Source organism: Perissodus microlepis, chromosome 15, assembly GCF_051167445.1.
Source record: "Perissodus microlepis isolate ML-2025 ecotype Zambia chromosome 15, ASM5116744v1, whole genome shotgun sequence".
Lineage (NCBI taxonomy): Eukaryota > Metazoa > Chordata > Actinopteri > Cichliformes > Cichlidae > Perissodus > Perissodus microlepis.
In genome coordinates this window covers 37626344-37698432 of record NC_140475.1, presented here as the reverse complement: position 1 = coordinate 37698432, position 72089 = coordinate 37626344, and the positions used below count along the sequence as shown (strand labels likewise).

At 42.5% G+C, this 72089-nt stretch overlaps 2 protein-coding genes across 3 annotated transcripts in view; both read left to right on the top strand.

The window, feature by feature from the left end:
- LOC146372648 (uncharacterized) overlaps window positions 1–2028 on the top strand; it is a 7282-nt gene extending 5254 nt beyond the window's left edge. The window contains exon 7 of the mRNA XM_084952581.1: window positions 35–2028. The gene's annotated coding sequence lies outside the window, so the exon portion shown is untranslated. The remainder of the gene's footprint in view (window positions 1–34) is intronic.
- Window positions 2029–17247: 15219 nt separating this feature from the next.
- Window positions 17248–69560, top strand: LOC146372647 (uncharacterized). 2 transcript variants are annotated; one of them, XM_084952575.1, is made up of 14 exons: window positions 17248–17500; window positions 18213–19036; window positions 19130–19210; window positions 19294–20415; window positions 20526–20655; window positions 22168–22294; window positions 42293–42922; window positions 43033–43162; window positions 43246–43416; window positions 44675–44801; window positions 64805–65434; window positions 65545–65674; window positions 65758–65928; window positions 67187–69560. In XM_084952575.1, exons 1-2 carry the CDS (start codon window positions 17428–17430, stop codon window positions 18818–18820), a joined length of 681 nt encoding a protein of 226 aa, XP_084808701.1. In that variant the 5' UTR covers window positions 17248–17427; the 3' UTR covers window positions 18821–19036; window positions 19130–19210; window positions 19294–20415; window positions 20526–20655; window positions 22168–22294; window positions 42293–42922; window positions 43033–43162; window positions 43246–43416; window positions 44675–44801; window positions 64805–65434; window positions 65545–65674; window positions 65758–65928; window positions 67187–69560. The 2 variants fall into 2 exon arrangements, with proteins under 2 accessions (XP_084808701.1, XP_084808702.1); XM_084952576.1 differs by lacking the exons at window positions 17248–17500; window positions 18213–19036; window positions 19130–19210; ... (5 more) ...; window positions 43246–43416; window positions 44675–44801 and adding exons at window positions 62274–62519; window positions 63232–64055; window positions 64149–64229 and having other exon boundaries at window positions 64313–65434.
- Window positions 69561–72089: the final 2529 nt, after the last annotated feature.

The window sequence follows — 72089 nt, the reverse complement described above, 5'->3', positions numbered from 1 at the left end:
CTTTTCTTGTTTCTTTGGCTTGACTTCATGGTAGGCAAAATGAAGAAGAGTGCTTGATTGCGCCTAAGTAAGTAAAAGCTGCATGGCAAAACAACACACACCTTCACTGCAGATGCATGCACAGAAACCAGTATTTTTTGTACCTTAAATATTAAGTAGTGTGTGTACAGTAGTCAATATAATGGGATGTGTCCTAAAGCAGCGAAAGAAGAACTGACTTCTTACAGCAATTTGCAATATTTAGGATTTTATTGAACACTTTTACCTTTCAACATTTGTAACATTAGTGAGTAATGAAGCATTGCAGAATAAATAAAATAAAACTCTAAAAGTCCGTTATTACACTCTTAAATCCTACTACTTATTCCTGCGTCTTTTGTGATCTTACAAAGCTTCAAATGACGCGTCGACTATTAAATTAGTCATCGACGATTTTGATAGTCACCGTAATCGTGACTCCTCGTGAACAAATATAGACACACTAATATTTCACCAGTGTTGTAACATCACATGTCGTTAGCATGGGTAAGAGAACGAAATCAATACCTCAGATGGAAGCACCTTGACTGGGTTACTTCAACATCACTGGGTGACATGTCACTTTGATGCACCGACAGTGGAATTATAGTTCAGGTGACCTGCATGCCTTTGCACTCTAAAGACACTAGAGCACCTAAAGGACGCATGGAAACATCAAGTGATACACAGATAAGACTGTTGCACAGAAATATGCAGTATCTGCACACTGTAACATGTTTAGTTGCTTTACTCAAGAGCCTGACTTCAGATGAATGACTCTGACAATCTAATTTTTCTTGCAGATTGAATGCACCTTCTGTGGGAAGTGGTACCACACAGTGTGTGTGGACTTCCCCTCTGCAGAAGGCGACTACAAATGTTGTGGTTGCTAAATAAACAGAAAAAATTGATCCCTGTTGTCTTTGCTTACTGATTGTTTTTAGTGTTGACAATCCACATTGCTGGGATTGCATCTTTCAACATGTTTGTGGGTAGATCTGGATGTACCAGGGGTAAGTGTAGCCACTCAGCCTCTACTCAATGTGATCATAGCAGCAGGTGCAGATGTGTCACAAGTTAATCTAGTAGTAGGCTATGGTATTTGGCCACAGGTGGCAGCAGTGGACTGACCTCCATTGGAGACTGCTCCAGCTGCTATGTGATAGTGTATCTGCTACAAATTGAAGATCATATGGAAGTTTTGGAAATTAACCCTTGTATTATGTTGACAAACAAAAAGGTGACATTGATTTTGTTGCGGGTCATTTTGACCCGTACTGTGTAAATCCACTCAGAATTGTCAAGAAACTGCAATAAAACAATAGCAACTTTATTTTCCATCAGATAAACATGTAGAACACAGACATACAACAGTTAGACTTTCCATAACTATTTTAGGAACCATTTGGTAAAGGTTTTTCGTTCTTATACACACACACACACACATTTCTTTTGAACTTGCCCAACGTTCTCAGTTTTTCAATGCTCAACATTTTCGATTTTGTCCACGTGATGGACAGAATGTAACTGTGTGCTTTCTGCAGGTGTACTTCTTGCATTTCTCACACAAAATGCTTGTTTTAAAACAGGAATCTTCCTAACTAAGATTTAAAACAAAAGATTTCTACGTCCCCTCCAGTCTCAAAAACAGATGACAAACCAATCGACACACCTGAGTCACTGACTTTCTTAAATCCACTCACTCTCACTGGCTCTGTTCATTACTAATCACTGTGTAACTGCTGTGAATTCACAGTAACTGCCATCTCCTTACAAATGTTCATTAGATTAACCACACTTATACAGACTTGTATATAACTACCAACTCTCCAGCCATGTTGATGGATTGCCTATATTGGCTGGAAATATTCATTTCCAGAGAAAAGACACAGATAGACTCTGCTTACAGGATGTGATGTGACAACACTAATGAAATATTGATGTGTTATATTTGTCCAAGGCGTATTTCATTGTTATGGGAAAAGAGAATATTAAAATCATGATGACCAATTGGAGTGGTGATTTCTATGACTTTGTATATATAATTTGGAATGTTGTACAAATGTAGGCCAATAAGAAATATATGATATCATTTCATTCTTTTCAAAGGTTTATTTGCATGACGCACAGACAGACATAATTGAAAGGTACAAATGTGTTGTGCATGAAACGAATTCAAACGTGCTGCAGATGTGTGTCACAAGTTGATCTGGCTGTAGGCTGTGGCACTTGGCCAGAGGTGGCGCTGGTTGACTCAAGTCCATGTTAGTGCACAAAGTAAACTGCTCGCTTTAGTTGTGAAGCAAAAACGCTGAAACCGGAGAAATAAAACGTGCGAGGGGAACGATAACGACGACAAGAGTCTCCCGATCGTTTACTCTTGCTGTCCTGTGAACAACATCGGCGTGGTGTTAATTGTTTGCTGTTTTCGCGATCGCATCGCGCATGAGGATATCACCAGGTAAACTCGCCACATTTTTAAACATTTTGTTGTTCAACAGCATCGAGACTGACAGAGTGTGTTTGAGATAACCTCACAAGTGTCACAGATGACACATTTGGCGTTTTTTTTGCTGGCTTGTCGGTAGCAGCTCCTGAAACGCAAGACTGCCACACATCTGTTCGACCAACGCCAGTTGATCTAAACGCCAGTAGATCTGGAACACCGGCGCACTCGTGCGTCTGAGGAGACGCGGACTGCGAACTGCTCTTCCTGGGATCTTCCTTTCCAATGTACGCTCACTCAGGAATAAGATAGACGAGCTGGCCCTGATGAGAAGCATGAACAGAGACTTTGCCTCCTCCTGTGTCTTATGTTTTACGGAGTCGTGGCTCTGTGAGGACATCCCGGACAGCGCGCTCAAGCTGGAGGGCTTTCATCTGCTGTGCGCGGACCGGCAGGCCTCTCTCTCTGGTAAGACCAAAGGTGGAGGTGTCTGCTTCTACATTAATAGTGGCTGGTGCACAGATGTAACAGTGATTGCTCAGCACTGCTCTTCCTCTCTGGAATACCTTTTTATTCACTGCAAACCGTTTTATTCTCCGCGGGAGTTTGCTTCATTCATCCTGGCCGCTGTTTACATCCCGCCAGATGCGGATGCGCAGGCAGCTCAGTGCGCACTCGCGGAGCAGATACTGCACATGGAGCGGACATTCCCGGACTCTCTCATCATTGCTCTTGGGGACTTTAACAAAGCCAATCTGAGCCATGAGCTTCCCAAATACAAGCAGTATATTAAATGCCCGAGCAGAGAGGAGAGGACATTAGACCACTGTTACAGCACGATCAGCGGGGCCTATCGTGCGGTGCCCCGCGCTTCACTCGGACTTTCTGACCACGTCATGATCCACCTAATCCCCGCGTACAGACAGAGGCTGAAGCTCTCCAAACCTGTCGTGAGGACCAAAAAACTGTGGAGCAACGAGGCTGTGGAGGAGCTTCGCACGTGTTTGGAGTCTACAGACTGGGACACAATGAAGGCTGCTTCTAACAGCTTGGACGAGTTTACGGACACTGTCACCTCCTATATCCACTTCTGTGAGGACAGCATTGTGCCATCACGCACCAGGGTGAGTTATAACAATGACAAACCCTGGTTTACTCCTAAACTCAAAAAGCTGTGGCTGGAAAAGAGAAAGGCGTTCAGAAGCGGAGACAGGGACTGCTACAGAGAGGCCAAGTACAGGTTCACTAAAGAAGTGGACATTGCTAAACACCAGCACTCTGAGAAGATGCAGCAGCAGATCTCAGAGAATGACTCGGCCTCTGTGTGGAAAGGTTTTAGGAATATCACCAACTACAAGCCTAAAACCCCCCACTCCACTGATGACTTGCTCTTGGCCAACACCCTTAACGACTTTTACTGCCGTTTTGACGAGCCATCAGGCAGCCTTCACACCTCCAACGGCCCCAACAATAGAGACACTTTGGACACTCATTCCCCCACCTCTCCCCCCTCCATAGAGCCATCACCACCTTCAAACACTTCACCTACAACACCCCCCTCCTCACCCCACACAAAAGAGGATTTCACACCACCTCCTCCCACCACAACTCTTCATATTCATGAAGCAGGTGTGAGGAAGCAGTTTAAGAGTCTGAATGCTCGAAAAGCTCCCGGCCCAGACGGTGTGTCTCCTGCCACCCTCAGACACTGTGCAAACGAGCTGGCCCCAGTGTTTTCTGGCATTTTCAACTCCTCACTGCAGGCATGTCATGTGCCTGCCTGCTTCAAGTCCTCTACCATAATCCCTGTCCCCAAGAAACCTAGGATCACTGGGCTAAATGACTACAGACCTGTGGCTCTGACATCTGTGGTCATGAAGTCATTTGAGCGCCTGGTTCTCTCCTATCTCAAGACCCTCACGGCCCCCCTCCTGGACCCCCTGCAGTTTGCATACAGAGCCAGCAGGTCTGTAGATGACGCCATCAACATGGCTCTACACTTCATCCTGCAGCATCTGGACTCCCCAGGAACCTACGCCAGGATCCTGTTTGTGGACTTCAGCTCTGCGTTCAACACCATCCTTCCAGACCATCTCCAAGGCAAGCTTTCCCAGATGAATGTGCCTGATCCCATCTGCCGGTGGATCACTGACTTCCTGACGGACAGGAAGCAGCATGTGAGGCTGGGAAAGAATGTCTCGGACTCCCGGACCATCAGCACCGGCTCCCCTCAGGGCTGTGTTCTTTCTCCTCTGCTCTTCTCCCTGTATACCAACTGCTGCACCTCCACCCACCAGTCTGTCAAGCTAATCAAGTTTGCAGATGACACCACCGTTATTGGACTCATCTCGGACGGGGATGAGTCTGCCTACAGGAGGGAGGTTGAACGTCTGGTGTCCTGGTGCAGCCACAACAACCTGGTGCTGAATGCCCAGAAGACAGTGGAGATTATTGTGGACTTCAGGAAGCACACAGCTCCACTCCCCCCCATCATCCTGACTGACACCCCCATCACCTCTGTGGACTCATTCCGCTTCCTGGGTACCACCATCACCCAGGACCTGAAGTGGGAGCCCACCATCACCTCCGTCATTAAGAAAGCCCAGCAGAGGATGTACTTCCTGAGGCAGCTGAAGAAATTCAACCTGCCAACACGGACGATGATGCAATTCTACACTGCAATCATCGAGTCCATCCTCACCTCCTCCATCACCGTGTGGTACGCTGGAGCCTCTATCAGGGACAAACAGAGACTGCAGCGTGTTGTGCGCTCTGCTGAGAAGGTGATTGGCTGCAGACTCCCATCTCTGCAGGACCTGTACACCTCCAGGACACTGGGGCGTGCAGCTCGGATCTCAGCTGACCCTTCTCACCCTGGACACAGTCTGTTTGACCTGCTCCCCTCAGGCAGGAGGCTCCGGTCCATTCGCACCAGAACCTCTCGCCATAAGAACAGTTTCTTCCCCTCTGCTGTTGGACACATGAACAATAACCATATGACTGTTCCCACCACTAACACATGACCCTACGCTGTGTTCACTGCATCATTCCATGTTTGGCACTGATCACCACCTGCACTCATGTATATATCATGTATATATCTATCTACTTAGCACTTTTAATTCTTATTCTTATTTTTATTTTCATGTCTATTTAAGCGTAATTTATGACAGTATGTTTGCACTGAAGCACCGCAGCAATTTCCTAATGTTGTAAACCTGCTCAACATTTGGCAATAAAACCCTTTCTGATTCTGATTCTGATTCTGAAAAGAAAAGAGACAGAGATGTGTGTTTTCTGTTAATACCATAATTGCAGTCATCTTAAACAAACATGACATTTCTTTGGCACGATTGCTTTTTCACTGATTTGAAACTTTAATGTGTGGTACAACAATTCTTCTAGTTAAATAATTCTACAAGAATTATGTGTTTTCCCCTTGTGACTCTTACCCCCTGTGTGCCCCTCTGTGTATTTGAGCCCTTGTCTCTCCTTGTGTTTTATTCCATGTTTTCCCCAGCCCGTTATTCTACAAGAATTATTTAACAGAGGATAGAAAAAAAATACATTGTGTCAAGTTCCCTGATTAAATGGGCTGTCTGTGTAAAAAGCATAAATGGCTGTTTGTCTTGGTGTATTGGTCTTTTGCCAGCATGGCAAACTAGATCAATCTGCTGGGACATCTGATTTTAGGACAATCACTTGCTTTTCCAAAGGACACTGACAACCAGACATTAGATGCCACAGCCCTGGCCCACGGTATCCCCCCCCCTCCCCCCCATGCATGCGGTGGGCCTTCTGTAGAAAGAGAGCAGCTTAATGAAGGTGACAAGGTGAAAATAGGATGATTGATGTGCCGGTGCTGTGAGGGCATGTATAACACCACCTACCCAAGTGTTGAATATAAGGAGGCTTTGAAGAATCTACAATAATTGTGTGTTGTTTGTACATGAATCACAATGTGTTACTCGGTTACTTGGTGTTCGCTCGCTCTGCGGTAGAGTATCACTTCCTGTTCCTGCTCAAACACAGTGGTGTTTCTGAGTAGCTTATTTGCTTAGCAATTTAATTAACAACTTTTAAATACATTCTTCTTTCATAGTATAATCTTCACGTGCTTCATCCGAAGCACACTTTCTGTGTACTCACTACCTAATTTATAGCCAAAGTATTCACTCACTGTCTCTGTACTGTTTCGCTAGCTTAGCTTAGCTCGTAGCCGACTCGTTAGCACCATGGCTACTTCACCTGTCCCTCCTGCACTTTCTTGCTCATTGTGTCAGATGTTTAGTTACTCCTCGGCCTCCTTTAGCAGTAATGATATCTGTAACAAATGTAGCATATTTGCAGCTCTGGAGGCCAGGATTACTGAATTGGAGACTCGGCTTCGCACCCTTCATTCACCCGTAGCTAGCCAGGCCCCTGTAGCTGGTGCAGCCGAAGATAGCGTAGGCCCCGCTAGCTGTTCCCCGGCAGACCCCAAGCAGCTGGGGAAAGAGGGCGGCTGGGTCACGGTGAGGAGGAAGCATAGTCCTAAACAGAAGCCCCAGGTACACCACCAACCCGTTCATGTGTCTAACCGTTTTTCCCCACTCGGTGACACACCCGCCGGGGGTCAAACTCTGGTAATTGGTGATTCTGTTCTCAGACATGTGAAGCTGGAGACACCGGCAACCATAGTCAATTGTCTTCCAGGGGCCAGAGCAGGCGACATTGAAGGAAATTTAAAACTGCTGGCTAAGGGTAAACGTAAATTCAGTAAAATCATAATTCACGTCGGCAGTAATGACACCCGGTTACGCCAATCGGAGGTCACTAAAATCAATATTGAATCGATGTGCAACTTTGCTAAAACAATGTCGGACTCTGTAGTTTTCTCTGGTCCCCTCCCCAATCAGACCAGGAGTGACATGTTTAGCCGCATGTTCTCCTTAAATTGCTGGCTGTCTGAGTGGTGTCCCAGAAACGATGTGGGCTTCATAGATAATTGGCAAACCTTCTGGAGGAAACCTGGTCTTGTTAGGAGAGACGGCATCCATCCCACTTTGGATGGAGCAGCTCTCATTTCTAGAAATATGGACAAATTTATTAAACCCCCCAAAATATGACTATCCAGAGTTGGGACCAGGAAGCAGAGTTGCAGTCTTACACGCCTCTCTGCAGCTTCTCTCCTCCTGCTACCCCCCCAAAAACCCATCTCCATAGAGACTGTGTCAGCTTCCAAAAAGACAAAAAACAAACTAAAAACCAGCAACAAACAACTTAAACATAAACAATTACAAAGAAAGAACAGTACAGTATCCACATCTGAACCAAAGAGTAAAACAGTGAAATGTGGATTATTAAATATTAGGTCTCTCTCCTCCAAGTCTCTGTTAGTACATGACTTAATAATTGATCAACAAATTGATTTACTCTGCCTTACAGAAACCTGGTTGCAGCAGGATGATTATGTTAGTTTAAATGAATCAACACCCCCGAGTCATTCTAACTACCAGAAACCTCGAAGCACAGGCCGAGGGGGCAGTGTGGCAGCAATTTTTCACACCAGCCTATTAATTAATGAAAGACTAAGACAGACTTTTAATTCATTTGAAAGCCTGATGCTTAACATTGTCCACCCCAGCTGTGAAACTCAGAAACCAGTCTTACTTGTTATCATCTATCGTCCACCTGGGCCTTACACAGAGTTTCTGTCTGATTTCTCAGACTTTATATCTAATTTAGTTCTGAGCTCAAATAAAATAATTATTGTGGGTGATTTTAACATCCATGTAGATGCTAAAAATGACAGCCTCAACATGGCATTTAGTCTGTTATTAGACTCAATTGGCTTCTCTCAAAATGTAAAAGAACCCACCCACCACTTTAATCACACTCTAGATCTTGTTTTAACATATGGCATAGAAACGGAACATTTAACAGTGTTTCCTGAAAACCCTCTCCTGTCTGATCATTTCCTGATAACATTTACATTTACAATAATTGATTACACAGCGGTGGAGAGTAGATTTTATCAAAGTAGATGTCTTTCTGAAAGCGCTGTAACTAAGTTTAAGAATATAATCCACCCACTGTTATCATCTTCAATGCCCTGTACCAACACAGAGCAGAGCAGCTATCTGAACGCTACCCCAACAGAGGTCGATTATCTTGTTAATAATTTCACCTCCTCACTACGTACGACTCTGGATACTGTAGCTCCAGTGAAAACTAAGGTCTCTAATCAGAAGTACCTGACTCCGTGGTATAATTCTCAAACACGTACCCTAAAGCAGATGACTCGTAATCTGGAGAGGAAATGGCGTGTCACAAATTTAGAGGATCATCATTTAGCCTGGAGAAATAGTTTGCTGCTTTATAAGAAAGCCCTCCGCAAAGCCAGAACATCTTACTATTCATCACTGATTGAAGAAAATAAGAACAACCCCAGGTTTCTCTTCAGCACTGTAGCCAGGCTGACAAACAGTCAGAGCTCTGTTGAGCCAACCATCCCTTTAACGTTAACTAGTAATGACTTCATGAACTTCTTCACAAATAACATTTTTATCATTAGAGAAAAAATTACCAGTAATCATCCCACAGATGTAATATTATCTACAGCTACTCTTAGTACCATTGATGTTAAGTTAGACTCTTTTTCTCCAATTGATCTTTCTGAGTTAACTTCAATAATTACTTCCTCCAAACCATCAACGTGTCTTTTAGACCCCATTCCTACAAAACTGCTCAAAGAAGTCCTGCCATTAATTAATTCTTCGATCTTAAATATGATCAACCTATCTCTAATAATCGGCTATGTACCACAGGCCTTCAAGCTGGCTGTAGTTAAACCTTTACTCAAAAAGCCATCTCTAGACCCAGCAGTCTTAGCTAATTATAGGCCAATCTCCAACCTTCCTTTCATATCAAAAATCCTTGAAAGAGTAGTTGTCAAACAGCTAACAGATCATCTGCAGAGGAATGGTTTATTTGAAGAGTTTCAGTCAGGTTTCAGAGCTCATCACAGCACAGAAACAGCTTTAGTGAAGGTTACAAATGATCTTCTTATGGCCTCTGACAGTGGACTCATCTCTGTGCTTGTCCTGCTAGACCTCAGTGCAGCGTTCGATACTGTCGACCATAATATCCTATTAGAGCGATTAGAACATGCTGTAGGTATTACAGGTACTGCACTGCAGTGGTTTGTATCATATCTATCTAATAGACTCCAATTTGTGCATGTAAATGGAGAGTCCTCTTCACACACTGAGGTTAATTATGGATTTCCACAGGGTTCAGTGCTAGGACCAATTCTGTTTACATTATACATGCTTCCCTTAGGCAGCATCATTAGAAGACATAGCATACATTTTCACTGCTATGCAGATGACACCCAGCTCTATCTGTCCATGAAGCCAGATAACACACACCAATTAGTTAAACTGCAGGAATGTCTTAAAGACATAAAGACCTGGATGGCCGCTAACTTTCTGCTTCTTAATTCAGATAAAACTGAGGTTATTGTACTTGGCCCTGAAAATCTTAGAAATATGGTATCTAACCAGATTCATACTCTGGATGGCATTACCTTGGCCTCCAGTAACGCTGTGAGGAACCTTGGAGTCATTTTTGACCAGGACATGTCCTTCAACGCACATATTAAACAAATATGTAAGACTGCTTTCTTCCATTTGCGCAACATCTCTAAAATTAGAAATATCCTGTCTCAGAGTGACGCTGAAAAACTAGTTCATGCATTTATTACTTCCAGGCTGCACTACTGTAATTCATTATTATCAGGATGTCCAAAAAACTCACTGAAAAGCCTTCAGCTAATCCAAAATGCTGCAGCAAGAGTACTGACAGGGACTAGAAGGAGAGAGCATATTTCTCCTGTTTTGGCTTCCCTTCATTGGCTTCCTGTTAAGTCCAGAATTGAATTCAAAATCCTGCTCCTCACATACAAGGTCTTAAATAATCAGGCCCCATCTTACCTTAATGACCTTGTAGTACCATATCACCCTATTAGAGCACTTCGCTCTCGCTCTGCAGGCCTACTTGTTGTTCCTAGAGTATTTAAAAGTAGAATGGGAGGCAGAGCCTTCAGTTTTCAGGCCCCTCTTCTGTGGAACCAGCTTCCAGTTTGGATTCGGGAGACAGAAACTATCTCTACTTTTAAGATTAGGCTTCAAACTTTCCTTTTTGCTAAAGCATATAGTTAGGGCTGGACCAGGTGACCCTGAATCCTCCCTTAGTTATGCTGCAATAGACGTAGGCTGCCGGGGGATTCCCATGATGCATTGAGTTTTTCCTTTCCAGTCACCTTTCTCACTCACTATGTATTAATAGACCTCTCTGCATTGAATCATATCTGTTATTAACCTCTGTCTCTCTTCCACAGCATGTCTTTTATCCTGTCTTCCTTCTCTCACCCCAACCGGTCGCAGCAGATGGCCGCCCCTCCCTGAGCCTGGTTCTGCCGGAGGTTTCTTCCTGTTAAAAGGGAGTTTTTCCTTCCCACTGTCGCCAAAGTGCTTGCTCATAGGGGGTCATATGATTGTTGGGTTTCTCTCTGTATCTATGAAGCGCCTTGAGGCGACTTTTGTTGTGATTTGGCGCTATATAAATAAAATTGAATTGAATTGAATTGAATTACTTCAGAGGTGTGATGTTTTCAGGGTTTTTTTTTCTGCGCTGCAGAAAATTGTAAAACTATTGTGAACTTGGTGGATCTGTCCAGATCTTTGACTGGAAACTATTTCTATGAATGAGTGGTTCAAAAATGTGTAAGTGAAAAGCTGCCATATTTCAGGTCCCAAAGTCAAACGAACACTGAGGGATCACTGAGAGCTAAAAACGGTCTAACTTCTTTCATCTTTAATAAAATGATCAGCGTTGCTGCTTTACCAGGTTTAACAACTAAGTTTAACATCCAGGCATCCATGAAAACAGAGTTTATTCAATTTAACTGAGTTAGAGGTTAGCAGGAAGTTAGCTCGCTAGTTTCCACCTAAACATGATCATCATAATCAGTGTTACTAATTCATACACTGCTTTATCATCTAGACTTTTTGTCTCATCCAGCACCATGATCAGGTCCAGTTTTTATTTCATCTTTGATTTTTCAGCTGCTGTGCCTGAGCAGCCTCCCAGAGACCCTTTGTTGCAGTTAGTCTTCCTCCAGATGTCATGGTCCTGGGCCATGTTGGCCCAGTATTCTTAGTTTTCATGTATTTTTGTATTTTGTTCCTTATTTAGGCCATGCTTCCTGGGTTGCCCTGTTACGTTGTTCCTTATGTGTTTTCCCCTTGTGACTCTTACCCCCTGTGTGCCCCTCTGTGTATTTGAGCCCTCGTCTCTCCTTGTGTTTTATTCCATGTTTTCCCCAGCCCGTTATGTCTGTGTTCTCCCCGTGCTCTCTCTCCTCCTGTCTGAACCTCTGTGTACTTCCTGTTTTACTTTGACAGTCTCTCGTCAGTATGCGTCATGTTGTGTTCACTCCTGCCGCGTCTCGTTACGATTATCTGTGTCAGCTGTGTTCCCCGTGTGCTCCCACTTCTCTCGTTAACCCTCTGTGTATTTATGTGCATGTCTCCCTCAGTTCAGTGTCGCGTCGTCCATGTCTCCTCCCCGAACCTGTGTGTCTTTCTGTGTTCCCTCGGTCTTCTGTTAGCATTCCCAGTTTAGTTCTGTTTCTTTGTGAAGCCTGCAATAAAGCAATGATTTTGAGTTCAGCTTTTCGTCTCCGTGAGTTTTGCGTTTGGGTCCTCTTCTGCCTCCACACAGCCAGTTCATGACACCAGAAGCCATCTGGCTGCTTGATCCAGCTCTGGCTGCTGCACCGGGAAAGAGCAGTGAGGAGGTGGATTGATAAATGAAATTCATAACAAAAATTCATAATGGACTTTTTCCATTTAGGAATAATAAGAATCAGCTTTGTCATGTGCGGTAATCCGATTACTTTTTTCAAGTAACGAGTAAAGTAAGGGATTACTATTGCAAAAATGGTAATTAGATTACCATTACTTTCCCGTAGGAACGCTGCGTTACTAAAACCGTGATTTTTTTTTGCGAGAATGTCTCATGACAGTGACATAAGCGAGTGCGACGTTTGTGACAACAGCTGTGTGCAGATCAACAATGGATAATATATCGAGTGCGGGAGAGAGTATGAGCGTGCAGCGTTTAAAGCGTGGAAGTACTGACCTTACTTTGAGTTTGATTCCATAAAAAGTTACAAAAACATTAGTGTCCGTTGTGCGTGGGAAGAAAACTTCTTTTTACAGCGAAAAAAAAACCCCCTAAACTTCCAAGCAAGCACCGAGTGCGCTACCACGTAATGGGAAATTCACAGAGAAACTCGCGGATTCTTCAACTGACCGCTGCGGCAAACCTGCACCAGGGTAAACCTCCGCCTATCCTACTCCTGCTTTACAGGTGAAAATAGAGCAAAAGGACCGCTAGTCTTTGACTTTATTTATTTTCTGCTGTGTTTTACTTGCATCTATTTGAAAGCGTGAGTGTAAACACAAAAAATATTTTATTTTATGAGCTGGAATGTGCAGAAAATAGGTTTAAATGTTAAACAATTTTCTTCCAGTCAGAGAATGTTGCATATAATTAAATTTTTGCTTGATGCATATAGTTAAAAGGTTAAAACTAATAAAACAAGTTTTAAAATGAGACTTTTCCATTTGATTACATTTTGTATGATGGATTATGTAGAAAAAGTAGGATTGGGCTGAAAGATCTATCGTCTTATCACCTATTCAGGTAGTAAATCGTGTTTTTAAAAAGTAACTAAGTAACTAAGTAATTAAATACTTTTGAAAATAAGTAATCAGTAAAGTAACGGGATTACTTTTTTTGGGAAGTAATCAGTAATTAGTTACTGATTACTTTTTTCAAGTAACTTGACCAACACTGGTTGTTTGTACATGAATCACAATGTGTTACTTCAGAGGTGTGATGTTTTCAGGGGTTTTTTTCTGCGCTGCAGAAAATTGTAAAACTACTGTGAACTTGGTGGATCTGTCCAGATCTTTGACTGGAAACTATTTCTATGAATGAGTGGTTCAAAAATGTGTAAGTGAAAAGCTGCCATATTTCAGGTCCCAAAGTCAAACGAACACTGAGGGATCACTGAGAGCTAAAAACGGTCTAACTTCTTTCATCTTTAATAAAATGATCAGTGTTGCTGCTTTACCAGGTTTAACAACTAAGTTTAACATCCAGGCATCCATGAAAACAGAGTTTATTCAATTTAACTGAGTTAGAGGTTAGCAGGAAGTTAGCTCGCTAGTTTCCACCTAAACATGATCATCATAATCAGTGTTACTAATTCATACACTGGTTTATCATCTAGACTTTTTGTCTCATCCAGCACCATGATCAGGTCCAGTTTTTATTTCATCTTTGATTTTTCAGCTGCTGTGCCTGAGCAGCCTCCCAGAGACCCTTTGTTGCAGTTAGTCTTCCTCCAGATGTCATGGTCCTGGGCCATGTTGGCCCAGTATTCTTAGTTTTCATGTATTTTTGTATTTTGTTCCTTATTTAGGCCATGCTTCCTGGGTTGCCCTGTTACGTTGTTCCTTATGTGTTTTCCCCTTGTGACTCTTACCCCCTGTGTGCCCCTCTGTGTATTTGAGCCCTCGTCTCTCCTTGTGTTTTATTCCATGTTTTCCCCAGCCCGTTATGTCTGTGTTCTCCCCGTGCTCTCTCTCCTCCTGTCTGAACCTCTGTGTACTTCCTGTTTTACTTTGACAGTCTCTCGTCAGTATGCGTCATGTTGTGTTCACTCCTGCCGCGTCTCGTTACGATTATCTGTGTCAGCTGTGTTCCCCGTGTGCTCCCACTTCCCTCGTTAACCCTCTGTGTATTTATGTGCATGTCTCCCTCAGTTCAGTGTCGCGTTGTCCATGTCTCCTCCCCAAACCTGTGTGTCTTTCTGTGTTCCCTCGGTCTTCTGTTAGCATTCCCAGTTTAGTTCTGTTTCTTTGTGAAGCCTGCAATAAAGCAGTGATTTTGAGTTCAGCTTTTCGTCTCCGTGAGTTTTGCGTTTGGGTCCTCTTCTGCCTCCACACAGCCAGTTCATGACACCAGAAGCCATCTGGCTGCTTGATCCAGCTCTGGCTGCTGCACCGGGAAAGAGCAGTGAGGAGGTGGATTGATAAATGAAATTCATAACAAAAATTCATAATGGACTTTTTCCATTTAGGAATAATAAGAATCAGCTTTGTCATGTGCGGTAATCCGATTACTTTTTTCAAGTAACGAGTAAAGTAAGGGATTACTATTGCAAAAATGGTAATTAGATTACCATTACTTTCCCGTAGGAACGCTGCGTTACTAAAACCGTGATTTTTTTTTGCGAGAATGTCTCATGACATTGACATAAGCGAGTGCGACGTTTGTGACAACAGCTGTGTGCAGATCAACAATGGATAATATATCGAGTGCGGGAGAGAGTATGAGCGTGCAGCGTTTAAAGCGTGGAAGTACTGACCTTACTTTGAGTTTGATTCCATAAAAAGTGACAAAAACATTAGTGTCCGTTGTGCGTGGGAAGAAAACTTCTTTTTACAGCGAAAAAAAACCCCTAAACTTCCAAGCAAGCACCGAGTGCGCTACCACGTAATGGGAAATTCACAGAGAAACTCGCGGATTCTTCAACTGACCGCTGCGGCAAACCTGCACCAGGGTAAACCTCCGCCTATCCTACTCCTGCTTTACAGGTGAAAATAGAGCAAAAGGACCGCTAGTCTTTGACTTTATTTATTTTCTGCTGTGTTTTACTTGCATCTATTTGAAAGCGTGAGTGTAAACACAAAAAATATTTTATTTTATGAGCTGGAATGTGCAGAAAATAGGTTTAAATGTTAAACAATTTTCTTCCAGTCAGAGAATGTTGCATATAATTAAATTTTTGCTTGATGCATATAGTTAAAAGGTTAAAACTAATAAAACAAGTTTTAAAAAGAGACTTTTCCATTTGATTACATTTTGTATGATGGATTATGTAGAAAAAGTAGGATTGGGCTGAAAGATCTATCGTCTTCTCACCTATTCAGGTAGTAAATCGTGTTTTTAAAAAGTAACTAAGTAACTAAGTAATTAAATACTTTTGAAAATAAGTAATCAGTAAAGTAACGGGATTACTTTTTTTGGGAAGTAATCAGTAATTAGTTACTGATTACTTTTTTCAAGTAACTTGACCAACACTGGTTGTTTGTACATGAATCACAATGTGTTACTTCAGAAGTGTGATGTTTTCAGGGGTTTTTTTCTGCGCTGCAGAAAATTGTAAAACTACTGTGAACTTGGTGGATCTGTCCAGATCTTTGACTGGAAACTATTTCTATGAATGAGTGGTTCAAAAATGTGTAAGTGAAAAGCTGCCATATTTCAGGTCCCAAAGTCAAACGAACACTGAGGGATCACTGAGAGCTAAAAACGGTCTAACTTCTTTCATCTTTAATAAAATGATCAGTGTTGCTGCTTTACCAGGTTTAACAACTAAGTTTAACATCCAGGCATCCATGAAAACAGAGTTTATTCAATTTAACTGAGTTAGAGGTTAGCAGGAAGTTAGCTCGCTAGTTTCCACCTAAACATGATCATCATAATCAGTGTTACTAATTCATACACTGCTTTATCATCTAGACTTTTTGTCTCATCCAGCACCATGATCAGGTCCAGTTTTTATTTCATCTTTGATTTTTCAGCTGCTGTGCCTGAGCAGCCTCCCAGAGACCCTTTGTTGCAGTTAGTCTTCCTCCAGAAGCCATCTGGCTGTTTGATCCAGCTCTGGCTGCTGCACCGGGAAAGAGCAGTGAGGAGGTGGATTGATAAATGAAATTCATAACAAAAATTCATAATGGACTTTTTCCATTCAGGAATAATAAGAATCAGCTTTCTTTTTAATTGCTATTACCTGACAGTCAGATAACCAGCTTTTAAAAACATATTCATAAACACTTTGCAGTCAACAAAATTTGCACAGAGGTTATAGATGAAATAAAAGTATCACGTGTTTTCTAGGTGTGTTTATAACTCTGTTATTGTACATATTCTGTGTTATACATCATAATCATTCCAGTCTTTTTTTTTTTTTTTTTACTGTTTTAATCTTTATAAAACGGTTATTTATTTATTTATTTTTGTGATTTCTGCTGCCCTATTGGTCTGGTCTCTCTTGAAAGTCTGAGAATGTGATATTCATAATAAAAGGATTTAAAAGTTTACTGCCAAAAAATGATTGCACTTCATAACAGAAATGTGCTAACTGGCTTGAAATAGATCGAAACTGTTATGAGATTGCTTCAGGGAGCAGACATGACACCGTCTTTTAGGTTTCGCCATCACTTTGTATTATGCGCACAACACCACCCTCCTCTGGCTTCCACATGAACTGCACCTTAAACATCAACTGTTTACAAATGTCATGACACAAACAAACGTTTCAATACCGTAAATCACTTTTTAGACTGCGATCACTTTTTGGCACAACATCGGCTCTGATAACATTTAAAGCGCATTGAAAAACTATTCTTTAATGCTAAAAATCCATTATCAATTGTAATTATTTATTTATTTATTAATTTAAATTTCAGATATCGATCTTCATTTTTGTAAACTGGTGAATTAATGATTTTTTAAAGAATTAAAACGACAAAGTTTGGCAATATATTTTTTAAAAAGGATGAATAAAACAGTAAAATAAAATGAGAAATATATATATTTTTTAAAAACTATGATAATTAGACGAACTTTATTTTAAATATATACAATTGATTTTCGGTGACACTGGGTGTCATGGTGATGATGACGTGTTTGAGTGCAGGTATAAAAGCAGGAGGCAAAATGGGAATTCGGGTTTCACGTTTGAGCGCAAACAGGAGCTTTTTCCCACTAGTGCTGTGAAAACTCGGATTTTTCAAACTACAGCTAACGTTTGAAAATCTTCAAGAAGGATTTGCAAAATGACTTCAAACTTCAGTCGCGAGATGCACCTGCTCTCCCTTTTCATTGAGGAGGTGCTAGATCAACGCTATGGTGAGTACAGCAGGCTAATATGTCAGAGTGCTAGCAAACAAATACAACTTAGATTTTTGTCTTTTATTGTTTGGAAGTAGGACTTCATGAGTGTTAACATTTAGGATGAGATGTTTCATACTTGAGTAACATCAATTTTAACGTGTGCCAGTACACTATAAAGATAGCGCCATGTTTTTTTTTAATTGCTAAGGCATTGGAGGACGCTGACGTCAGCGCGCGGGCCGTTTTTGCATGTAGAGGGTTTGAGTTGACATGTTTGGGCTGCTGGCGCTGAGTTATACGTGAAAGTTTCATAGATTGTGAATGTGTAAAGCTGGAGAATGGAGTTTTAAAAGTTCACAGAGTCGCTGGATGAGTTTGAGATTGAAACAGTGTGTGCCTGCAATAAGGAGGTGGGAGGTTTCTCACCTAAATGTAGCTGCTTTATTCTCAAAATATCGATGCTCAACTAATATGAAGATATTACTCCTTAATGTGAATGCGTATTAAAACCTCAGTGAAAGTCCATGCAGCCTTACACAACATGAAAACTTTTACCAGGTGAAAAATGTGAAGGCTTTCATAAACAATGAGTTCTGCTGGGAGCTTCTTACTGTTTGTGTGTGGAAGAGCTTATGATGATGTAAAGCCATGTCTGGACAATTTAAATTCAGGCTTTAATTTGTGTGATCACATGATTAACGTAGACGCACGCTTTGCTTTCTCGTAGCTGATCTGGTGAGTCCAGTCACTGCACCTCAGATGGTCGTCATTAACTTGAGGAACCGTGAACTGAACAGGAGCCATCTGGACTCCATGCCCCCCCTGGTCCTCACTCTTTACCATAACCTGGTGACTGGGTCCAAGGACTTTCCTGACATACCTTTTAAAGGATGGTCCTACCGGGACCAGGTGACGACACCATTTGTCAATGTGAGGCAGAGCCAGAGAGAGAACACCACTCCTTCTCCTCCTACAGACTCACCAGCTGGCATGATGCTGCCGCCTGCGGGCTCCAGCTCTCATCCACGCTTCCTGACTCCAGTTCTTCCAGAGAAAGCAGATCTTGCTGTGCTGAAGGCAGATCGGAGGAACTGTGTCCGCACCCTGACTGTCGACGGCCTCCCCATCACAAGAGTCATCTCCACTGTTTACCGAACAGAGGACACTGAGATGAAGAACCGCTGGAGAGTAACAGACTACAGCGCGGACGGCAGAGTTCTCACTTCGGTGCTCTGCCGTGTTCTAAATATGTCGGCAAAGCGTGCTAAGAGGAAGGCGGAGGAAGAGAGCAGCATCCGGAGCCCGACTCAAGCAAGGAAGCGCTTGAGATTATAATATACAGTGAAGCATGTCGAACGTCAGCAAGCCTGAACAAAGTGGTAAGTAGTAAATAGTGCTTAAGGTTGTTTCTAAAATAATGTCCTAAAATATTTGAAAATCGTCGAGGTTTTAACTTTTATTCTTTCTTTTCTGCCTCTTGTTTCTAAAAGTCAGGAAAAAGAGTCACGCTGCGAAGAAACACCACACAGAAGATTTTCCCTCAGTAAAATGGTAAATATATTCATCTTGTTATGACGTTTGCTCACAATAACCAGGAGTGTTTCTGAAGTGATTCACTCTCATTTGGTGTTATTTGATCCAAAGACAACTGAGGGTCTTCAGAGCAGCGTGAACGGCCGTCACCTGAGAGCAAGACAGTCCTCGGGCCTTTGTGGTTCCCTCCAGGTACTCCAGCTTCATCCCACAGTCCAGAGAGATGCAGTTAGGTTGAATGTGAGTGTGAATGGTTGTCTGTTTCTCTGTGTTAGACTGACCTGTCCAGGTTGTACCCCCGCCTCTGGCCCCATAACAGCTGGGATGGCTCCAATCTTGAATTGGTGAAGCAGAAGAAATGGATGGAAGGATGATCCAAAGAGAAACATTGAAGGCCCTCTCACAAAAAAAGATAAGAACTCATTTTACACATTGTTGAAACATCCTGAAAGTTATTTGTTGTGTTTAGAAACTTGTTGAACTGTCATTAGAGTTTGTTTCGACTTGTTGTTCATTTCTTATTCGGTTCAGCTGTGTTTCTATGTGTCCTTAGTTCCCATAATCAGCCTCCTGTGTGTAAATATTGTGTCAGTCTCCCTTTGTCCCTTGTCAGAGTGTTAGTCTCCGTCCCCTCGTGTTTCCTTGCCTCAGTAGTTCTGTTTCCTACAGTTTTCCCCCAGTATAGGTTTTGGTTAGACTTTTTCAGTTCCCTTTGTCAGTCTTTGTATTTGGTATTTCCTCATCAGTCTCATCACTTTCCTCTCCAGAAAGAAAACAATAAAAAGACCTGAAGAGACGTCTATGCAAACGCTCTCATTGTGAAAGATAAGTATACATCCAACTAATCTGTGACTCTGTCACAGCTCTGATCAGCAATTCTTTCAGGTTTGTCTGTTTTGATGATGTTATTAATTATTATCCTTTATCCAGGATTTTCTCCTCCTTGAATCGCTACCTTATCGTGGTGGAGGGGTTTGTGTGTCCCAGGGATCCCAGGGGCTATGTTGTCTGGGGGCTTTTGCCCCCTGGTAGGGTCTCCCATGGCAAATTGGTCCTGGGTGAGGGACCAGACAAAGAGCGATTCAGAAGACCCTTATGAAAAGAATATCGAGGGAACAGTTTACCCTGCCCGGGATAGGGTTACCGGGGCCCCGCCCTGGAGCCAGGCCCAGGGAGGGTGCCCGAGGGCGAGCGTCTGGTGGCCGGGCCTTAGTCCATGGGGCCCGGCCGGGCACAGCCCGAAGAGGAGACATGGGCCCATCCTCCCGCAGGCCCACCACCCGCACGGGGTGGTGGGCCTGTCAAGTCACAGACTTGTCACAGACTTGACGGGGTGTCAGGAAAAAGAGCCAAGATGAGAAGAAACACCACACAGAAGATTTTCCCTCAGTAAAATGGTAAATATATTCATCTTGTTATGACGTTTGCTCACAATAACCAGGAGTGTTCACGTTGTTCTGAAGTGATTCACTCTCATTTGGTGTTATTTGGTGTTTGTCTTTGAAAGGAGAGGAGCAGTAACGACACTGGGAGACAAACAACAGGATGATCCAAAGACAACTGAGAGTGTTCAGAGCAGCGTGAACGGCCGTCACCTGAGAGCAAGACAGTCCTCGGGCCTTTGTGGTTCCCTCCAGGTACTCCAGCTTCATCCCACAGTCCAGAGAGATGCAGTTAGGTTGAATGTGAGTGTGAATGGTTGTCTGTTTCTCTGTGTTAGACTGACCTGTCCAGGTAGTACCCCCGCCTCTGGCCCCATAACAGCTGGGATGGCTCCAATCTTGAATTGGATAAGCTGAAGAAATGGATGGAAGGATGATCCAAAGAGAAACATCAAAGGCCCTCTCACCAGCTTTCATTTATTAAATTTGTCTTTACTGAACGATTTCTGGTGTGTACTTGCGTTGATACTCAGACAACAGCTCCTCTTTCTGTTTGTGCTGGAAGATTCAGGCAAACACATATTACATATATAGATTGTTATATGACACAGTTTCACATTTAGTGCTATATGATAATGATAAGGTCCAGTTTAATAGTATTGCTAGTGTCTAATGAAATGAACACGTGATTTTCAGATCCAGCAAAGTGAATATTTTTCACTGTGGATAAATTACATGGAAACGTTTAATGAGTCATCAGCTATTTCACTACAAAGATGATGTGATTAAAGGTTCTCATACATGCAGGTCAGAAGTTTTGCTCCATCCTGGATGTTAAATGCTGATCAATGTTTACACATATCTGCACATTTCTAACAGCTCATTTCACAGGTCATCAGTCTCCTGACTGCATATGCAGAGTTTTATCATCACGTGTTCATGGCAGACAAACATAATTATGAATTCTTGTTTTAGTTCCATTCAGTCACTCAACATCAGGTGTCTGCTTGTCCTGAGCTGTGAGAACTACAGTGAGTTGCTTTCCTCTTTAGCTTAGTATTAATAAACCAGGTCGTAGGTGGGCACCTGCATCAAGGAGTCAAGAAGCATATTTTATTGTTTAATGGTGAAAACAATGGATTCTTGTTCATTTGTTTAATGGAAAGACTGAAAGTGCGGCCTGGTGTTGACTTACACTTATTCAAAGTGATGAAGTACCAACAGATACTAAAAGTCACAGCCTGAAACACGTCAACTGCTTTATTATTTCTAGTTATAAATAAACTGTCAGTTTATGGCCCCTGTGGCTCGATCAGGACCCTTCCGGGATGTGGAGATATTTATTATTTACTATAACTTGTGCTTATGTTGGTTTTTGCTGTGGTTTCGCTACTGTGTTTTTCTCTTTTTGCTTGTTTTTATTTTTCCAGCAGGTGATCAAACAGATTTTTAGTGTCTTCTCTCTCTTCTCCTATTTTTTTTGCTTTCCATCTCCTTCTGTTGAGCATCTTCCCAACTTCTCTTTTCTTCATCTTCCTCTTTCCCATCCCCCAGTCCTGTCCGTTCTGATTGTAATCATTTCAAAGAAAAGAAAGAAATAATAAAGAGCTAATACACTTTGACAATCAAGTGGACCAGTGTGGCAAAAGCTGTAATGATCCATTTGGGAAAATAAATCTGTTGGACTGGTAAACTAATATACGATAATAATACGGTATGAAAAATGGCAAACATGAGAATTCTGTGTGTTTTCCTTCTTATCTGCAGACTAACAGTCCACAGGTTTGGTGCTCAGACTCTGATTTGTTCCCTGGAGATGGAGGAGAGAGAGCACAGAGGACAGCAAGGTGGAGGAGTGAAGGAGAAGGTGGTGCAGCTCAGTGTCCAATCAGGAGTGAGCATCTCTATATATGTATATAGAATATATATATTTCAAGTTTTTGTTTTGAGTTTTTGTTGTTTTTTATTTTTTAAAGCAAACACTAAAACTGTCACCCACACCTCTGAAGATAAAGATAACTAATCATAAATAAAGGGAATATTATGATGATGAGGACACTATCAGAGGTAGTTCAGGGAACTGTTATACTTCAGATACCAGAAAAATCGTTTTTCTTTTCTTGTTTCTTTGGCTTGACTTCATGGTAGGCAAAATGAAGAAGAGTGCTTGATTGCGCCTAAGTAAGTAAAAGCTGCATGGCAAAACAACACACACCTTCACTGCAGATGCATGCACAGAAACCAGTATTTTTTGTACCTTAAATATTAAGTAGTGTGTGTACAGTAGTCAATATAATGGGATGTGTCCTAAAGCAGCGAAAGAAGAACTGACTTCTTACAGCAATTTGCAATATTTAGGATTTTATTGAACACTTTTACCTTTCAACATTTGTAACATTAGTGAGTAATGAAGCATTGCAGAATAAATAAAATAAAACTCTAAAAGTCCGTTATTACACTCTTAAATCCTACTACTTATTCCTGCGTCTTTTGTGATCTTACAAAGCTTCAAATGACGCGTCGACTATTAAATTAGTCATCGACGATTTTGATAGTCACCGTAATCGTGACTCCTCGTGAACAAATATAGACACACTAATATTTCACCAGTGTTGTAACATCACATGTCGTTAGCATGGGTAAGAGAACGAAATCAATACCTCAGATGGAAGCACCTTGACTGGGTTACTTCAACATCACTGGGTGACATGTCACTTTGATGCACCGACAGTGGAATTATAGTTCAGGTGACCTGCATGCCTTTGCACTCTAAAGACACTAGAGCACCTAAAGGACGCATGGAAACATCAAGTGATACACAGATAAGACTGTTGCACAGAAATATGCAGTATCTGCACACTGTAACATGTTTAGTTGCTTTACTCAAGAGCCTGACTTCAGATGAATGACTCTGACAATCTAATTTTTCTTGCAGATTGAATGCACCTTCTGTGGGAAGTGGTACCACACAGTGTGTGTGGACTTCCCCTCTGCAGAAGGCGACTACAAATGTTGTGGTTGCTAAATAAACAGAAAAAATTGATCCCTGTTGTCTTTGCTTACTGATTGTTTTTAGTGTTGACAATCCACATTGCTGGGATTGCATCTTTCAACATGTTTGTGGGTAGATCTGGATGTACCAGGGGTAAGTGTAGCCACTCAGCCTCTACTCAATGTGATCATAGCAGCAGGTGCAGATGTGTCACAAGTTAATCTAGTAGTAGGCTATGGTATTTGGCCACAGGTGGCAGCAGTGGACTGACCTCCATTGGAGACTGCTCCAGCTGCTATGTGATAGTGTATCTGCTACAAATTGAAGATCATATGGAAGTTTTGGAAATTAACCCTTGTATTATGTTGACAAACAAAAAGGTGACATTGATTTTGTTGTGGGTCATTTTGACCCGTACTGTGTAAATCCACTCAGAATTGTCAAGAAACTGCAATAAAACAATAGCAACTTTATTTTCCATCAGATAAACATGTAGAACACAGACATACAACAGTTAGACTTTCCATAACTATTTTAGGAACCATTTGGTAAAGGTTTTTCGTTCTTATACACACACACACACACACACATTTCTTTTGAACTTGCCCAACGTTCTCAGTTTTTCAATGCTCAACATTTTCGATTTTGTCCACGTGATGGACAGAATGTAACTGTGTGCTTTCTGCAGGTGTACTTCTTGCATTTCTCACACAAAATGCTTGTTTTAAAACAGGAATCTTCCTAACTAAGATTTAAAACAAAAGATTTCTACGTCCCCTCCAGTCTCAAAAACAGATGACAAACCAATCGACACACCTGAGTCACTGACTTTCTTAAATCCACTCACTCTCACTGGCTCTGTTCATTACTAATCACTGTGTAACTGCTGTGAATTCACAGTAACTGCCATCTCCTTACAAATGTTCATTAGATTAACCACACTTATACAGACTTGTATATAACTACCAACTCTCCAGCCATGTTGATGGATTGCCTATATTGGCTGGAAATATTCATTTCCAGAGAAAAGACACAGATAGACTCTGCTTACAGGATGTGATGTGACAACACTAATGAAATATTGATGTGTTATATTTGTCCAAGGCGTATTTCATTGTTATGGGAAAAGAGAATATTAAAATCATGATGACCAATTGGAGTGGTGATTTCTATGACTTTGTATATATAATTTGGAATGTTGTACAAATGTGGGCCAATAAGAAATATATGATATCATTTCATTCTTTTCAAAGGTTTATTTGCATGACGCACAGACAGACACAATTGAAAGGTACAAATGTGTTGTGCATGAAACGAATTCAAACGTGCTGCAGATGTGTGTCACAAGTTGATCTGGCTGTAGGCTGTGGCACTTGGCCAGAGGTGGCGCTGGTTGACTCAAGTCCATGTTAGTGCACAAAGTAAACTGCTCGCTTTAGTTGTGCAGCAAAAACGCTGAAACCGGAGAAATAAAACGTGCGAGGGGAACGATAACGACGACAAGAGTCTCCCGATCGTTTACTCTTGCTGTCCTGTGAACAACATCGGCGTGGTGTTAATTGTTTGCTGTTTTCGCGATCGCATCGCGCATGAGGATATCACCAGGTAAACTCGCCACATTTTTAAACATTTTGTTGTTCAACAGCATCAAGACTGACGGAGTGTGTTTGAGATAACCTCACAAGTGTCACAGATGACACATTTGGCGTTTTTTTTGCTGGCTTGTCGGTAGCAGCTCCTGAAACGCAAGACTGCCACACATCTGTTCGACCAACGCCAGTTGATCTAAACGCCAGTAGATCTGGAACACCGGCGCACTCGTGCGTCTGAGGAGACGCGGACTGCGAACTGCTCTTCCTGGGATCTTCCTTTCCAATGTACGCTCACTCAGGAATAAGATAGACGAGCTGGCCCTGATGAGAAGCATGAACAGAGACTTTGCCTCCTCCTGTGTCTTATGTTTTACGGAGTCGTGGCTCTGTGAGGACATCCCGGACAGCGCGCTCAAGCTGGAGGGCTTTCATCTGCTGTGCGCGGACCGGCAGGCCTCTCTCTCTGGTAAGACCAAAGGTGGAGGTGTCTGCTTCTACATTAATAGTGGCTGGTGCACAGATGTAACAGTGATTGCTCAGCACTGCTCTTCCTCTCTGGAATACCTTTTTATTCACTGCAAACCGTTTTATTCTCCGCGGGAGTTTGCTTCATTCATCCTGGCCGCTGTTTACATCCCGCCAGATGCGGATGCGCAGGCAGCTCAGTGCGCACTCGCGGAGCAGATACTGCACATGGAGCGGACATTCCCGGACTCTCTCATCATTGCTCTTGGGGACTTTAACAAAGCCAATCTGAGCCATGAGCTTCCCAAATACAAGCAGTATATTAAATGCCCGAGCAGAGAGGAGAGGACATTAGACCACTGTTACAGCACGATCAGCGGGGCCTATCGTGCGGTGCCCCGCGCTTCACTCGGACTTTCTGACCACGTCATGATCCACCTAATCCCCGCGTACAGACAGAGGCTGAAGCTCTCCAAACCTGTCGTGAGGACCAAAAAACTGTGGAGCAACGAGGCTGTGGAGGAGCTTCGCACGTGTTTGGAGTCTACAGACTGGGACACAATGAAGGCTGCTTCTAACAGCTTGGACGAGTTTACGGACACTGTCACCTCCTATATCCACTTCTGTGAGGACAGCATTGTGCCATCACGCACCAGGGTGAGTTATAACAATGACAAACCCTGGTTTACTCCTAAACTCAAAAAGCTGTGGCTGGAAAAGAGAAAGGCGTTCAGAAGCGGAGACAGGGACTGCTACAGAGAGGCCAAGTACAGGTTCACTAAAGAAGTGGACATTGCTAAACACCAGCACTCTGAGAAGATGCAGCAGCAGATCTCAGAGAATGACTCGGCCTCTGTGTGGAAAGGTTTTAGGAATATCACCAACTACAAGCCTAAAACCCCCCACTCCACTGATGACTTGCTCTTGGCCAACACCCTTAACGACTTTTACTGCCGTTTTGACGAGCCATCAGGCAGCCTTCACACCTCCAACGGCCCCAACAATAGAGACACTTTGGACACTCATTCCCCCACCTCTCCCCCCTCCATAGAGCCATCACCACCTTCAAACACTTCACCTAGAACACCCCCCTCCTCACCCCACACAAAAGAGGATTTCACACCACAACTCTTCATATTCATGAAGCAGGTGTGAGGAAGCAGTTTAAGAGTCTGAATGCTCGAAAAGCTCCCGGCCCAGACGGTGTGTCTCCTGCCACCCTCAGACACTGTGCAAACGAGCTGGCCCCAGTGTTTTCTGGCATTTTCAACTCCTCACTGCAGGCATGTCATGTGCCTGCCTGCTTCAAGTCCTCTACCATAATCCCTGTCCCCAAGAAACCTAGGATCACTGGGCTAAATGACTACAGACCTGTGGCTCTGACATCTGTGGTCATGAAGTCATTTGAGCGCCTGGTTCTCTCCTATCTCAAGACCCTCACGGCCCCCCTCCTGGACCCCCTGCAGTTTGCATACAGAGCCAACAGGTCTGTAGATGACGCCATCAACATGGCTCTACACTTCATCCTGCAGCATCTGGACTCCCCAGGAACCTACGCCAGGATCCTGTTTGTGGACTTCAGCTCTGCATTCAACACCATCCTTCCAGACCATCTCCAAGGCAAGCTTTCCCAGATGAATGTGCCTGATCCCATCTGCCGGTGGATCACTGACTTCCTGACGGACAGGAAGCAGCATGTGAGGCTGGGAAAGAATGTCTCGGACTCCCGGACCATCAGCACCGGCTCCCCTCAGGGCTGTGTTCTTTCTCCTCTGCTCTTCTCCCTGTATACCAACTGCTGCACCTCCACCCACCAGTCTGTCAAGCTAATCAAGTTTGCAGATGACACCACCGTTATTGGACTCATCTCGGACGGGGATGAGTCTGCCTACAGGAGGGAGGTTGAACGTCTGGTGTCCTGGTGCAGCCACAACAACCTGGTGCTGAATGCCCAGAAGACAGTGGAGATTATTGTGGACTTCAGGAAGCACACAGCTCCACTCCCCCCCATCATCCTGACTGACACCCCCATCACCTCTGTGGACTCATTCCGCTTCCCGGGTACCACCATCACCCAGGACCTGAAGTGGGAGCCCACCATCACCTCCGTCATTAAGAAAGCCCAGCAGAGGATGTACTTCCTGAGGCAGCTGAAGAAATTCAACCTGCCAACACGGACGATGATGCAATTCTACACTGCAATCATCGAGTCCATCCTCACCTCCTCCATCACCGTGTGGTACGCTGGAGCCACTATCAGGGACAAACAGAGACTGCAGCGTGTTGTGCGCTCTGCTGAGAAGGTGATTGGCTGCAGACTCCCATCTCTGCAGGACCTGTACACCTCCAGGACACTGGGGCGTGCAGCTCGGATCTCAGCTGACCCTTCTCACCCTGGACACAGTCTGTTTGACCTGCTCCCCTCAGGCAGGAGGCTCCGGTCCATTCGCACCAGAACCTCTCGCCATAAGAACAGTTTCTTCCCCTCTGCTGTTGGACACATGAACAATAACCATATGACTGTTCCCACCACTAACACATGACCCTACGCTGTGTTCACTGCATCATTCCATGTTTGGCACTGATCACCACCTGCACTCATGTATATATCATGTATATATCTATCTACTTAGCACTTTTAATTCTTATTCTTATTTTTATTTTCATGTCTATTTAAGCGTAATTTATGACAGTATGTTTGCACTGAAGCACCGCAGCAATTTCCTAATGTTGTAAACCTGCTCAACATTTGGCAATAAAACCCTTTCTGATTCTGATTCTGATTCTGAAAAGAAAAGAGACAGAGATGTGTGTTTTCTGTTAATACCATAATTGCAGTCATCTTAAACAAACATGACATTTCTTTGGCACGATTGCTTTTTCACTGATTTGAAACTTTAATGTGTGGTACAACAATTCTTCTAGTTAAATAATTCTACAAGAATTATGTGTTTTCCCCTTGTGACTCTTACCCCCTGTGTGCCCCTCTGTGTATTTGAGCCCTTGTCTCTCCTTGTGTTTTATTCCATGTTTTCCCCAGCCCGTTATTCTACAAGAATTATTTAACAGAGGATAGAAAAAAAATACATTGTGTCAAGTTCCCTGATTAAATGGGCTGTCTGTGTAAAAAGCATAAATGGCTGTTTGTCTTGGTGTATTGGTCTTTTGCCAGCATGGCAAACTAGATCAATCTGCTGGGACATCTGATTTTAGGACAATCACTTGCTTTTCCAAAGGACACTGACAACCAGACATTAGATGCCACAGCCCTGGCCCACGGTATCCCCCCCCCTCCCCCCCATGCATGCGGTGGGCCTTCTGTAGAAAGAGAGCAACTTAATGAAGGTGACAAGGTGAAAATAGGATGATTGATGTGCCGGTGCTGTGAGGGCATGTATAACACCACCTACCCAAGTGTTGAATATAAGGAGGCTTTGAAGAATCTACAATAATTGTGTGTTGTTTGTACATGAATCACAATGTGTTACTCGGTTACTTGGTGTTCGCTCGCTCTGCGGTAGAGTATCACTTCCTGTTCCTGCTCAAACACAGTGGTGTTTCTGAGTAGCTTATTTGCTTAGCAATTTAATTAACAACTTTTAAATACATTCTTCTTTCATAGTATAATCTTCACGTGCTTCATCCGAAGCACACTTTCTGTGTACTCACTACCTAATTTATAGCCAAAGTATTCACTCACTGTCTCTGTACTGTTTCGCTAGCTTAGCTTAGCTCGTAGCCGACTCGTTAGCACCATGGCTACTTCACCTGTCCCTCCTGCACTTTCTTGCTCATTGTGTCAGATGTTTAGTTACTCCTCGGCCTCCTTTAGCAGTAATGATATCTGTAACAAATGTAGCATATTTGCAGCTCTGGAGGCCAGGATTACTGAATTGGAGACTCGGCTTCGCACCCTTCATTCACCCGTAGCTAGCCAGGCCCCTGTAGCTGGTGCAGCCGAAGATAGCGTAGGCCCCGCTAGCTGTTCCCCGGCAGACCCCAAGCAGCTGGGGAAAGAGGGCGGCTGGGTCACGGTGAGGAGGAAGCATAGTCCTAAACAGAAGCCCCAGGTACACCACCAACCCGTTCATGTGTCTAACCGTTTTTCCCCACTCGGTGACACACCCGCCGGGGGTCAAACTCTGGTAATTGGTGATTCTGTTCTCAGACATGTGAAGCTGGAGACACCGGCAACCATAGTCAATTGTCTTCCAGGGGCCAGAGCAGGCGACATTGAAGGAAATTTAAAACTGCTGGCTAAGGGTAAACGTAAATTCAGTAAAATCATAATTCACGTCGGCAGTAATGACACCCGGTTACGCCAATCGGAGGTCACTAAAATCAATATTGAATCGATGTGCAACTTTGCTAAAACAATGTCGGACTCTGTAGTTTTCTCTGGTCCCCTCCCCAATCAGACCAGGAGTGACATGTTTAGCCGCATGTTCTCCTTAAATTGCTGGCTGTCTGAGTGGTGTCCCAGAAACGATGTGGGCTTCATAGATAATTGGCAAACCTTCTGGAGGAAACCTGGTCTTGTTAGGAGAGACGGCATCCATCCCACTTTGGATGGAGCAGCTCTCATTTCTAGAAATATGGACAAATTTATTAAACCCCCCAAAATATGACTATCCAGAGTTGGGACCAGGAAGCAGAGTTGCAGTCTTACACGCCTCTCTGCAGCTTCTCTCCTCCTGCTACCCCCCCAAAAACCCATCTCCATAGAGACTGTGTCAGCTTCCAAAAAGACAAAAAACAAACTAAAAACCAGCAACAAACAACTTAAACATAAACAATTACAAAGAAAGAACAGTACAGTATCCACATCTGAACCAAAGAGTAAAACAGTGAAATGTGGATTATTAAATATTAGGTCTCTCTCCTCCAAGTCTCTGTTAGTACATGACTTAATAATTGATCAACAAATTGATTTACTCTGCCTTACAGAAACCTGGTTGCAGCAGGATGATTATGTTAGTTTAAATGAATCAACACCCCCGAGTCATTCTAACTACCAGAAACCTCGAAGCACAGGCCGAGGGGGCAGTGTGGCAGCAATTTTTCACACCAGCCTATTAATTAATGAAAGACCAAGACAGACTTTTAATTCATTTGAAAGCCTGATGCTTAACATTGTCCACCCCAGCTGTGAAACTCAGAAACCAGTCTTACTTGTTATCATCTATCGTCCACCTGGGCCTTACACAGAGTTTCTGTCTGATTTCTCAGACTTTATATCTAATTTAGTTCTGAGCTCAAATAAAATAATTATTGTGGGTGATTTTAACATCCATGTAGATGCTAAAAATGACAGCCTCAACATGGCATTTAGTCTGTTATTAGACTCAATTGGCTTCTCTCAAAATGTAAAAGAACCCACCCACCACTTTAATCACACTCTAGATCTTGTTTTAACATATGGCATAGAAACGGAACATTTAACAGTGTTTCCTGAAAACCCTCTCCTGTCTGATCATTTCCTGATAACATTTACATTTACAATAATTGATTACACAGCGGTGGAGAGTAGATTTTATCAAAGTAGATGTCTTTCTGAAAGCGCTGTAACTAAGTTTAAGAATATAATCCACCCACTGTTATCATCTTCAATGCCCTGTACCAACACAGAGCAGAGCAGCTATCTGAACGCTACCCCAACAGAGGTCGATTATCTTGTTAATAATTTCACCTCCTCACTACGTACGACTCTGGATACTGTAGCTCCAGTGAAAACTAAGGTCTCTAATCAGAAGTACCTGACTCCGTGGTATAATTCTCAAACACGTACCCTAAAGCAGATGACTCGTAATCTGGAGAGGAAATGGCGTGTCACAAATTTAGAGGATCATCATTTAGCCTGGAGAAATAGTTTGCTGCTTTATAAGAAAGCCCTCCGCAAAGCCAGAACATCTTACTATTCATCACTGATTGAAGAAAATAAGAACAACCCCAGGTTTCTCTTCAGCTCTGTAGCCAGGCTGACAAACAGTCAGAGCTCTGTTGAGCCAACCATCCCTTTAACGTTAACTAGTAATGACTTCATGAACTTCTTCACAAATAACATTTTTATCATTAGAGAAAAAATTACCAGTAATCATCCCACAGATGTAATATTATCTACAGCTACTCTTAGTACCATTGATGTTAAGTTAGACTCTTTTTCTCCAATTGATCTTTCTGAGTTAACTTCAATAATTACTTCCTCCAAACCATCAACGTGTCTTTTAGACCCCATTCCTACAAAACTGCTCAAAGAAGTCCTGCCATTAATTAATTCTTCGATCTTAAATATGATCAACCTATCTCTAATAATCGGCTATGTACCACAGGCCTTCAAGCTGGCTGTAGTTAAACCTTTACTCAAAAAGCCATCTCTAGACCCAGCAGTCTTAGCTAATTATAGGCCAATCTCCAACCTTCCTTTCATATCAAAAATCCTTGAAAGAGTAGTTGTCAAACAGCTAACAGATCATCTGCAGAGGAATGGTTTATTTGAAGAGTTTCAGTCAGGTTTCAGAGCTCATCACAGCACAGAAACAGCTTTAGTGAAGGTTACAAATGATCTTCTTATGGCCTCTGACAGTGGACTCATCTCTGTGCTTGTCCTGCTAGACCTCAGTGCAGCGTTCGATACTGTCGACCATAATATCCTATTAGAGCGATTAGAACATGCTGTAGGTATTACAGGTACTGCACTGCAGTGGTTTGTATCATATCTATCTAATAGACTCCAATTTGTGCATGTAAATGGAGAGTCCTCTTCACACACTGAGGTTAATTATGGATTTCCACAGGGTTCAGTGCTAGGACCAATTCTGTTTACATTATACATGCTTCCCTTAGGCAGCATCATTAGAAGACATAGCATACATTTTCACTGCTATGCAGATGACACCCAGCTCTATCTGTCCATGAAGCCAGATAACACACACCAATTAGTTAAACTGCAGGAATGTCTTAAAGACATAAAGACCTGGATGGCCGCTAACTTTCTGCTTCTTAATTCAGATAAAACTGAGGTTATTGTACTTGGCCCTGAAAATCTTAGAAATATGGTATCTAACCAGATTCATACTCTGGATGGCATTACCTTGGCCTCCAGTAACGCTGTGAGGAACCTTGGAGTCATTTTTGACCAGGACATGTCCTTCAACGCACATATTAAACAAATATGTAAGACTGCTTTCTTCCATTTGCGCAACATCTCTAAAATTAGAAATATCCTGTCTCAGAGTGACGCTGAAAAACTAGTTCATGCATTTATTACTTCCAGGCTGCACTACTGTAATTCATTATTATCAGGATGTCCAAAAAACTCACTGAAAAGCCTTCAGCTAATCCAAAATGCTGCAGCAAGAGTACTGACAGGGACTAGAAGGAGAGAGCATATTTCTCCTGTTTTGGCTTCCCTTCATTGGCTTCCTGTTAAGTCCAGAATTGAATTCAAAATCCTGCTCCTCACATACAAGGTCTTAAATAATCAGGCCCCATCTTATCTTAATGACCTTGTAGTACCATATCACCCTATTAGAGCACTTCGCTCTCGCTCTGCAGGCCTACTTGTTGTTCCTAGAGTATTTAAAAGTAGAATGGGAGGCAGAGCCTTCAGTTTTCAGGCCCCTCTTCTGTGGAACCAGCTTCCAGTTTGGATTCGGGAGACAGAAACTATCTCTACTTTTAAGATTAGGCTTAAAACTTTCCTTTTTGCTAAAGCATATAGTTAGGGCTGGACCAGGTGACCCTGAATCCTCCCTTAGTTATGCTGCAATAGACGTAGGCTGCCGGGGGATTCCCATGATGCATTGAGTTTTTCCTTTCCAGTCACCTTTCTCACTCACTATGTATTAATAGACCTCTCTGCATTGAATCATATCTGTTATTAACCTCTCTCTCTCTTCCACAGCATGTCTTTTATCCTGTCTTCCTTCTCTCACCCCAACCGGTCGCAGCAGATGGCCGCCCCTCCCTGAGCCTGGTTCTGCCGGAGGTTTCTTCCTGTTAAAAGGGAGTTTTTCCTTCCCACTGTCGCCAAAGTGCTTGCTCATAGGGGGTCATATGATTGTTGGGTTTCTCTCTGTATCTATGAAGCGCCTTGAGGCGACTTTTGTTGTGATTTGGCGCTATATAAATAAAATTGAATTGAATTGAATTGAATTACTTCAGAGGTGTGATGTTTTCAGGGTTTTTTTTTCTGCGCTGCAGAAAATTGTAAAACTATTGTGAACTTGGTGGATCTGTCCAGATCTTTGACTGGAAACTATTTCTATGAATGAGTGGTTCAAAAATGTGTAAGTGAAAAGCTGCCATATTTCAGGTCCCAAAGTCAAACGAACACTGAGGGATCACTGAGAGCTAAAAACGGTCTAACTTCTTTCATCTTTAATAAAATGATCAGTGTTGCTGCTTTACCAGGTTTAACAACTAAGTTTAACATCCAGGCATCCATGAAAACAGAGTTTATTCAATTTAACTGAGTTAGAGGTTAGCAGGAAGTTAGCTCGCTAGTTTCCACCTAAACATGATCATCATAATCAGTGTTACTAATTCATACACTGCTTTATCATCTAGACTTTTTGTCTCATCCAGCACCATGATCAGGTCCAGTTTTTATTTCATCTTTGATTTTTCAGCTGCTGTGCCTGAGCAGCCTCCCAGAGACCCTTTGTTGCAGTTAGTCTTCCTCCAGATGTCATGGTCCTGGGCCATGTTGGCCCAGTATTCTTAGTTTTCATGTATTTTTGTATTTTGTTCCTTATTTAGGCCATGCTTCCTGGGTTGCCCTGTTACGTTGTTCCTTATGTGTTTTCCCCTTGTGACTCTTACCCCCTGTGTGCCCCTCTGTGTATTTGAGCCCTCGTCTCTCCTTGTGTTTTATTCCATGTTTTCCCCAGCCCGTTATGTCTGTGTTCTCCCCGTGCTCTCTCTCCTCCTGTCTGAACCTCTGTGTACTTCCTGTTTTACTTTGACAGTCTCTCGTCAGTATGCGTCATGTTGTGTTCACTCCTGCCGCGTCTCGTTACGATTATCTGTGTCAGCTGTGTTCCCCGTGTGCTCCCACTTCTCTCGTTAACCCTCTGTGTATTTATGTGCATGTCTCCCTCAGTTCAGTGTCGCGTCGTCCATGTCTCCTCCCCAAACCTGTGTGTCTTTCTGTGTTCCCTCGGTCTTCTGTTAGCATTCCCAGTTTAGTTCTGTTTCTTTGTGAAGCCTGCAATAAAGCAATGATTTTGAGTTCAACTTTTCGTCTCCGTGAGTTTTGCGTTTGGGTCCTCTTCTGCCTCCACACAGCCAGTTCATGACACCAGAAGCCATCTGGCTGCTTGATCCAGCTCTGGCTGCTGCACCGGGAAAGAGCAGTGAGGAGGTGGATTGATAAATGAAATTCATAACAAAAATTCATAATGGACTTTTTCCATTTAGGAATAATAAGAATCAGCTTTGTCATGTGCGGTAATCCGATTACTTTTTTCAAGTAACGAGTAAAGTAAGGGATTACTATTGCAAAAATGGTAATTAGATTACCATTACTCTCCCGTAGGAACGCTGCGTTACTAAAACCGTGATTTTTTTTTGCGAGAATGTCTCATGACAGTGACATAAGCGAGTGCGACGTTTGTGACAACAGCTGTGTGCAGATCAACAATGGATAATATATCGAGTGCGGGAGAGAGTATGAGCGTGCAGCGTTTAAAGCGTGGAAGTACTGACCTTACTTTGAGTTTGATTCCATAAAAAGTGACAAAAACATTAGTGTCCGTTGTGCGTGGGAAGAAAACTTCTTTTTACAGCGAAAAAAAACCCCTAAACTTCCAAGCAAGCACCGAGTGCGCTACCACGTAATGGGAAATTCACAGAGAAACTCGCGGATTCTTCAACTGACCGCTGCGGCAAACCTGCACCAGGGTAAACCTCCGCCTATCCTACTCCTGCTTTACAGGTGAAAATAGAGCAAAAGGACCGCTAGTCTTTGACTTTATTTATTTTCTGCTGTGTTTTACTTGCATCTATTTGAAAGCGTGAGTGTAAACACAAAAAATATTTTATTTTATGTGCTGGAATGTGCAGAAAATAGGTTTAAATGTTAAACAATTTTCTTCCAGTCAGAGAATGTTGCATATAATTAAATTTTTGCTTGATGCATATAGTTAAAAGGTTAAAACTAATAAAACAAGTTTTAAAATGAGACTTTTCCATTTGATTACATTTTGTATGATGGATTATGTAGAAAAAGTAGGATTGGGCTGAAAGATCTATCGTCTTATCACCTATTCAGGTAGTAAATCGTGTTTTTAAAAAGTAACTAAGTAACTAAGTAATTAAATACTTTTGAAAATAAGTAATCAGTAAAGTAACGGGATTACTTTTTTTGGGAAGTAATCAGTAATTAGTTACTGATTACTTTTTTCAAGTAACTTGACCAACACTGGTTGTTTGTACATGAATCACAATGTGTTACTTCAGAGGTGTGATGTTTTCAGGGGTTTTTTTCTGCGCTGCAGAAAATTGTAAAACTACTGTGAACTTGGTGGATCTGTCCAGATCTTTGACTGGAAACTATTTCTATGAATGAGTGGTTCAAAAATGTGTAAGTGAAAAGCTGCCATATTTCAGGTCCCAAAGTCAAACGAACACTGAGGGATCACTGAGAGCTAAAAACGGTCTAACTTCTTTCATCTTTAATAAAATGATCAGTGTTGCTGCTTTACCAGGTTTAACAACTAAGTTTAACATCCAGGCATCCATGAAAACAGAGTTTATTCAATTTAACTGAGTTAGAGGTTAGCAGGAAGTTAGCTCGCTAGTTTCCACCTAAACATGATCATCATAATCAGTGTTACTAATTCATACACTGGTTTATCATCTAGACTTTTTGTCTCATCCAGCACCATGATCAGGTCCAGTTTTTATTTCATCTTTGATTTTTCAGCTGCTGTGCCTGAGCAGCCTCCCAGAGACCCTTTGTTGCAGTTAGTCTTCCTCCAGATGTCATGGTCCTGGGCCATGTTGGCCCAGTATTCTTAGTTTTCATGTATTTTTGTATTTTGTTCCTTATTTAGGCCATGCTTCCTGGGTTGCCCTGTTACGTTGTTCCTTATGTGTTTTCCCCTTGTGACTCTTACCCCCTGTGTGCCCCTCTGTGTATTTGAGCCCTCGTCTCTCCTTGTGTTTTATTCCATGTTTTCCCCAGCCCGTTATGTCTGTGTTCTCCCCGTGCTCTCTCTCCTCCTGTCTGAACCTCTGTGTACTTCCTGTTTTACTTTGACAGTCTCTCGTCAGTATGCGTCATGTTGTGTTCACTCCTGCCGCGTCTCGTTACGATTATCTGTGTCAGCTGTGTTCCCCGTGTGCTCCCACTTCCCTCGTTAACCCTCTGTGTATTTATGTGCATGTCTCCCTCAGTTCAGTGTCGCGTCGTCAATGTCTCCTCCCCGAACCTGTGTGTCTTTCTGTGTTCCCTCGGTCTTCTGTTAGCATTCCCAGTTTAGTTCTGTTTCTTTGTGAAGCCTGCAATAAAGCAGTGATTTTGAGTTCAGCTTTTCGTCTCTGTGAGTTTTGCGTTTGGGTCCTCTTCTGCCTCCACACAGCCAGTTCATGACACCAGAAGCCATCTGGCTGCTTGATCCAGCTCTGGCTGCTGCACCGGGAAAGAGCAGTGAGGAGGTGGATTGATAAATGAAATTCATAACAAAAATTCATAATGGACTTTTTCCATTTAGGAATAATAAGAATCAGCTTTGTCATGTGCGGTAATCCGATTACTTTTTTCAAGTAACGAGTAAAGTAAGGGATTACTATTGCAAAAATGGTAATTAGATTACCATTACTCTCCCGTAGGAACGCTGCGTTACTAAAACCGTGATTTTTTTTTGCGAGAATGTCTCATGACAGTGACATAAGCGAGTGCGACGTTTGTGACAACAGCTGTGTGCAGATCAACAATGGATAATATATCGAGTGCGGGAGAGAGTATGAGCGTGCAGCGTTTAAAGCGTGGAAGTACTGACCTTACTTTGAGTTTGATTCCATAAAAAGTGACAAAAACATTAGTGTCCGTTGTGCGTGGGAAGAAAACTTCTTTTTACAGCGAAAAAAAACCCCTAAACTTCCAAGCAAGCACCGAGTGCGCTACCACGTAATGGGAAATTCACAGAGAAACTCGCGGATTCTTCAACTGACCGCTGCGGCAAACCTGCACCAGGGTAAACCTCCGCCTATCCTACTCCTGCTTTACAGGTGAAAATAGAGCAAAAGGACCGCTAGTCTTTGACTTTATTTATTTTCTGCTGTGTTTTACTTGCATCTATTTGAAAGCGTGAGTGTAAACACAAAAAATATTTTATTTTATGTGCTGGAATGTGCAGAAAATAGGTTTAAATGTTAAACAATTTTCTTCCAGTCAGAGAATGTTGCATATAATTAAATTTTTGCTTGATGCATATAGTTAAAAGGTTAAAACTAATAAAACAAGTTTTAAAATGAGACTTTTCCATTTGATTACATTTTGTATGATGGATTATGTAGAAAAAGTAGGATTGGGCTGAAAGATCTATCACTTTATCACCTATTCAGGTAGTAAATCGTGTTTTTAAAAAGTAACTAAGTAACTAAGTAATTAAATACTTTTGAAAATAAGTAATCAGTAAAGTAACGGGATTACTTTTTTTGGGAAGTAATCAGTAATTAGTTACTGATTACTTTTTTCAAGTAACTTGACCAACACTGGTTGTTTGTACATGAATCACAATGTGTTACTTCAGAGGTGTGATGTTTTCAGGGGTTTTTTCTGCGCTGCAGAAAATTGTAAAACTACTGTGAACTTGGTGGATCTGTCCAGATCTTTGACTGGAAACTATTTCTATGAATGAGTGGTTCAAAAATGTGTAAGTGAAAAGCTGCCATATTTCAGGTCCCAAAGTCAAACGAACACTGAGGGATCACTGAGAGCTAAAAACGGTCTAACTTCTTTCATCTTTAATAAAATGATCAGTGTTGCTGCTTTACCAGGTTTAACAACTAAGTTTAACATCCAGGCATCCATGAAAACAGAGTTTATTCAATTTAACTGAGTTAGAGGTTAGCAGGAAGTTAGCTCGCTAGTTTCCACCTAAACATGATCATCATAATCAGTGTTACTAATTCATACACTGCTTTATCATCTAGACTTTTTGTCTCATCCAGCACCATGATCAGGTCCAGTTTTTATTTCATCTTTGATTTTTCAGCTGCTGTGCCTGAGCAGCCTCCCAGAGACCCTTTGTTGCAGTTAGTCTTCCTCCAGAAGCCATCTGGCTGCTTGATCCAGCTCTGGCTGCTGCACCGGGAAAGAGCAGTGAGGAGGTGGATTGATAAATGAAATTCATAACAAAAATTCATAATGGACTTTTTCCATTTAGGAATAATAAGAATCAGCTTTCTTTTTAATTGCTATTAACTGACAGTCAGATAACCAGCTTTTAAAAACATATTCATAAACACTTTGCAGTCAACAAAATTTGCACAGAGGTTATAGATGAAATAAAAGTATCACGTGTTTTCTAGGTGTGTTTATAACTCTGTTATTGTACATATTCTGTGTTATACATCATAATCATTCCAGTCTTTTTTTTTTTTTTTTTACTGTTTTAATCTTTATAAAACGGTTATTTATTTATTTATTTTTGTGATTTCTGCTGCCCTATTGGTCTGGTCTCTCTTGAAAGTCTGAGAATGTGATATTCATAATAAAAGGATTTAAAAGTTTACTGCCAAAAAATGATTGCACTTCATAACAGAAATGTGCTAACTGGCTTGAAATAGATCGAAACTGTTATGAGATTGCTTCAGGGAGCAGACATGACACCGTCTTTTAGGTTTCGCCATCACTTTGTATTATGCGCACAACACCACCCTCCTCTGGCTTCCACATGAACTGCACCTTAAACATCAACTGTTTACAAATGTCATGACACAAACAAACGTTTCAATACCGTAAATCACTTTTTGGACTGCGATCACTTTTTGGCACAACATCGGCTCTGATAACATTTAAAGCATTGAAAAACTATTCTTTAATGCTAAAAATCCATTATCAATTGTAGTTATTTATTTATTAATTTAAATTTCAGATATCGATCTTCATTTTTGTAAACTGGTGAATTAATGATTTTTTAAAGAATTAAAACGACAAAGTTTGGCAATATATTTTTTTTTAAAAAGGATGAATAAAACAGTAAAATAAAATGAGAAATATATATATTTTTTAAAAACTATGATAATTAGACGAACTTTATTTTAAATATATACAATTGATTTTCGGTGACACTGGGTGTCATGGTGATGATGACGTGTTTGAGTGCAGGTATAAAAGCAGGAGGCAAAATGGGAATTCGGGTTTCACGTTTGAGCGCAAACAGGAGCTTTTTCCCACTAGTGCTGTGAAAACTCGGATTTTTCAAACTACAGCTAACGTTTGAAAATCTTCAAGAAGGATTTGCAAAATGACTTCAAACTTCAGTCGCGAGATGCACCTGATCTCCCTTTTCATTGAGGAGGTGATAGATCAACGCTATGGTGAGTACAGCAGGCTAATATGTCAGAGTGCTAGCAAACAAATACAACTTAGATTTTTGTCTTTTATTGTTTGGAAGTAGGACTTCATGAGTGTTAACATTTAGGATGAGATGTTTCATACTTGAGTAACATCAATTTTAACGTGTGCCAGTACACTATAAAGATGGCGCCATGTTTTTTTTAAATTGCTAACGACTTAAGGCGTTGGAGGACGCTGACGTCAGCGCGCGGGCCGTTTTTGCATGTAGAGGGTTTGAGTTGACATGTTTGGGCTGCTGGCGCTGAGTTATACGTGAAAGTTTCATAGATTGTGAATGTGTAAAGCTGGAGAATGGAGTTTTAAAAGTTCACAGAGTCGCTGGATGAGTTTGAGATTGAAACAGTGTGTGCCTGCAATAAGGAGGTGGGAGGTTTCTCACCTAAATGTAGCTGCTTTATTCTCAAAATATCGATGCTCAACTAATATGAAGATATTACTCCTTAATGTGAATGCGTATTAAAACCTCAGTGAAAGTCCATGCAGCCTTACACAACATGAAAACTTTTACCAGGTGAAAAATGTGAAGGCTTTCATAAACAATGAGTTCTGCTGGGAGCTTCTTACTGTTTGTGTGTGGAAGAGCTTATGATGATGTAAAGCCATGTCTGGACAATTTAAATTCAGGCTTTAATTTGTGTGATCACATGATTAACGTAGACGCACGCTTTGCTTTCTCGTAGCTGATCTGGTGAGTCCAGTCACTGCACCTCAGATGGTCGTCATTAACTTGAGGAACCGTGAACTGAACAGGAGCCATCTGGACTCCATGCCCCCCCTGGTCCTCACTCTTTACCATAACCTGGTGACTGGGTCCAAGGACTTTCCTGACATACCTTTTAAAGGATGGTCCTACCGGGACCAGGTGACGACACCATTTGTCGATGTGAGGCAGAGCCAGAGAGAGAACACCACTCCTTCTCCTCCTACAGACTCACCAGCTGGCATGATGCTGCCGCCTGCGGGCTCCAGCTCTCATCCACGCTTCCTGACTCCAGTTCTTCCAGAGAAAGCAGATCTTGCTGTGCTGAAGGCAGATCGGAGGAACTGTGTCCGCACCCTGACTGTCGACGGCCTCCCCATCACAAGAGTCATCTCCACTGTTTACCGAACAGAGGACACTGAGATGAAGAACCGCTGGAGAGTAACAGACTACAGCGCGGACGGCAGAGTTCTCACTTCGGTGCTCTGCCGTGTTCTAAATATGTCGGCAAAGCGTGCTAAGAGGAAGGCGGAGGAAGAGAGCAGCATCCGGAGCCCGACTCAAGCAAGGAAGCGCTTGAGATTATAATATACAGTGAAGCATGTCGAACGTCAGCAAGCCTGAACAAAGTGGTAAGTAGTAAATAGTGCTTAAGGTTGTTTCTAAAATAATGTCCTAAAATATTTGAAAATCGTCGAGGTTTTAACTTTTATTCTTTCTTTTCTGCCTCTTGTTTCTAAAAGTCAGGAAAAAGAGTCACGCTGCGAAGAAACACCACACAGAAGATTTTCCCTCAGTAAAATGGTAAATATATTCATCTTGTTATGACGTTTGCTCACAATAACCAGGAGTGTTTCTGAAGTGATTCACTCTCATTTGGTGTTATTTGATCCAAAGACAACTGAGGGTCTTCAGAGCAGCGTGAACGGCCGTCACCTGAGAGCAAGACAGTCCTGGCGCCTTTGTGGTTCCCTCCAGGTACTCCAGCTTCATCCCACAGTCCAGAGAGATGCAGTTAGGTTGAATGTGAGTGTGAATGGTTGTCTGTTTCTCTGTGTTAGACTGACCTGTCCAGGTTGTACCCCCGCCTCTGGCCCCATAACAGCTGGGATGGCTCCAATCTTGAATTGGTGAAGCAGAAGAAATGGATGGAAGGATGATCCAAAGAGAAACATTGAAGGCCCTCTCACAAAAAAAGATAAGAACTCATTTTACACATTGTTGAAACATCCTGAAAGTTATTTGTTGTGTTTAGAAACTTGTTGAACTGTCATTAGAGTTTGTTTCGACTTGTTGTTCATTTCTTATTCGGTTCAGCTGTGTTTCTATGTGTCCTTAGTTCCCATAATCAGCCTCCTGTGTGTAAATATTGTGTCAGTCTCCCTTTGTCCCTTGTCAGAGTGTTAGTCTCCGTCCCCTCGTGTTTCCTTGCCTCAGTAGTTCTGTTTCCTACAGTTTTCCCCCAGTATAGGTTTTGGTTAGACTTTTTCAGTTCCCTTTGTCAGTCTTTGTATTTGGTATTTCCTCATCAGTCTCATCACTTTCCTCTCCAGAAAGAAAACAATAAAAAGACCTGAAGAGACGTCTATGCAAACGCTCTCATTGTGAAAGATAAGTATACATCCAACTAATCTGTGACTCTGTCACAGCTCTGATCAGCAATTCTTTCAGGTTTGTCTGTTTTGATGATGTTATTAATTATTATCCTTTATCCAGGATTTTCTCCTCCTTGAATCGCTACCTTATCGTGGTGGAGGGGTTTGTGTGTCCCAGGGATCCCAGGGGCTATGTTGTCTGGGGGCTTTTGCCCCCTGGTAGGGTCTCCCATGGCAAATTGGTCCTGGGTGAGGGACCAGACAAAGAGCGATTCAGAAGACCCTTATGAAAAGAATATCGAGGGAACAGTTTACCCTGCCCGGGATAGGGTTACCGGGGCCCCGCCCTGGAGCCAGGCCCAGGGAGGGTGCCCGAGGGCGAGCGTCTGGTGGCCGGGCCTTAGTCCATGGGGCCCGGCCGGGCACAGCCCGAAGAGGAGACATGGGCCCATCCTCCCGCAGGCCCACCACCCGCACGGGGTGGTGGGCCTGTCAAGTCACAGACTTGTCACAGACTTGACGGGGTGTCAGGAAAAAGAGCCAAGATGAGAAGAAACACCACACAGAAGATTTTCCCTCAGTAAAATGGTAAATATATTCATCTTGTTATGACGTTTGCTCACAATAACCAGGAGTGTTCACGTTGTTCTGAAGTGATTCACTCTCATTTGGTGTTATTTGGTGTTTGTCTTTGAAAGGAGAGGAGCAGTAACGACACTGGGAGACAAACAACAGGATGATCCAAAGACAACTGAGAGTGTTCAGAGCAGCGTGAACGGCCGTCACCTGAGAGCAAGACAGTCCTCGGGCCTTTGTGGTTCCCTCCAGGTACTCCAGCTTCATCCCACAGTCCAGAGAGATGCAGTTAGGTTGAATGTGAGTGTGAATGGTTGTCTGTTTCTCTGTGTTAGACTGACCTGTCCAGGTTGTACCCCCGCCTCTGGCCCCATAACAGCTGGGATGGCTCCAATCTTGAATTGGATAAGCTGAAGAAATGGATGGAAGGATGATCCAAAGAGAAACATCAAAGGCCCTCTCACCAGCTTTCATTTATTAAATTTGTCTTTACTGAACGATTTCTGGTGTGTACTTGCGTTGATACTCAGACAACAGCTCGTCTTTCTGTTTGTGCTGGAAGATTCAGGCAAACACATATTACATATATAGATTGTTATATGACACAGTTTCACATTTAGTGCTATATGATAATGATAAGGTCCAGTTTAATAGTATTGCTAGTGTCTAATGAAATGAACACGTGATTTTCAGATCCAGCAAAGTGAATATTTTTCACTGTGGATAAATTACATGGAAACGTTTAATGAGTCATCAGCTATTTCACTACAAAGATGATGTGATTAAAGGTTCTCATACATGCAGGTCAGAAGTTTTGCTCCATCCTGGATGTTAAATGCTGATCAATGTTTACACATATCTGCACATTTCTAACAGCTCATTTCACAGGTCATCAGTCTCCTGACTGCATATGCAGAGTTTTATCATCACGTGTTCATGGCAGACAAACATAATTATGAATTCTTGTTTTAGTTCCATTCAGTCACTCAACATCAGGTGTCTGCTTGTCCTGAGCTGTGAGAACTACAGTGAGTTGCTTTCCTCTTTAGCTTAGTATTAATAAACCAGGTCGTAGGTGGGCACCTGCATCAAGGAGTCAAGAAGCATATTTTATTGTTTAATGGTGAAAACAATGGATTCTTGTTCATTTCTTTAATGGAAAGACTGAAAGTGCGGCCTGGTGTTGACTTACACTTATTCAAAGTGATGAAGTACCAACAGATACTAAAAGTCACAGCCTGAAACACGTCAACTGCTTTATTATTTCTAGTTATAAATAAACTGTCAGTTTATGGCCCCTGTGGCTCGATCAGGCCCCTTCCGGGATGTGGAGATATTTATTATTTACTATAACTTGTGCTTATGTTGGTTTTTGCTGTGGTTTCGCTACTGTGTTTTTCTCTTTTTGCTTGTTTTTATTTTTCCAGCAGGTGATCAAACAGATTTTTAGTGTCTTCTCTCTCTTCTCCTATTTTTTTTGCTTTCCATCTCCTTCTGTTGAGCATCTTCCCAACTTCTCTTTTCTTCATCTTCCTCTTTCCCATCCCCCAGTCCTGTCCGTTCTGATTGTAATCATTTCAAAGAAAAGAAAGAAATAATAAAGAGCTAATACACTTTGACAATCAAGTGGACCAGTGTGGCAAAAGCTGTAATGATCCATTTGGGAAAATAAATCTGTTGGACTGGTAAACTAATATACGATAATAATACGGTATGAAAAATGGCAAACATGAGAATTCTGTGTGTTTTCCTTCTTATCTGCAGACTAACAGTCCACAGGTTTGGTGCTCAGACTCTGATTTGTTCCCTGGAGATGGAGGAGAGAGAGCACAGAGGACAGCAAGGTGGAGGAGTGAAGGAGAAGGTGGTGCAGCTCAGTGTCCAATCAGGAGTGAGCATCTCTATATATGTATATAGAATATATATATTTCAAGTTTTTGTTTTGAGTTTTTGTTGTTTTTTATTTTTTAAAGCAAACACTAAAACTGTCACCCACACCTCTGAAGATAAAGATAACTAATCATAAATAAAGGGAATATTATGATGATGAGGACACTATCAGAGGTAGTTCAGGGAACTGTTATACTTCAGATACCAGAAAAATCGTTTTCTTTTCTTGTTTTTTTGGCTTGACTTCATGGTAGGCAAAATGAAGAAGAGTGCTTGATTGCGCCTAAGTAAGTAAAAGCTGCATGGCAAAACAACACACACCTTCACTGCAGATGCATGCACAGAAACCAGTATTTTTTGTACCTTAAATATTAAGTAGTGTGTGTACAGTAGTCAATATAATGGGATGTGTCCTAAAGCAGCGAAAGAAGAACTGACTTCTTACAGCAATTTGCAATATTTAGGATTTTATTGAACACTTTTACCTTTCAACATTTGTAACATTAGTGAGTAATGAAGCATTGCAGAATAAATAAAATAAAACTCTAAAAGTCCGTTATTACACTCTTAAATCCTACTACTTATTCCTGCGTCTTTTGTGATCTTACAAAGCTTCAAATGACGCGTCGACTATTAAATTAGTCATCGACGATTTTGATAGTCACCGTAATCGTGACTCCTCGTGAACAAATATAGACACACTAATATTTCACCAGTGTTGTAACATCACATGTCGTTAGCATGGGTAAGAGAACGAAATCAATACCTCAGATGGAAGCACCTTGACTGGGTTACTTCAACATCACTGGGTGACATGTCACTTTGATGCACCGACAGTGGAATTATAGTTCAGGTGACCTGCATGCCTTTGCACTCTAAAGACACTAGAGCACCTAAAGGACGCATGGAAACATCAAGTGATACACAGATAAGACTGTTGCACAGAAATATGCAGTATCTGCACACTGTAACATGTTTAGTTGCTTTACTCAAGAGCCTGACTTCAGATGAATGACTCTGACAATCTAATTTTTCTTGCAGATTGAATGCACCTTCTGTGGGAAGTGGTACCACACAGTGTGTGTGGACTTCCCCTCTGCAGAAGGCGACTACAAATGTTGTGGTTGCTAAATAAACAGAAAAAATTGATCCCTGTTGTCTTTGCTTACTGATTGTTTTTAGTGTTGACAATCCACATTGCTGGGATTGCATCTTTCAACATGTTTGTGGGTAGATCTGGATGTACCAGGGGTAAGTGTAGCCACTCAGCCTCTACTCAATGTGATCATAGCAGCAGGTGCAGATGTGTCACAAGTTAATCTAGTAGTAGGCTATGGTATTTGGCCACAGGTGGCAGCAGTGGACTGACCTCCATTGGAGACTGCTCCAGCTGCTATGTGATAGTGTATCTGCTACAAATTGAAGATCATATGGAAGTTTTGGAAATTAACCCTTGTATTATGTTGACAAACAAAAAGGTGACATTGATTTTGTTGCGGGTCATTTTGACCCGTACTGTGTAAATCCACTCAGAATTGTCAAGAAACTGCAATAAAACAATAGCAACTTTATTTTCCATCAGATAAACATGTAGAACACAGACATACAACAGTTAGACTTTCCATAACTATTTTAGGAACCATTTGGTAAAGGTTTTTCGTTCTTATACACACACACACACACATTTCTTTTGAACTTGCCCAACGTTCTCAGTTTTTCAATGCTCAACATTTTCGATTTTGTCCACGTGATGGACAGAATGTAACTGTGTGCTTTCTGCAGGTGTACTTCTTGCATTTCTCACACAAAATGCTTGTTTTAAAACAGGAATCTTCCTAACTAAGATTTAAAACAAAAGATTTCTACGTCCCCTCCAGTCTCAAAAACAGATGACAAACCAATCGACACACCTGAGTCACTGACTTTCTTAAATCCACTCACTCTCACTGGCTCTGTTCATTACTAATCACTGTGTAACTGCTGTGAATTCACAGTAACTGCCATCTCCTTACAAATGTTCATTAGATTAACCACACTTATACAGACTTGTATATAACTACCAACTCTCCAGCCATGTTGATGGATTGCCTATATTGGCTGGAAATATTCATTTCCAGAGAAAAGACACAGATAGACTCTGCTTACAGGATGTGATGTGACAACACTAATGAAATATTGATGTGTTATATTTGTCCAAGGCGTATTTCATTGTTATGGGAAAAGAGAATATTAAAATCATGATGACCAATTGGAGTGGTGATTTCTATGACTTTGTATATATAATTTGGAATGTTGTACAAATGTAGGCCAATAAGAAATATATGATATCATTTCATTCTTTTCAAAGGTTTATTTGCATGACGCACAGACAGACACAATTGAAAGGTACAAATGTGTTGTGCATGAAACGAATTCAAACGTGCTGCAGATGTGTGTCACAAGTTGATCTGGCTGTAGGCTGTGGCACTTGGCCAGAGGTGGCGCTGGTTGACTCAAGTCCATGTTAGTGCACAAAGTAAACTGCTCGCTTTAGTTGTGAAGCAAAAACGCTGAAACCGGAGAAATAAAACGTGCGAGGGGAACGATAACGACGACAAGAGTCTCCCGATCGTTTACTCTTGCTGTCCTGTGAACAACATCGGCGTGGTGTTAATTGTTTGCTGTTTTCGCGATCGCATCGCGCATGAGGATATCACCAGGTAAACTCGCCACATTTTTAAACATTTTGTTGTTCAACAGCATCAAGACTGACGGAGTGTGTTTGAGATAACCTCACAAGTGTCACAGATGACACATTTGGCGTTTTTTTTGCTGGCTTGTCGGTAGCAGCTCCTGAAACGCAAGACTGCCACACATCTGTTCGACCAACGCCAGTTGATCTAAACGCCAGTAGATCTGGAACACCGGCGCACTCGTGCGTCTGAGGAGACGCGGACTGCGAACTGCTCTTCCTGGGATCTTCCTTTCCAATGTACGCTCACTCAGGAATAAGATAGACGAGCTGGCCCTGATGAGAAGCATGAACAGAGACTTTGCCTCCTCCTGTGTCTTATGTTTTACGGAGTCGTGGCTCTGTGAGGACATCCCGGACAGCGCGCTCAAGCTGGAGGGCTTTCATCTGCTGTGCGCGGACCGGCAGGCCTCTCTCTCTGGTAAGACCAAAGGTGGAGGTGTCTGCTTCTACATTAATAGTGGCTGGTGCACAGATGTAACAGTGATTGCTCAGCACTGCTCTTCCTCTCTGGAATACCTTTTTATTCACTGCAAACCGTTTTATTCTCCGCGGGAGTTTGCTTCATTCATCCTGGCCGCTGTTTACATCCCGCCAGATGCGGATGCGCAGGCAGCTCAGTGCGCACTCGCGGAGCAGATACTGCACATGGAGCGGACATTCCCGGACTCTCTCATCATTGCTCTTGGGGACTTTAACAAAGCCAATCTGAGCCATGAGCTTCCCAAATACAAGCAGTATATTAAATGCCCGAGCAGAGAGGAGAGGACATTAGACCACTGTTACAGCACGATCAGCGGGGCCTATCGTGCGGTGCCCCGCGCTTCACTCGGACTTTCTGACCACGTCATGATCCACCTAATCCCCGCGTACAGACAGAGGCTGAAGCTCTCCAAACCTGTCGTGAGGACCAAAAAACTGTGGAGCAACGAGGCTGTGGAGGAGCTTCGCACGTGTTTGGAGTCTACAGACTGGGACACAATGAAGGCTGCTTCTAACAGCTTGGACGAGTTTACGGACACTGTCACCTCCTATATCCACTTCTGTGAGGACAGCATTGTGCCATCACGCACCAGGGTGAGTTATAACAATGACAAACCCTGGTTTACTCCTAAACTCAAAAAGCTGTGGCTGGAAAAGAGAAAGGCGTTCAGAAGCGGAGACAGGGACTGCTACAGAGAGGCCAAGTACAGGTTCACTAAAGAAGTGGACATTGCTAAACACCAGCACTCTGAGAAGATGCAGCAGCAGATCTCAGAGAATGACTCGGCCTCTGTGTGGAAAGGTTTTAGGAATATCACCAACTACAAGCCTAAAACCCCCCACTCCACTGATGACTTGCTCTTGGCCAACACCCTTAACGACTTTTACTGCCGTTTTGACGAGCCATCAGGCAGCCTTCACACCTCCAACGGCCCCAACAATAGAGACACTTTGGACACTCATTCCCCCACCTCTCCCCCCTCCATAGAGCCATCACCACCTTCAAACACTTCACCTACAACACCCCCCTCCTCACCCCACACAAAAGAGGATTTCACACCACCTCCTCCCACCACAACTCTTCATATTCATGAAGCAGGTGTGAGGAAGCAGTTTAAGAGTCTGAATGCTCGAAAAGCTCCCGGCCCAGACGGTGTGTCTCCTGCCACCCTCAGACACTGTGCAAACGAGCTGGCCCCAGTGTTTTCTGGCATTTTCAACTCCTCACTGCAGGCATGTCATGTGCCTGCCTGCTTCAAGTCCTCTACCATAATCCCTGTCCCCAAGAAACCTAGGATCACTGGGCTAAATGACTACAGACCTGTGGCTCTGACACCTGTGGTCATGAAGTCATTTGAGCGCCTGGTTCTCTCCTATCTCAAGACCCTCACGGCCCCCCTCCTGGACCCCCTGCAGTTTGCATACAGAGCCAACAGGTCTGTAGATGACGCCATCAACATGGCTCTACACTTCATCCTGCAGCATCTGGACTCCCCAGGAACCTACGCCAGGATCCTGTTTGTGGACTTCAGCTCTGCGTTCAACACCATCCTTCCAGACCATCTCCAAGGCAAGCTTTCCCAGATGAATGTGCCTGATCCCATCTGCCGGTGGATCACTGACTTCCTGACGGACAGGAAGCAGCATGTGAGGCTGGGAAAGAATGTCTCGGACTCCCGGACCATCAGCACCGGCTCCCCTCAGGGCTGTGTTCTTTCTCCTCTGCTCTTCTCCCTGTATACCAACTGCTGCACCTCCACCCACCAGTCTGTCAAGCTAATCAAGTTTGCAGATGACACCACCGTTATTGGACTCATCTCGGACGGGGATGAGTCTGCCTACAGGAGGGAGGTTGAACGTCTGGTGTCCTGGTGCAGCCACAACAACCTGGTGCTGAATGCCCAGAAGACAGTGGAGATTATTGTGGACTTCAGGAAGCACACAGCTCCACTCCCCCCCATCATCCTGACTGACACCCCCATCACCTCTGTGGACTCATTCCGCTTCCTGGGTACCACCATCACCCAGGACCTGAAGTGGGAGCCCACCATCACCTCCGTCATTAAGAAAGCCCAGCAGAGGATGTACTTCCTGAGGCAGCTGAAGAAATTCAACCTGCCAACACGGACGATGATGCAATTCTACACTGCAATCATCGAGTCCATCCTCACCTCCTCCATCACCGTGTGGTACGCTGGAGCCTCTATCAGGGACAAACAGAGACTGCAGCGTGTTGTGCGCTCTGCTGAGAAGGTGATTGGCTGCAGACTCCCATCTCTGCAGGACCTGTACACCTCCAGGACACTGGGGCGTGCAGCTCGGATCTCAGCTGACCCTTCTCACCCTGGACACAGTCTGTTTGACCTGCTCCCCTCAGGCAGGAGGCTCCGGTCCATTCGCACCAGAACCTCTCGCCATAAGAACAGTTTCTTCCCCTCTGCTGTTGGACACATGAACAATAACCATATGACTGTTCCCACCACTAACACATGACCCTACGCTGTGTTCACTGCATCATTCCATGTTTGGCACTGATCACCACCTGCACTCATGTATATATCATGTATATATCTATCTACTTAGCACTTTTAATTCTTATTCTTATTTTTATTTTCATGTCTATTTAAGCGTAATTTATGACAGTATGTTTGCACTGAAGCACCGCAGCAATTTCCTAATGTTGTAAACCTGCTCAACATTTGGCAATAAAACCCTTTCTGATTCTGATTCTGATTCTGAAAAGAAAAGAGACAGAGATGTGTGTTTTCTGTTAATACCATAATTGCAGTCATCTTAAACAAACATGACATTTCTTTGGCACGATTGCTTTTTCACTGATTTGAAACTTTAATGTGTGGTACAACAATTCTTCTAGTTAAATAATTCTACAAGAATTATGTGTTTTCCCCTTGTGACTCTTACCCCCTGTGTGCCCCTCTGTGTATTTGAGCCCTTGTCTCTCCTTGTGTTTTATTCCATGTTTTCCCCAGCCCGTTATTCTACAAGAATTATTTAACAGAGGATAGAAAAAAAATACATTGTGTCAAGTTCCCTGATTAAATGGGCTGTCTGTGTAAAAAGCATAAATGGCTGTTTGTCTTGGTGTATTGGTCTTTTGCCAGCATGGCAAACTAGATCAATCTGCTGGGACATCTGATTTTAGGACAATCACTTGCTTTTCCAAAGGACACTGACAACCAGACATTAGATGCCACAGCCCTGGCCCACGGTATCCCCCCCCCTCCCCCCCATGCATGCGGTGGGCCTTCTGTAGAAAGAGAGCAGCTTAATGAAGGTGACAAGGTGAAAATAGGATGATTGATGTGCCGGTGCTGTGAGGGCATGTATAACACCACCTACCCAAGTGTTGAATATAAGGAGGCTTTGAAGAATCTACAATAATTGTGTGTTGTTTGTACATGAATCACAATGTGTTACTCGGTTACTTGGTGTTCGCTCGCTCTGCGGTAGAGTATCACTTCCTGTTCCTGCTCAAACACAGTGGTGTTTCTGAGTAGCTTATTTGCTTAGCAATTTAATTAACAACTTTTAAATACATTCTTCTTTCATAGTATAATCTTCACGTGCTTCATCCGAAGCACACTTTCTGTGTACTCACTACCTAATTTATAGCCAAAGTATTCACTCACTGTCTCTGTACTGTTTCGCTAGCTTAGCTTAGCTCGTAGCCGACTCGTTAGCACCATGGCTACTTCACCTGTCCCTCCTGCACTTTCTTGCTCATTGTGTCAGATGTTTAGTTACTCCTCGGCCTCCTTTAGCAGTAATGATATCTGTAACAAATGTAGCATATTTGCAGCTCTGGAGGCCAGGATTACTGAATTGGAGACTCGGCTTCGCACCCTTCATTCACCCGTAGCTAGCCAGGCCCCTGTAGCTGGTGCAGCCGAAGATAGCGTAGGCCCCGCTAGCTGTTCCCCGGCAGACCCCAAGCAGCTGGGGAAAGAGGGCGGCTGGGTCACGGTGAGGAGGAAGCATAGTCCTAAACAGAAGCCCCAGGTACACCACCAACCCGTTCATGTGTCTAACCGTTTTTCCCCACTCGGTGACACACCCGCCGGGGGTCAAACTCTGGTAATTGGTGATTCTGTTCTCAGACATGTGAAGCTGGAGACACCGGCAACCATAGTCAATTGTCTTCCAGGGGCCAGAGCAGGCGACATTGAAGGAAATTTAAAACTGCTGGCTAAGGGTAAACGTAAATTCAGTAAAATCATAATTCACGTCGGCAGTAATGACACCCGGTTACGCCAATCGGAGGTCACTAAAATCAATATTGAATCGATGTGCAACTTTGCTAAAACAATGTCGGACTCTGTAGTTTTCTCTGGTCCCCTCCCCAATCAGACCAGGAGTGACATGTTTAGCCGCATGTTCTCCTTAAATTGCTGGCTGTCTGAGTGGTGTCCCAGAAACGATGTGGGCTTCATAGATAATTGGCAAACCTTCTGGAGGAAACCTGGTCTTGTTAGGAGAGACGGCATCCATCCCACTTTGGATGGAGCAGCTCTCATTTCTAGAAATATGGACAAATTTATTAAACCCCCCAAAATATGACTATCCAGAGTTGGGACCAGGAAGCAGAGTTGCAGTCTTACACGCCTCTCTGCAGCTTCTCTCCTCCTGCTACCCCCCCAAAAACCCATCTCCATAGAGACTGTGTCAGCTTCCAAAAAGACAAAAAACAAACTAAAAACCAGCAACAAACAACTTAAACATAAACAATTACAAAGAAAGAACAGTACAGTATCCACATCTGAACCAAAGAGTAAAACAGTGAAATGTGGATTATTAAATATTAGGTCTCTCTCCTCCAAGTCTCTGTTAGTACATGACTTAATAATTGATCAACAAATTGATTTACTCTGCCTTACAGAAACCTGGTTGCAGCAGGATGATTATGTTAGTTTAAATGAATCAACACCCCCGAGTCATTCTAACTACCAGAAACCTCGAAGCACAGGCCGAGGGGGCAGTGTGGCAGCAATTTTTCACACCAGCCTATTAATTAATGAAAGACCAAGACAGACTTTTAATTCATTTGAAAGCCTGATGCTTAACATTGTCCACCCCAGCTGTGAAACTCAGAAACCAGTCTTACTTGTTATCATCTATCGTCCACCTGGGCCTTACACAGAGTTTCTGTCTGATTTCTCAGACTTTATATCTAATTTAGTTCTGAGCTCAAATAAAATAATTATTGTGGGTGATTTTAACATCCATGTAGATGCTAAAAATGACAGCCTCAACATGGCATTTAGTCTGTTATTAGACTCAATTGGCTTCTCTCAAAATGTAAAAGAACCCACCCACCACTTTAATCACACTCTAGATCTTGTTTTAACATATGGCATAGAAACGGAACATTTAACAGTGTTTCCTGAAAACCCTCTCCTGTCTGATCATTTCCTGATAACATTTACATTTACAATAATTGATTACACAGCGGTGGAGAGTAGATTTTATCAAAGTAGATGTCTTTCTGAAAGCGCTGTAACTAAGTTTAAGAATATAATCCACCCACTGTTATCATCTTCAATGCCCTGTACCAACACAGAGCAGAGCAGCTATCTGAACGCTACCCCAACAGAGGTCGATTATCTTGTTAATAATTTCACCTCCTCACTACGTACGACTCTGGATACTGTAGCTCCAGTGAAAACTAAGGTCTCTAATCAGAAGTACCTGACTCCGTGGTATAATTCTCAAACACGTACCCTAAAGCAGATGACTCGTAATCTGGAGAGGAAATGGCGTGTCACAAATTTAGAGGATCATCATTTAGCCTGGAGAAATAGTTTGCTGCTTTATAAGAAAGCCCTCCGCAAAGCCAGAACATCTTACTATTCATCACTGATTGAAGAAAATAAGAACAACCCCAGGTTTCTCTTCAGCACTGTAGCCAGGCTGACAAACAGTCAGAGCTCTGTTGAGCCAACCATCCCTTTAACGTTAACTAGTAATGACTTCATGAACTTCTTCACAAATAACATTTTTATCATTAGAGAAAAAATTACCAGTAATCATCCCACAGATGTAATATTATCTACAGCTACTCTTAGTACCATTGATGTTAAGTTAGACTCTTTTTCTCCAATTGATCTTTCTGAGTTAACTTCAATAATTACTTCCTCCAAACCATCAACGTGTCTTTTAGACCCCATTCCTACAAAACTGCTCAAAGAAGTCCTGCCATTAATTAATTCTTCGATCTTAAATATGATCAACCTATCTCTAATAATCGGCTATGTACCACAGGCCTTCAAGCTGGCTGTAGTTAAACCTTTACTCAAAAAGCCATCTCTAGACCCAGCAGTCTTAGCTAATTATAGGCCAATCTCCAACCTTCCTTTCATATCAAAAATCCTTGAAAGAGTAGTTGTCAAACAGCTAACAGATCATCTGCAGAGGAATGGTTTATTTGAAGAGTTTCAGTCAGGTTTCAGAGCTCATCACAGCACAGAAACAGCTTTAGTGAAGGTTACAAATGATCTTCTTATGGCCTCTGACAGTGGACTCATCTCTGTGCTTGTCCTGCTAGACCTCAGTGCAGCGTTCGATACTGTTGACCATAATATCCTATTAGAGCGATTAGAACATGCTGTAGGTATTACAGGTACTGCACTGCAGTGGTTTGTATCATATCTATCTAATAGACTCCAATTTGTGCATGTAAATGGAGAGTCCTCTTCACACACTGAGGTTAATTATGGATTTCCACAGGGTTCAGTGCTAGGACCAATTCTGTTTACATTATACATGCTTCCCTTAGGCAGCATCATTAGAAGACATAGCATACATTTTCACTGCTATGCAGATGACACCCAGCTCTATCTGTCCATGAAGCCAGATAACACACACCAATTAGTTAAACTGCAGGAATGTCTTAAAGACATAAAGACCTGGATGGCCGCTAACTTTCTGCTTCTTAATTCAGATCAAACTGAGGTTATTGTACTCGGCCCTGAAAATCTTAGAAATATGGTATCTAACCAGATTCATACTCTGGATGGCATTACCTTGGCCTCCAGTAACGCTGTGAGGAACCTTGGAGTCATTTTTGACCAGGACATGTCCTTCAACGCACATATTAAACAAATATGTAAGACTGCTTTCTTCCATTTGCGCAACATCTCTAAAGTTAGAAATATCCTGTCTCAGAGTGACGCTGAAAAACTAGTTCATGCATTTATTACTTCCAGGCTGGACTACTGTAATTCATTATTATTAGGATGTCCAAAAAACTCACTGAAAAGCCTTCAGCTAATCCAAAATGCTGCAGCAAGAGTACTGACAGGGACTAGAAGGAGAGAGCATATTTCTCCTGTTTTGGCTTCCCTTCATTGGCTTCCTGTTAAGTCCAGAATTGAATTCAAAATCCTGCTCCTCACATACAAGGTCTTAAATAATCAGGCCCCATCTTATCTTAATGACCTTGTAGTACCATATCACCCTATTAGAGCACTTCGCTCTCGCTCTGCAGGCCTACTTGTTGTTCCTAGAGTATTTAAAAGTAGAATGGGAGGCAGAGCCTTCAGTTTTCAGGCCCCTCTTCTGTGGAACCAGCTTCCAGTTTGGATTCGGGAGACAGAAACTATCTCTACTTTTAAGATTAGGCTTAAAACTTTCCTTTTTGCTAAAGCATATAGTTAGGGCTGGACCAGGTGACCCTGAATCCTCCCTTAGTTATGCTGCAATAGACGTAGGCTGCCGGGGGATTCCCATGATGCATTGAGTTTTTCCTTTCCAGTCACCTTTCTCACTCACTATGTATTAATAGACCTCTCTGCATTGAATCATATCTGTTATTAACCTCTGTCTCTCTTCCACAGCATGTCTTTTATCCTGTCTTCCTTCTCTCACCCCAACCGGTCGCAGCAGATGGCCGCCCCTCCCTGAGCCTGGTTCTGCCGGAGGTTTCTTCCTGTTAAAAGGGAGTTTTTCCTTCCCACTGTCGCCAAAGTGCTTGCTCATAGGGGGTCATATGATTGTTGGGTTTCTCTCTGTATCTATGAAGCGCCTTGAGGCGACTTTTGTTGTGATTTGGCGCTATATAAATAAAATTGAATTGAATTGAATTGAATTGAATTACTTCAGAGGTGTGATGTTTTCAGGGTTTTTTTTTCTGCGCTGCAGAAAATTGTAAAACTACTGTGAACTTGGTGGATCTGTCCAGATCTTTGACTGGAAACTATTTCTATGACTGAGTGGTTCAAAAATGTGTAAGTGAAAAGCTGCCATATTTCAGGTCCCAAAGTCAAACGAACACTGAGGGATCACTGAGAGCTAAAAACGGTCTAACTTCTTTCATCTTTAATAAAATGATCAGTGTTGCTGCTTTACCAGGTTTAACAATTAAGTTTAACATCCAGGCATCCATGAAAACAGAGTTTATTCAATTTAACTGAGTTAGAGGTTAGCAGGAAGTTAGCTCGCTAGTTTCCACCTAAACATGATCATCATAATCAGTGTTACTAATTCATACACTGGTTTATCATCTAGACTTTTTGTCTCATCCAGCACCATGATCAGGTCCAGTTTTTATTTCATCTTTGATTTTTCAGCTGCTGTGCCTGAGCAGCCTCCCAGAGACCCTTTGTTGCAGTTAGTCTTCCTCCAGATGTCATGGTCCTGGGCCATGTTGGCCCAGTATTCTTAGTTTTCATGTATTTTTGTATTTTGTTCCTTATTTAGGCCATGCTTCCTGGGTTGCCCTGTTACGTTGTTCCTTATGTGTTTTCCCCTTGTGACTCTTACCCCCTGTGTGCCCCTCTGTGTATTTGAGCCCTCGTCTCTCCTTGTGTTTTATTCCATGTTTTCCCCAGCCCGTTATGTCTGTGTTCTCCCCGTGCTCTCTCTCCTCCTGTCTGAACCTCTGTGTACTTCCTGTTTTACTTTGACAGTCTCTCGTCAGTATGCGTCATGTTGTGTTCACTCCTGCCGCGTCTCGTTACGATTATCTGTGTCAGCTGTGTTCCCCGCGTGCTCCCACTTCTCTCGTTAACCCTCTGTGTATTTATGTGCATGTCTCCCTCAGTTCAGTGTCGCGTCGTCAATGTCTCCTCCCCAAACCTGTGTGTCTTTCTGTGTTCCCTCGGTCTTCTGTTAGCATTCCCAGTTTAGTTCTGTTTCTTTGTGAAGCCTGCAATAAAGCAGTGATTTTGAGTTCAGCTTTTCGTCTCCGTGAGTTTTGCGTTTGGGTCCTCTTCTGCCTCCACACAGCCAGTTCATGACACCAGAAGCCATCTGGCTGCTTGATCCAGCTCTGGCTGCTGCACCGGGAAAGAGCAGTGAGGAGGTGGATTGATAAATGAAATTCATAACAAAAATTCATAATGGACTTTTTCCATTTAGGAATAATAAGAATCAGCTTTGTCATGTGCGGTAATCCGATTACTTTTTTCAAGTAACGAGTAAAGTAAGGGATTACTATTGCAAAAATGGTAATTAGATTACCATTACTTTCCCGTAGGAACGCTGCGTTACTAAAACCGTGATTTTTTTTTGCGAGAATGTCTCATGACAGTGACATAAGCGAGTGCGACGTTTGTGACAACAGCTGTGTGCAGATCAACAATGGATAATATATCGAGTGCGGGAGAGAGTATGAGCGTGCAGCGTTTAAAGCGTGGAAGTACTGACCTTACTTTGAGTTTGATTCCATAAAAAGTTACAAAAACATTAGTGTCCGTTGTGCGTGGGAAGAAAACTTCTTTTTACAGCGAAAAAAAACCCCTAAACTTCCAAGCAAGCACCGAGTGCGCTACCACGTAATGGGAAATTCACAGAGAAACTCGCGGATTCTTCAACTGACCGCTGCCGCAAACCTGCACCAGGGTAAACCTCCGCCTATCCTACTCCTGCTTTACAGGTGAAAATAGAGCAAAAGGACCGCTAGTCTTTGACTTTATTTATTTTCTGCTGTGTTTTACTTGCATCTATTTGAAAGCGTGAGTGTAAACACAAAAAATATTTTATTTTATGTGCTGGAATGTGCAGAAAATAGGTTTAAATGTTAAACAATTTTCTTCCAGTCAGAGAATGTTGCATATAATTAAATTTTTGCTTGATGCATATAGTTAAAAGGTTAAAACTAATAAAACAAGTTTTAAAATGAGACTTTTCCATTTGATTACATTTTGTATGATGGATTATGTAGAAAAAGTAGGATTGGGCTGAAAGATCTATCGTCTTATCACCTATTCAGGTAGTAAATCGTGTTTTTAAAAAGTAACTAAGTAACTAAGTAATTAAATACTTTTGAAAATAAGTAATCAGTAAAGTAACGGGATTACTTTTTTTGGGAAGTAATCAGTAATTAGTTACTGATTACTTTTTTCAAGTAACTTGACCAACACTGGTTGTTTGTACATGAATCACAATGTGTTACTTCAGAGGTGTGATGTTTTCAGGGGTTTTTTTCTGCGCTGCAGAAAATTGTAAAACTACTGTGAACTTGGTGGATCTGTCCAGATCTTTGACTGGAAACTATTTCTATGACTGAGTGGTTCAAAAATGTGTAAGTGAAAAGCTGCCATATTTCAGGTCCCAAAGTCAAACGAACACTGAGGGATCACTGAGAGCTAAAAACGGTCTAACTTCTTTCATCTTTAATAAAATGATCAGTGTTGCTGCTTTACCAGGTTTAACAACTAAGTTTAACATCCAGGCATCCATGAAAACAGAGTTTATTCAATTTAACTGAGTTAGAGGTTAGCAGGAAGTTAGCTCGCTAGTTTCCACCTAAACATGATCATCATAATCAGTGTTACTAATTCATACACTGGTTTATCATCTAGACTTTTTGTCTCATCCAGCACCATGATCAGGTCCAGTTTTTATTTCATCTTTGATTTTTCAGCTGCTGTGCCTGAGCAGCCTCCCAGAGACCCTTTGTTGCAGTTAGTCTTCCTCCAGATGTCATGGTCCTGGGCCATGTTGGCCCAGTATTCTTAGTTTTCATGTATTTTTGTATTTTGTTCCTTATTTAGGCCATGCTTCCTGGGTTGCCCTGTTACGTTGTTCCTTATGTGTTTTCCCCTTGTGACTCTTACCCCCTGTGTGCCCCTCTGTGTATTTGAGCCCTCGTCTCTCCTTGTGTTTTATTCCATGTTTTCCCCAGCCCGTTATGTCTGTGTTCTCCCCGTGCTCTCTCTCCTCCTGTCTGAACCTCTGTGTACTTCCTGTTTTACTTTGACAGTCTCTCGTCAGTATGCGTCATGTTGTGTTCACTCCTGCCGCGTCTCGTTACGATTATCTGTGTCAGCTGTGTTCCCCGTGTGCTCCCACTTCCCTCGTTAACCCTCTGTGTATTTATGTGCATGTCTCCCTCAGTTCAGTGTCGCGTTGTCCATGTCTCCTCCCCAAACCTGTGTGTCTTTCTGTGTTCCCTCGGTCTTCTGTTAGCATTCCCAGTTTAGTTCTGTTTCTTTGTGAAGCCTGCAATAAAGCAGTGATTTTGAGTTCAGCTTTTCGTCTCCGTGAGTTTTGCGTTTGGGTCCTCTTCTGCCTCCACACAGCCAGTTCATGACACCAGAAGCCATCTGGCTGCTTGATCCAGCTCTGGCTGCTGCACCGGGAAAGAGCAGTGAGGAGGTGGATTGATAAATGAAATTCATAACAAAAATTCATAATGGACTTTTTCCATTTAGGAATAATAAGAATCAGCTTTGTCATGTGCGGTAATCCGATTACTTTTTTCAAGTAACGAGTAAAGTAAGGGATTACTATTGCAAAAATGGTAATTAGATTACCATTACTCTCCCGTAGGAACGCTGCGTTACTAAAACCGTGATTTTTTTTTCTGCGAGAATGTCTCATGACATTGACATAAGCGAGTGCGACGTTTGTGACAACAGCTGTGTGCAGATCAACAATGGATAATATATCGAGTGCGGGAGAGATTATGAGCGTGCAGCGTTTAAAGCGTGGAAGTACTGACCTTACTTTGAGTTTGATTCCATAAAAAGTGACAAAAACATTAGTGTCCGTTGTGCGTGGGAAGAAAACTTCTTTTTACAGCGAAAAAAAACCCCTAAACTTCCAAGCAAGCACCGAGTGCGCTACCACGTAATGGGAAATTCACAGAGAAACTCGCGGATTCTTCAACTGACCGCTGCGGCAAACCTGCACCAGGGTAAACCTCCGCCTATCCTACTCCTGCTTTACAGGTGAAAATAGAGCAAAAGGACCGCTAGTCTTTGACTTTATTTATTTTCTGCTGTGTTTTACTTGCATCTATTTGAAAGCGTGAGTGTAAACACAAAAAATATTTTATTTTATGAGCTGGAATGTGCAGAAAATAGGTTTAAATGTTAAACAATTTTCTTCCAGTCAGAGAATGTTGCATATAATTAAATTTTTGCTTGATGCATATAGTTAAAAGGTTAAAACTAATAAAACAAGTTTTAAAAAGAGACTTTTCCATTTGATTACATTTTGTATGATGGATTATGTAGAAAAAGTAGGATTGGGCTGAAAGATCTATCGTCTTATCACCTATTCAGGTAGTAAATCGTGTTTTTAAAAAGTAACTAAGTAACTAAGTAATTAAATACTTTTGAAAATAAGTAATCAGTAAAGTAACGGGATTACTTTTTTTGGGAAGTAATCAGTAATTAGTTACTGATTACTTTTTTCAAGTAACTTGACCAACACTGGTTGTTTGTACATGAATCACAATGTGTTACTTCAGAAGTGTGATGTTTTCAGGGGTTTTTTTCTGCGCTGCAGAAAATTGTAAAACTACTGTGAACTTGGTGGATCTGTCCAGATCTTTGACTGGAAACTATTTCTATGAATGAGTGGTTCAAAAATGTGTAAGTGAAAAGCTGCCATATTTCAGGTCCCAAAGTCAAACGAACACTGAGGGATCACTGAGAGCTAAAAACGGTCTAACTTCTTTCATCTTTAATAAAATGATCAGTGTTGCTGCTTTACCAGGTTTAACAACTAAGTTTAACATCCAGGCATCCATGAAAACAGAGTTTATTCAATTTAACTGAGTTAGAGGTTAGCAGGAAGTTAGCTCGCTAGTTTCCACCTAAACATGATCATCATAATCAGTGTTACTAATTCATACACTGGTTTATCATCTAGACTTTTTGTCTCATCCAGCACCATGATCAGGTCCAGTTTTTATTTCATCTTTGATTTTTCAGCTGCTGTGCCTGAGCAGCCTCCCAGAGACCCTTTGTTGCAGTTAGTCTTCCTCCAGAAGCCATCTGGCTGTTTGATCCAACTCTGGCTGCTGCACCGGGAAAGAGCAGTGAGGAGGTGGATTGATAAATGAAATTCATAACAAAAATTCATAATGGACTTTTTCCATTCAGGAATAATAAGAATCAGCTTTCTTTTTAATTGCTATTACCTGACAGTCAGATAACCAGCTTTTAAAAACATATTCATAAACACTTTGCAGTCAACAAAATTTGCACAGAGGTTATAGATGAAATAAAAGTATCACGTGTTTTCTAGGTGTGTTTATAACTCTGTTATTGTACATATTCTGTGTTATACATCATAATCATTCCAGTCTTTTTTTTTTTTTTTTTACTGTTTTAATCTTTATAAAACTGTTATTTATTTATTTATTTTTGTGATTTCTGCTGCCCTATTGGTCTGGTCTCTCTTGAAAGTCTGAGAATGTGATATTCATAATAAAAGGATTTAAAAGTTTACTGCCAAAAAATGATTGCACTTCATAACAGAAATGTGCTAACTGGCTTGAAATAGATCGAAACTGTTATGAGATTGCTTCAGGGAGCAGACATGACACCGTCTTTTAGGTTTCGCCATCACTTTGTATTATGCGCACAACACCACCCTCCTCTGGCTTCCACATGAACTGCACCTTAAACATCAACTGTTTACAAATGTCATGACACAAACAAACGTTTCAATACCGTAAATCACTTTTTGGACTGCGATCACTTTTTGGCACAACATCGGCTCTGATAACATTTAAAGCATTGAAAAACTATTCTTTAATGCTAAAAATCCATTATCAATTGTAGTTATTTATTTATTAATTTAAATTTCAGATATCGATCTTCATTTTTGTAAACTGGTGAATTAATGATTTTTTAAAGAATTAAAACGACAAAGTTTGGCAATATATTTTTTAAAAAGGATGAATAAAACAGTAAAATAAAATGAGAAATATATATATTTTTTAAAAACTATGATAATTAGACGAACTTTATTTTAAATATATACAATTGATTTTCGGTGACACTGGGTGTCATGGTGATGATGACGTGTTTGAGTGCAGGTATAAAAGCAGGAGGCAAAATGGGAATTCGGGTTTCACGTTTGAGCGCAAACAGGAGCTTTTTCCCACTAGTGCTGTGAAAACTCGGATTTTTCAAACTACAGCTAACGTTTGAAAATCTTCAAGAAGGATTTGCAAAATGACTTCAAACTTCAGTCGCGAGATGCACCTGATCTCCCTTTTCATTGAGGAGGTGATAGATCAACGCTATGGTGAGTACAGCAGGCTAATATGTCAGAGTGCTAGCAAACAAATACAACTTAGATTTTTGTCTTTTATTGTTTGGAAGTAGGACTTCATGAGTGTTAACATTTAGGATGAGATGTTTCATACTTGAGTAACATCAATTTTAACGTGTGCCAGTACACTATAAAGATGGCGCCATGTTTTTTTTTAATTGCTAAGGCGTTGGAGGACGCTGACGTCAGCGCGCGGGCCGTTTTTGCATGTAGAGGGTTTGAGTTGACATGTTTGGGCTGCTGGCGCTGAGTTATACGTGAAAGTTTCATAGATTGTGAATGTGTAAAGCTGGAGAATGGAGTTTTAAAAGTTCACAGAGTCGCTGGATGAGTTTGAGATTGAAACAGTGTGTGCCTGCAATAAGGAGGTGGGAGGTTTCTCACCTAAATGTAGCTGCTTTATTCTCAAAATATCGATGCTCAACTAATATGAAGATATTACTCCTTAATGTGAATGCGTATTAAAACCTCAGTGAAAGTCCATGCAGCCTTACACAACATGAAAACTTTTACCAGGTGAAAAATGTGAAGGCTTTCATAAACAATGAGTTCTGCTGGGAGCTTCTTACTGTTTGTGTGTGGAAGAGCTTATGATGATGTAAAGCCATGTCTGGACAATTTAAATTCAGGCTTTAATTTGTGTGATCACATGATTAACGTAGACGCACGCTTTGCTTTCTCGTAGCTGATCTGGTGAGTCCAGTCACTGCACCTCAGATGGTCGTCATTAACTTGAGGAACCGTGAACTGAACAGGAGCCATCTGGACTCCATGCCCCCCCTGGTCCTCACTCTTTACCATAACCTGGTGACTGGGTCCAAGGACTTTCCTGACATACCTTTTAAAGGATGGTCCTACCGGGACCAGGTGACGACACCATTTGTCGATGTGAGGCAGAGCCAGAGAGAGAACACCACTCCTTCTCCTCCTACAGACTCACCAGCTGGCATGATGCTGCCGCCTGCGGGCTCCAGCTCTCATCCACGCTTCCTGACTCCAGTTCTTCCAGAGAAAGCAGATCTTGCTGTGCTGAAGGCAGATCGGAGGAACTGTGTCCGCACCCTGACTGTCGACGGCCTCCCCATCACAAGAGTCATCTCCACTGTTTACCGAACAGAGGACACTGAGATGAAGAACCGCTGGAGAGTAACAGACTACAGCGCGGACGGCAGAGTTCTCACTTCGGTGCTCTGCCGTGTTCTAAATATGTCGGCAAAGCGTGCTAAGAGGAAGGCGGAGGAAGAGAGCAGCATCCGGAGCCCGACTCAAGCAAGGAAGCGCTTGAGATTATAATATACAGTGAAGCATGTCGAACGTCAGCAAGCCTGAACAAAGTGGTAAGTAGTAAATAGTGCTTAAGGTTGTTTCTAAAATAATGTCCTAAAATATTTGAAAATCGTCGAGGTTTTAACTTTTATTCTTTCTTTTCTGCCTCTTGTTTCTAAAAGTCAGGAAAAAGAGTCACGCTGCGAAGAAACACCACACAGAAGATTTTCCCTCAGTAAAATGGTAAATATATTCATCTTGTTATGACGTTTGCTCACAATAACCAGGAGTGTTTCTGAAGTGATTCACTTTCATTTGGTGTTGTTTGATCCAAAGACAACTGAGGGTCTTCAGAGCAGCGTGAACGGCCGTCACCTGAGAGCAAGACAGTCCTCGGGCCTTTGTGGTTCCCTCCAGGTACTCCAGCTTCATCCCACAGTCCAGAGAGATGCAGTTAGGTTGAATGTGAGTGTGAATGGTTGTCTGTTTCTCTGTGTTAGACTGACCTGTCCAGGTTGTACCCCCGCCTCTGGCCCCATAACAGCTGGGATGGCTCCAATCTTGAATTGGTGAAGCAGAAGAAATGGATGGAAGGATGATCCAAAGAGAAACATTGAAGGCCCTCTCACAAAAAAAGATAAGAACTCATTTTACACATTGTTGAAACATCCTGAAAGTTATTTGTTGTGTTTAGAAACTTGTTGAACTGTCATTAGAGTTTGTTTCGACTTGTTGTTCATTTCTTATTCGGTTCAGCTGTGTTTCTATGTGTCCTTAGTTCCCATAATCAGCCTCCTGTGTGTAAATATTGTGTCAGTCTCCCTTTGTCCCTTGTCAGAGTGTTAGTCTCCGTCCCCTCGTGTTTCCTTGCCTCAGTAGTTCTGTTTCCTACAGTTTTCCCCCAGTATAGGTTTTGGTTAGACTTTTTCAGTTCCCTTTGTCAGTCTTTGTATTTGGTATTTCCTCATCAGTCTCATCACTTTCCTCTCCAGAAAGAAAACAATAAAAAGACCTGAAGAGACGTCTATGCAAACGCTCTCATTGTGAAAGATAAGTATACATCCAACTAATCTGTGACTCTGTCACAGCTCTGATCAGCAATTCTTTCAGGTTTGTCTGTTTTGATGATGTTATTAATTATTATCCTTTATCCAGGATTTTCTCCTCCTTGAATCGCTACCTTATCGTGGTGGAGGGGTTTGTGTGTCCCAGGGATCCCAGGGGCTATGTTGTCTGGGGGCTTTTGCCCCCTGGTAGGGTCTCCCATGGCAAATTGGTCCTGGGTGAGGGACCAGACAAAGAGCGATTCAGAAGACCCTTATGAAAAGAATATCGAGGGAACAGTTTACCCTGCCCGGGATAGGGTTACCGGGGCCCCGCCCTGGAGCCAGGCCCGGGGAGGGTGCCCGAGGGCGAGCGTCTGGTGGCCGGGCCTTAGTCCATGGGGCCCGGCCGGGCACAGCCCGAAGAGGAGACATGGGCCCATCCTCCCGCAGGCCCACCACCCGCACGGGGTGGTGGGCCTGTCAAGTCACAGACTTGTCACAGACTTGACGGGGTGTCAGGAAAAAGAGCCAAGATGAGAAGAAACACCACACAGAAGATTTTCCCTCAGTAAAATGGTAAATATATTCATCTTGTTATGACGTTTGCTCACAATAACCAGGAGTGTTCACGTTGTTCTGAAGTGATTCACTCTCATTTGGTGTTATTTGGTGTTTGTCTTTGAAAGGAGAGGAGCAGTAACGACACTGGGAGACAAACAACAGGATGATCCAAAGACAACTGAGAGTGTTCAGAGCAGCGTGAACGGCCGTCACCTGAGAGCAAGACAGTCCTCGGGCCTTTGTGGTTCCCTCCAGGTACTCCAGCTTCATCCCACAGTCCAGAGAGATGCAGTTAGGTTGAATGTGAGTGTGAATGGTTGTCTGTTTCTCTGTGTTAGACTGACCTGTCCAGGTTGTACCCCCGCCTCTGGCCCCATAACAGCTGGGATGGCTCCAATCTTGAATTGGATAAGCTGAAGAAATGGATGGAAGGATGATCCAAAGAGAAACATCAAAGGCCCTCTCACCAGCTTTCATTTATTAAATTTGTCTTTACTGAACGATTTCTGGTGTGTACTTGCGTTGATACTCAGACAACAGCTCCTCTTTCTGTTTGTGCTGGAAGATTCAGGCAAACACATATTACATATATAGATTGTTATATGACACAGTTTCACATTTAGTGCTATATGATAATGATAAGGTCCAGTTTAATAGTATTGCTAGTGTCTAATGAAATGAACACGTGATTTTCAGATCCAGCAAAGTGAATATTTTTCACTGTGGATAAATTACATGGAAACGTTTAATGAGTCATCAGCTATTTCACTACAAAGATGATGTGATTAAAGGTTCTCATACATGCAGGTCAGAAGTTTTGCTCCATCCTGGATGTTAAATGCTGATCAATGTTTACACATATCTGCACATTTCTAACAGCTCATTTCACAGGTCATCAGTCTCCTGACTGCATATGCAGAGTTTTATCATCACGTGTTCATGGCAGACAAACATAATTATGAATTCTTGTTTTAGTTCCATTCAGTCACTCAACATCAGGTGTCTGCTTGTCCTGAGCTGTGAGAACTACAGTGAGTTGCTTTCCTCTTTAGCTTAGTATTAATAAACCAGGTCGTAGGTGGGCACCTGCATCAAGGAGTCAAGAAGCACATTTTATTGTTTAATGGTGAAAACAATGGATTCTTGTTCATTTGTTTAATGGAAAGACTGAAAGTGCGGCCTGGTGTTGACTTACACTTATTCAAAGTGATGAAGTACCAACAGATACTAAAAGTCACAGCCTGAAACACGTCAACTGCTTTATTATTTCTAGTTATAAATAAACTGTCAGTTTATGGCCCCTGTGGCTCGATCAGGCCCCTTCCGGGATGTGGAGATATTTATTATTTACTATAACTTGTGCTTATGTTGGTTTTTGCTGTGGTTTCGCTACTGTGTTTTTCTCTTTTTGCTTGTTTTTATTTTTCCAGCAGGTGATCAAACAGATTTTTAGTGTCTTCTCTCTCTTCTCCTATTTTTTTTGCTTTCCATCTCCTTCTGTTGAGCATCTTCCCAACTTCTCTTTTCTTCATCTTCCTCTTTCCCATCCCCCAGTCCTGTCCGTTCTGATTGTAATCATTTCAAAGAAAAGAAAGAAATAATAAAGAGCTAATACACTTTGACAATCAAGTGGACCAGTGTGGCAAAAGCTGTAATGATCCATTTGGGAAAATAAATCTGTTGGACTGGTAAACTAATATACGATAATAATACGGTATGAAAAATGGCAAACATGAGAATTCTGTGTGTTTTCCTTCTTATCTGCAGACTAACAGTCCACAGGTTTGGTGCTCAGACTCTGATTTGTTCCCTGGAGATGGAGGAGAGAGAGCACAGAGGACAGCAAGGTGGAGGAGTGAAGGAGAAGGTGGTGCAGCTCAGTGTCCAATCAGGAGTGAGCATCTCTATATATGTATATAGAATATATATATTTCAAGTTTTTGTTTTGAGTTTTTGTTGTTTTTTATTTTTTAAAGCAAACACTAAAACTGTCACCCACACCTCTGAAGATAAAGATAACTAATCATAAATAAAGGGAATATTATGATGATGAGGACACTATCAGAGGTAGTTCAGGGAACTGTTATACTTCAGATACCAGAAAAATCGTTTTCTTTTCTTGTTTTTTTGGCTTGACTTCATGGTAGGCAAAATGAAGAAGAGTGCTTGATTGCGCCTAAGTAAGTAAAAGCTGCATGGCAAAACAACACACACCTTCACTGCAGATGCATGCACAGAAACCAGTATTTTTTGTACCTTAAATATTAAGTAGTGTGTGTACAGTAGTCAATATAATGGGATGTGTCCTAAAGCAGCGAAAGAAGAACTGACTTCTTACAGCAATTTGCAATATTTAGGATTTTATTGAACACTTTTACCTTTCAACATTTGTAACATTAGTGAGTAATGAAGCATTGCAGAATAAATAAAATAAAACTCTAAAAGTCCGTTATTACACTCTTAAATCCTACTACTTATTCCTGCGTCTTTTGTGATCTTACAAAGCTTCAAATGACGCGTCGACTATTAAATTAGTCATCGACGATTTTGATAGTCACCGTAATCGTGACTCCTCGTGAACAAATATAGACACACTAATATTTCACCAGTGTTGTAACATCACATGTCGTTAGCATGGGTAAGAGAACGAAATCAATACCTCAGATGGAAGCACCTTGACTGGGTTACTTCAACATCACTGGGTGACATGTCACTTTGATGCACCGACAGTGGAATTATAGTTCAGGTGACCTGCATGCCTTTGCACTCTAAAGACACTAGAGCACCTAAAGGACGCATGGAAACATCAAGTGATACACAGATAAGACTGTTGCACAGAAATATGCAGTATCTGCACACTGTAACATGTTTAGTTGCTTTACTCAAGAGCCTGACTTCAGATGAATGACTCTGACAATCTAATTTTTCTTGCAGATTGAATGCACCTTCTGTGGGAAGTGGTACCACACAGTGTGTGTGGACTTCCCCTCTGCAGAAGGCGACTACAAATGTTGTGGTTGCTAAATAAACAGAAAAAATTGATCCCTGTTGTCTTTGCTTACTGATTGTTTTTAGTGTTGACAATCCACATTGCTGGGATTGCATCTTTCAACATGTTTGTGGGTAGATCTGGATGTACCAGGGGTAAGTGTAGCCACTCAGCCTCTACTCAATGTGATCATAGCAGCAGGTGCAGATGTGTCACAAGTTAATCTAGTAGTAGGCTATGGTATTTGGCCACAGGTGGCAGCAGTGGACTGACCTCCATTGGAGACTGCTCCAGCTGCTATGTGATAGTGTATCTGCTACAAATTGAAGATCATATGGAAGTTTTGGAAATTAACCCTTGTATTATGTTGACAAACAAAAAGGTGACATTGATTTTGTTGCGGGTCATTTTGACCCGTACTGTGTAAATCCACTCAGAATTGTCAAGAAACTGCAATAAAACAATAGCAACTTTATTTTCCATCAGATAAACATGTAGAACACAGACATATAACAGTTAGACTTTCCATAACTATTTTAGGAACCATTTGGTAAAGGTTTTTCGTTCTTATACACACACACACACACATTTCTTTTGAACTTGCCCAACGTTCTCAGTTTTTCAATGCTCAACATTTTCGATTTTGTCCACGTGATGGACAGAATGTAACTGTGTGCTTTCTGCAGGTGTACTTCTTGCATTTCTCACACAAAATGCTTGTTTTAAAACAGGAATCTTCCTAACTAAGATTTAAAACAAAAGATTTCTACGTCCCCTCCAGTCTCAAAAACAGATGACAAACCAATCGACACACCTGAGTCACTGACTTTCTTAAATCCACTCACTCTCACTGGCTCTGTTCATTACTAATCACTGTGTAACTGCTGTGAATTCACAGTAACTGCCATCTCCTTACAAATGTTCATTAGATTAACCACACTTATACAGACTTGTATATAACTACCAACTCTCCAGCCATGTTGATGGATTGCCTATATTGGCTGGAAATATTCATTTCCAGAGAAAAGACACAGATAGACTCTGCTTACAGGATGTGATGTGACAACACTAATGAAATATTGATGTGTTATATTTGTCCAAGGCGTATTTCATTGTTATGGGAAAAGAGAATATTAAAATCATGATGACCAATTGGAGTGGTGATTTCTATGACTTTGTATATATAATTTGGAATGTTGTACAAATGTAGGCCAATAAGAAATATATGATATCATTTCATTCTTTTCAAAGGTTTATTTGCATGACGCACAGACAGACACAATTGAAAGGTACAAATGTGTTGTGCATGAAACGAATTCAAACGTGCTGCAGATGTGTGTCACAAGTTGATCTGGCTGTAGGCTGTGGCACTTGGCCAGAGGTGGCGCTGGTTGACTCAAGTCCATGTTAGTGCACAAAGTAAACTGCTCGCTTTAGTTGTGAAGCAAAAACGCTGAAACCGGAGAAATAAAACGTGCGAGGGGAACGATAACGACGACAAGAGTCTCCCGATCGTTTACTCTTGCTGTCCTGTGAACAACATCGGCGTGGTGTTAATTGTTTGCTGTTTTCGCGATCGCATCGCGCATGAGTATATCACCAGGTAAACTCGCCACATTTTTAAACATTTTGTTGTTCAACAGCATCGAGACTGACAGAGTGTGTTTGAGATAACCTCACAAGTGTCACAGATGACACATTTGGCGTTTTTTTTGCTGGCTTGTCGGTAGCAGCTCCTGAAACGCAAGACTGCCACACATCTGTTCGACCAACGCCAGTTGATCTAAACGCCAGTAGATCTGGAACACCGGCGCACTCGTGCGTCTGAGGAGACGCGGACTGCGAACTGCTCTTCCTGGGATCTTCCTTTCCAATGTACGCTCACTCAGGAATAAGATAGACGAGCTGGCCCTGATGAGAAGCATGAACAGAGACTTTGCCTCCTCCTGTGTCTTATGTTTTACGGAGTCGTGGCTCTGTGAGGACATCCCGGACAGCGCGCTCAAGCTGGAGGGCTTTCATCTGCTGTGCGCGGACCGGCAGGCCTCTCTCTCTGGTAAGACCAAAGGTGGAGGTGTCTGCTTCTACATTAATAGTGGCTGGTGCACAGATGTAACAGTGATTGCTCAGCACTGCTCTTCCTCTCTGGAATACCTTTTTATTCACTGCAAACCGTTTTATTCTCCGCGGGAGTTTGCTTCATTCATCCTGGCCGCTGTTTACATCCCGCCAGATGCGGATGCGCAGGCAGCTCAGTGCGCACTCGCGGAGCAGATACTGCACATGGAGCGGACATTCCCGGACTCTCTCATCATTGCTCTTGGGGACTTTAACAAAGCCAATCTGAGCCATGAGCTTCCCAAATACAAGCAGTATATTAAATGCCCGAGCAGAGAGGAGAGGACATTAGACCACTGTTACAGCACGATCAGCGGGGCCTATCGTGCGGTGCCCCGCGCTTCACTCGGACTTTCTGACCACGTCATGATCCACCTAATCCCCGCGTACAGACAGAGGCTGAAGCTCTCCAAACCTGTCGTGAGGACCAAAAAACTGTGGAGCAACGAGGCTGTGGAGGAGCTTCGCACGTGTTTGGAGTCTACAGACTGGGACACAATGAAGGCTGCTTCTAACAGCTTGGACGAGTTTACGGACACTGTCACCTCCTATATCCACTTCTGTGAGGACAGCATTGTGCCATCACGCACCAGGGTGAGTTATAACAATGACAAACCCTGGTTTACTCCTAAACTCAAAAAGCTGTGGCTGGAAAAGAGAAAGGCGTTCAGAAGCGGAGACAGGGACTGCTACAGAGAGGCCAAGTACAGGTTCACTAAAGAAGTGGACATTGCTAAACACCAGCACTCTGAGAAGATGCAGCAGCAGATCTCAGAGAATGACTCGGCCTCTGTGTGGAAAGGTTTTAGGAATATCACCAACTACAAGCCTAAAACCCCCCACTCCACTGATGACTTGCTCTTGGCCAACACCCTTAACGACTTTTACTGCCGTTTTGACGAGCCATCAGGCAGCCTTCACACCTCCAACGGCCCCAACAATAGAGACACTTTGGACACTCATTCCCCCACCTCTCCCCCCTCCATAGAGCCATCACCACCTTCAAACACTTCACCTACAACACCCCCCTCCTCACCCCACACAAAAGAGGATTTCACACCACCTCCTCCCACCACAACTCTTCATATTCATGAAGCAGGTGTGAGGAAGCAGTTTAAGAGTCTGAATGCTCGAAAAGCTCCCGGCCCAGACGGTGTGTCTCCTGCCACCCTCAGACACTGTGCAAACGAGCTGGCCCCAGTGTTTTCTGGCATTTTCAACTCCTCACTGCAGGCATGTCATGTGCCTGCCTGCTTCAAGTCCTCTACCATAATCCCTGTCCCCAAGAAACCTAGGATCACTGGGCTAAATGACTACAGACCTGTGGCTCTGACATCTGTGGTCATGAAGTCATTTGAGCGCCTGGTTCTCTCCTATCTCAAGACCCTCACGGCCCCCCTCCTGGACCCCCTGCAGTTTGCATACAGAGCCAACAGGTCTGTAGATGACGCCATCAACATGGCTCTACACTTCATCCTGCAGCATCTGGACTCCCCAGGAACCTACGCCAGGATCCTGTTTGTGGACTTCAGCTCTGCGTTCAACACCATCCTTCCAGACCAT

Excerpts from the sequence above, each read along its gene's own strand:
- LOC146372647 (XM_084952575.1), top strand. The coding sequence starts at position 17,428 with ATGACTTCAAACTTCAGTCGCGAGATGCACCTGCTCTCCCTTTTCATT. Across the intron at positions 17,501-18,212 it reads GGTGCTAGATCAACGCTATG|CTGATCTGGTGAGTCCAGTC; the intron begins GTGAGTACAGCA and ends GCTTTCTCGTAG.